Raw genomic sequence first — 71,626 nt, 5'->3', positions numbered from 1 at the left:
CACCTCAAATTATTTTAAAAGAAAAGATTTGTATTTCGCTAAGGCAAACCAAGAATACTCCTACTTATTTCTAAAAAAAAAACTAAGTATCATAATCACGTCACGGGAACCATACCAGTAGTTATAATAATTTAATTACATGCCTAAAATAAACTACGAGATTCATTTTTTAGTATCTAAGTTATAAATATGAGGTCCATAGGTCATATGATTCAAATATGTGAATGGCACGCCTCAAAACTATTCAACTAAATGAACTATGGATATTCGTATTAAAACTAATTGAATTAGGTGTCACAACTACGTCACGGGAACTGTACCCGTAGCTATGACGATTAAGAAAATAGAAATAAAATTAACTAAAGTAAATAACACTCATTTCATGCTCATCTTCTTTTAACTTTTCATTTCATGTATTTGGCCGAGCCCAATTCCTAAACGCCAGAGCTGTCACACCTCCTTTTTACGCCCCCGCGAGGGTACAAGGAGTTTTTCCCAATTAAAGGACAATCGAAACGGGATTTACTTATTTATTTCAGAGTCGCCACTTGGAAGATTTAGGGTGTCCCTAGTCACCAATTTAATCCCGAATCGAGGAAAAGAATGACTCCATATTACAGTCTGCGCACCAGAAATCCGGATAAGGAATTCTGTTAACCCGGGAGAAGGTGTTAGGCATTCCCGAGTTCCATGGTTCTAGCACGGTCACTCAACTGTCATAGTTGGCTTGATTATCTGATTTAATACATGTTGAACCTATGTGCAAGATTTAACTTTTAACCGCTTTTATCATTTATTGTTATTTTTATCAAGAATTGCAACATCGTGGAAACACATCTCGAACCACGTCATAATCAATGTACCCGTGATTAGAGCTACATTTCAACTCTGTTGAGATTGGGACTTGGGTCACATAAATGTGCACCCGAGTTTAGGAAGATAACATTATTAAATACGCGCCTAAAGTGACTAGCGTATCATTTATTTTGGGTGGGGCCGTTGAATTTCACTAAACGGTCCATCCCGAAGTCTAAGCAATTTTAAAGCGAATATTTACTGAGGGCCCTGCAACATTGTATTTTTATTTGGCGAGGCTCATCTCATTCTTATTTTTTAGAAGGAATTTGCAACGTCATGGACACGCATCTCGAACCACGTCACAATCGATGTACCCGTATTAGAGACACATTTCGACTCCGTTGAGATTTGGATTTGGGTCACATAAATGTGCACCCGAGTTTAAGAAGGTAAGATTTATTAAGGCGCGTCCTAAAGAGACTAACGTATTGTTATTTTAGGAAGAGGCCGTGAAGGTTCATTAAACGGCCAAATCCAAAGTCTAGTCAATGGTTATGTAATTATTGAGGGCCCCAGCGATGTGTGATTTATTTGGTGAGGCTCGTCTCATTTTTGTTTTTAAGGACAAACTTACCGTAACTATATTTTCTATTAAGTTCGTCTCTAAAATAAATGAAGAAAGAGGTCCTACATTATTTATATACTTATGAGGTATTATAGTTAAATTTCGAACATGATTCGTTAAATCTAAAATGTCCGTAGCAAGAGTAGTCCGTTAGACATTTATAGGCCCAGGTCCAACGTATAAGGGGTAAGACCGGACCTGGGCCATCCTACTTCAAATTGGGCCTATTTAATAGTTTTTACACATATTCATGAGCTTGCAAAGCTGAAAAATAAACTGATACTATTTCATGTAACAGTTTGTAGTAAATTTTAAAGCAAGCGATCTGTTGGCATGAGAGAACTTAAAGATCTAGTTTTAATCCTAATTCAAACCATTTGAGCATTGAAATTGGGCTTTCATGGCAATTAGAAGTATATTGGCCTAATCCTAGTTTGACATGCATCTTTACAAACAAACTGAAATAAGCAGGGTGCTCTTTAGCATCCTATCTTTCTTTTAACTAAAGGCATACATAGGGAGCTCATAAACTAAATGACTGCGTATGTGAAAACTGTCCAGTTATACAGCTCCTTGGCAGGAGTCTACATATCAGTGATACATAAAATGGCTTTAGTACAATCAGTAAAGAAAACTAAATTCAGTTTATAACTTCAACTTCTTCATGTGTATATTCATGCTTCAAATGTCAACTTCAACATGGAATTACATCAGCTTAGTATGTGTACCTGGATTTAGACAACAAGAACCAGAAGAAAGAAAAAGAATATCAGCAGCAAGCAGCCAGGCAGTAATAACAACAGCAACAAACGAACGGACAGCAGTAACACAACAGCAGCACCAACCAATGAAGCCAATAAACAGTAGTAGACACCCCGTGGCAGAGTTAAAGAAAACCAGGAAATAAACCAAACAGTAACCCAATGGAACAATGCTCGACAGTAGGACACTAGGAAATATCCAGCTGAAATCCAACAACACCAAAAGAACACAAACAGGGGCAAAAGAAAAGAAAAACAGTGGCTTCTGATTTCTCAAATACTCAGGGAAAAACTGAAGTTCTTTTATGTAAAGCCTAGCACTGACTTAACAAAGTAATAGCCCAGCCTATGCACTCAAAAAAACTAAACTGCCCTTTTCGAATTGGAAGACCAGCCCCAACTTTTCTTTTAAGACTAACAGCCTTTTTTTTTCTTTTCTGAAGCCCCTAATAATTCTTCCAGCCTCTTTCTCGTTTTTAATGAGCCTATTTATAGGCAGAACTGGCAGGACCCCAGGCTGCCTTGATTCCTTCAGCCTTTCACTACCCATACCTCCTTAGTTTCCCATGCCTAGGTGTCTTTTATTAATCCCTACTATGTTGTCCCCCATGCCTGTTCTATTTGTTCTACCCCAAGAGTCATGGGAGGGGGTTATAGTATTCAAATAAACTCATGCCCTTGTGTCTTGTTCCCCATTGCCATTAGATTAATAGCATTTTAAATACCACTTGCCATGTTCTTAAGTTAATCCCTGATTAAATTCTGTCAAATGCCAAAATTGCCCTTAACCCTTGCAGATTATTGTACTACCCTAATCCTTAACAGTCAATATATAAGCCCTCCTGAATTTAGCTAATAATCACTAACTACTTAGCTAATCAGCTTAAACTCAATACTGATTTTAGGTTGGTCTGTCAGATTTTCTATAGCTATATTTAGTTCCTAAACTAAGTTCAACTCAAAAAATCAGATCACACACAGAAGTGCTGATCAAAATGGCCAGAGCTGGTCATATTGGGATCCAATCCTGACTAACTTACAGCCAAACCATACCAAAATCAACAGCCCACAGGCTAAGCTCGAAGCAGTGATGAACAATGAACAGACTTCTATGGAAATCATGAGGTTACTGCCTGAATGAGTAGTCTAATTCATAGACAATACTGAACATATTCCAAAGGTTCATTATGAGCTAGCATACAGATTTAGATGAGCTATTGTCCAGGCAAACCTATAAGGTTAACGAGCTACTGTCGTGTTTTCCTCTAATCTCAAACAAATTATTGACGACACTTATTTAAACGGCTATACAAACTATAATAGGTAGAAAACAATCAATAAAACACACAAAATGACTTAAACATTATCTCAGGGTTCACAGAATTGACAGAAAAAGTCAAAAACAAACTAAAACAAACATGAAAGACAGATAGAATCTATAGGAGAAACAAAAAAAAGGGAAAATTACCTCGGGGACTTGAAATTAAAACTGACTCAAACTCGAACTCGGATTCGACCATTTTGGGGTCGAATGGACCTTAATCGAAGTGTTCTCAACTGAGAACACCTCGGTTAAAGTTTATTAGACCCCGATCCTTTGTTGATTTGGACAGACACCCATAAATCTGAGTTCTAGGGTTCTTGGTGGTCTGATTTGGGATTCATTCAGTTCTGGTCAGATTCGAACAGAACCAAGGTCATTAAGGGGGTGAGGGAGGTCAGGAGGTATTGTGGTGTGAGTTTGGGGTTGGTGGCTGTAGATCTGCTTGTTGCTCGAATCTTCGATTGAAGATTCGAGAAGTTGCAGGGTGATTCGAGGTAAACGGTTGGTGGATTCGTGTTCAGGGTGGTTGGGTGTATCAGGGGTGTTGTTTTGGTGGCCATCGGAGTCCGGGTGGCCGGGTTTACGGTGGGGGAAACCTAAGGCTGCTAGGGTTCGAGAGGAGGGGGCTCTGGGGACGATGGTGAATAGTGGGTGAAAGGGGGGTCTAGTTTGGGGCGCGGGGTGTTAGGTTAGGTTTATATATGGGGTAAAGGACCAGATCCTGGCCGTTGGATCGAGTTGGATCTATGGCCAGGATTTTTCACTTAAGGTGGAACGACATCGTTTGGAGTAGTGGTAGGTGAGACCGGGTATGGGAATGGGTCGGGTCAGGCTTTTGGATATGGGTACTGATTGCATCCGTTGGATGAGGGCTAGATGGACGACTGGGATGACTGTCATCGAAGCGACGTAGTTCTGGTATCAGACTACGTCGTTTGATGGCGCGGGGAAACGGGTCTTCTGGGCTGACTGACTTGGGCCGATTTTTTGGTGCTATTTGGGCTTGATTTTCAGCTCAATTTTGGGCTCAAATCCGGGTATTCTTTACTATTTTCAACTCTTTTTCTTTTTTTCTACTTTAATTAGTAATCAACAAAATTCTAAAATAATTTTGTAAAACCAAAATTAGCCTACAACAATGTTACACCTTAACAACAATTAACACACAAGGTCATCTTACACCATGGCACACATAAATGACAAAACACAACAAAAATGCATATTTTTGTGATTTTCTTTCTTTTAAAATAAAACATGGTTTAATTGACTCCACAATGTGCAATTAGATCCTGAATGTGCAGGCAACATGTATTTATATGTGTATATATATATATATATATATATATATATATATATATATATATATATATATATATATATATATATATATATATATATATATATATATATATATATATATACCAATCACAACAACGACAAGCATTTACGGACCAAATAATTACCAAAATGTCACGTAAATTCTAAAAATCGTACACAGATGGATTTTGTTTTATTTTTTTATTTCTTTTGGAGTAATTTTCGTGAAGCAAAAATCATGTGCTCACAGTCATACTTTGTGCCCTAGGATATCCATAACCCAATTTCTTCACCAAATCACTGACCTTGTTCGGTCTGCGGTGCCCTGAAGGGTTTTCACTAACAAACCTCTCTCATTTGTTCATCTCTCAACTCACTATCGCCTTACGGTGCCCGTGAGGGTTTTCACCAATAAAACTCTCTCATTTTAATTTCTCTCTTCTTTCCATCGCCTTACGGTGTTCGTGTGGGTTTTCACCAATAAGACTCTCATTTTTTCATTTTTCCTGTTCAGAGCGGAGTGTTGCCCCTGATATAAATCACACCTCTGCTTGCTCGACTTGGAATCTCTTGAAGACTGATCGGAAGGTCTTTCGTGGGACCGTAATGTAGGCTTTTGGATAGGGTTAGAAATAAAGGATATCACAAAGGCTCAAAAATAACTTGAACGGGTTCAAAATTACAACTCTTGGAATCAGATCTCTTACAACAACCGCAACTTTTGCCCCAGTTTTTTGCTTAGGGACTTTTGAATTTTTATTTTGATGGGACCGAACCGTGAGGCTGCCTACATATCCTTTAAAGGAATCAGGTCGAAAGTAGTTCATGTCATAGAAATTACTTTGTTGTTGTGATTTTTCTCTTTCTCTCTTTTCTTTTTCTCTTCTTTTTTCTTTCTTTCTTTTCTTCTTTCTTTATCCTTTTTTTCTTTTCCTTTTTTTCTCTCTTTCCCATTCTTTTCTTTCTCTTTTCTCTTCTCCTTTTCTATTTTCTTCTTTACTTACTTTTTCCATTTGCGTTCCTGAGTTTGCTACTGATTCCAAAAGAGGGGTATGAAAGGAAATAAATAAGGCTCAAAGGGGTACAAAAGGATAAAGTGTTTGATAGCAGAATAAAATGTCTTCGTCATTCCAATCTTCAAAACATGCCAAGTACAAACAAACACAATTTAAACCAAAGAAATCATACATAATATCTTTTGACTGTATCAGAATTGGTAGCCATATCTACACATTTGCCTTCGATATCTGTTAAATACAAAGCACCATTGGACAACACTCTTGGTATGATGAACGACTCCTGCCAATTTGGGGCGAACTTGCCTTTTGCTTCAGCCTGATGTGGAAGGATGTGTTTCAATACTTGCTAACCCACTTCGAATTTTCGGGGACGCACCTTCTTGTTGTATGCTATTTCCATTATCTTTTGATACAACTGGCCATGACATACTGCTGTCATTCTCTTATCGTCAATCAAACTTAATTGCTCCAGACGGGCTTTGACCCACTCATCATCATCAATTTCGGCTTCAGCAACAATCCGAAGGGATGTAATTTCAACTTCCGCGGGTATCACTGCTTCAGTGTCATATACCAACAAATAAGGAGTTGCACCTATTGAAGTGCGAACGGTAGTGCGATAAACCAACAACACAAAGGGCAACTTCTCATGCCATTGCCTAGAACCTTGCACCATTTTCCGAAATATCTTCTTTATGTTCTTGTTGGCTGTCTTGACTGCTCCATTAGCCTTGGGGTGGTATGGGGTGGAATTTCGATACGTAATCTTAAACTGCTGATATACCTCTTTCATCAGATGACTGTTAAAATTAGCACCATTATTTGTGATGATCACCTTTGGGATTCCGAACCGACAAATGATATTTGAATGAACAAAATCGATCACTGCCTTCTTGGTCACACATTTGAAAGTTTTAGCTTCAACCCACTTAGTGAAATAGTCAATGGCCACCAGAATGAACCTATGTCCATTAGATGCTGCTGGCTCAATTGGTCCGATGACATCCATACCCCATGCAACAAAGGGCCATGGTGCAGACATTATGTGCAATTCAGATGGCGGAGAATGAATTAAATCTCCGTGTACTTGGCATTGATGACACTTGCACACAAAACTGATGCAATCTCGCTCCATAGTGAGCCAATAATAACCCGCTCAGACAAGGACGACGCGTGAACAGTGTTGGGTGCCGTTTTTGGGTCTCTTGGATTTAGGGTTTAATTGGGGAAAAATGTTATAAAGAATTTTTATAGTAGGGGAAACAGGGCGGGTTTGGGGCAGGCGGGTCAAGGGGTTGGGCTGACCGGCGGGTGAGTGATTTGGGCTGAGGGGGGAATTGGGTTTTGGGTATTTGGTCCAACACCAGCCCTTTTAACTCTATTTCTTTTTTCTCTTTTTCCAATTTTCTTTTCCTATTTTAATTAATTCAAACCTAAATTAAACTCCTAAAATGATTAATTTGAAAAATAAAACTGATCATCTACTAAAATATTTATGAAAATTAATTACTCCTAAATTAAAAGAGGAAATTACTGATTTAAAACTAAAAGGCCAAAAATGCAAGTAAAACAATTTTTGTGATTTTCAATTTTGATAAAGCAACTAATTCACTAATTAATCTTAAAATTGTAAAAATTAAACCTAAATGCAATGCATGATATTTTTTTTGCATTTTCATGATTTTAACAAAAATTAAACATGCACAGAAACGTAAACAATTAGCACAAATTTCCACAAAATCCTATAAAATTATAAAAAAACGAAAAATTTATTTTTCATGTATTTTATGGGAGTAATTTATATAGGGAAAAAATCACATGCTCACACATATTTTTTTTACTTTTTTATGTTATTCTATTATTCTCAATAATATTTTTTGAATAAATAAACTTTTTTATTTAAAAAAACAAAGAAATTTTAAATTTTGACAGTTTTTTTTTGGGTTTTGTTTTATCGGTATTTATATATTCCTTTCAACTCTTTTCACCCCTTTTTGCTCTCTTTCTACACGTTCACATATTTTTCTCTAAATATGTAAAAGAAAAGTTTTATGGTTTGGCTTGATATATATATTTTTCTCTCTACATTTTCATTCACTTTCTTTCTCTATATAGATAAAATAAAAGGCTTTTGTTTGATATAGTTAGTCTGTGTTTTTGTCTCTATAATATCATCTACTTTCTATCTCTATAAAACAAATGATGTTTCTATTTCGGTTTTGGTGTATATTTTATTTATCTATGCCTTCACAATTTTTTCTCTATAAGAAATAAATTGTTTATTTTAATATAATCGAAAAAAAAAATACTCTTTGAGTGTTTATTTCGTTAAAACTACTTATGACTCGCATTGAGAAATGTTAAGTAGCAATTTATGCATAAAGACCTCTTATTAAGAGAATACACTTATTAAGACCTCTTATTAAGAGAGACACTATCACTCTATAAATTATATTAATTACTAGTTAAACTTATTAAAATATGGTTAATATCAAGGAGAGGAAGAAAGCAATGATGGTAAATATTGAAGGAGACATAAATTGACTACTATTTGGAAGCCTTGGATAGTCATCAGGTGAAGGCAAAACACAGTCTTCTCCATTGAATGAAATCTTTCTTGGAAAAGCCCATCCTTCCCTAAATGTGAAAATCCCTGCATCTTTATGCATTAACAACTCACTTTGCACATTCCCAGTTTCACCTGCTTGTAGCAACATGTCATTGTAATACTCAATCCCATAAAACATTCCTGTGTCATCTGCATTAAAAAAGTTTAACCTAAAGTTATCACACGGATATAAAAGATTCATATACACGACTCCAACGAGTTTGGGGACGGGAGACACCCTTTAGTAAGGGGTGTCATCCGACATCGCTTCATATTAAATAAGGCAAAGTATAAATCAATTTGGTACAAGATGTAAAGCTTTAAAACTACCAAAAGGACATTTATAGGCGGATCTAGGATTTTAACGTGACAGGGGCAACACTATTTTGCTCAACTAATGCCCCCTAAAGGCTTTTAATGTTCAGGGTGCCAAGTTATTTATATAATCATTTTCAAGGCATACACACATATATATACACACACATCTGCCAAAGTTTACGGGGTCTGGTGACCTCTCAACATTGTACACAACCACGTTTACAAGCCGAATTATGCAATAGGCCGATACTGCTTGTGTAAAATTTTGTGCACACCATTGGTTGAGGCGTAGTTAATTGATATATCATAATATAAAGGAAATGTTAATCTTAGGCATTGGTAAAACTTACTGGTATCACCATACTGATTAAGTGGCTTGTAGTTGAAACTGAAAACCTGCGTTACGCTTCTCAAATTTGGATGCAAGACAACCAAGTTCCACTGGCTGTAGTTCTTAACATAGTTTAAGTTTCTGATAGTCATTTTCACCCTCCAATACTTTGTGTAACTCTGCTTTACATGCCAATGTATCTGAATTGGGCACATGTGTTGTGAACACTGTACTACTGGCTTTGGCGGTTCGTTATGATCTAGTTGCAAAACTGGTGGTAGCTCACCATACCTATAGTTCCAACCACAACAAAAGAAAGACATAATTAGATGAAGAAAATATAAAAAAATTGTTAAGTATGACTTGTTAATCAGGCATAAAATGAGAATTACTTCACACATTGATCTGCTCCTAGTTGTCCCTGACAACCACAACTGCATTTGGGGCATGGCACAATTGTATTGTTGTAGAAAGCAGACAAGGAAACACAACATGTTGGAGAAGATGATGCTCTAAACTGGGAATAAGAACAAATCACATTCCAAGTTGCTGCAATAATGTTTACAAACTGATTAAAGCTGGAGTCTTGAATAAATCCAAGATTTTACTATTAAGAAATAGGGCAGGCCGGTACATAAAGCATCCCGCATTAACACAGAGTCCGGGGAAGGGCCGCACCCAAGGAGTGTGATGTAAACACCCTACTCTAACGCAAGCATTAGTGGCTGCTTCCACGGCTCGAACCTGTAACCTATAGGTCACACGGAGATAACTTTACCGTTGCTCCAAGGCTCCCCTTCTAAAATCCAAGATTTTACTACAAGAAAAATAATCCTATAGGATAACTAGAAGTTACATTTACTTACCAACGGCTTGAGTCTTTCGTCGTCCTTGATCCACATTGAACGTACTTGGAGGGACTTTAAAAGGATCACCACAAGAATATCCAGGAATTCCAAGTGTGAAATTTTCAGGTAGACGAGGCTCGGATCCATTATAGGAAGCACTTCCAATATTCATCTGAAAAGCAGCACCATATTTTTCGGGGTCTTGAGTCAGAGATGTAAGCACTCCTCCTTTGCAGCAATTTGCAACCTGTTTATTATAAGGAGCTCCGGGCAGGAGGTCAACGATCACTGGCTCTTTTTCACAGCAATGGGGCGGTTGTGTTGCTTTGATCGCAGAACAATCCCCTTGCTCAGTAGCTTCAGCACCTGACATATCCCAAATTACTTCATTGCCAGGCCAACTCCAGCTTAACTTCCAACCAGGTTGATCTATGTGTCGGAAAAGTTGGTAGTTAAAGATTGAGACTTTAACCTGGTATGGACCAATAGTTCAAACAAACAGAGAAACGTTTGCTAATTAGTCTTCACTGTCTCTTGAATGAGATATAATGCATAACAAAATAGATAAAATACAGATTACTTTGAGGCGGACCTATGTTTAGAGTAGAGGGGTCACTAGACCCAGTTAACCTCGGCAAAAATTCTATACACAAACGTGTATATAAGTTAAAAACAGTCATATATTTTAACTTGGAACCCTTAAGATTAAAGGCTGATGGGGGTATTGATTGAGCAATCCGCTCATGCACCTCCGAAACCTTCAAATTCTGGGTCTGCGTTTTGACATATGATTGCTAATTTCATATATTCGGGTCCATGAAAACATGCATTTGGCTAAAAAATTACCAATTCTTTTAAAAATTACCCTTTCCTTGTACTACATATCCCATGTCATAAACAACATCTTTTTTTTATTTTGTTAACCGAGAAATCCCCATGTGCCCCAGAACCTTTAAATCCTGGGTCCGCGTATGATTGCTAATTTCAGATATTCGGGTCCATGAAAACCTGCATTTGCCTTTGTATTTCATTGTAGGAAAAACTTACGTCTTGGCTACCTTCATTGTTTAGCATGATATCCCATTTGATAGTGATATTCCCATTCGGGTCCAGTGGATCATAACCATCTGCATTACAACTGAAATCAACCATCACAAATTCCATATGTATAAATTTCTTTTCTTATGAAATACTAACAAAATCACAAATAAGCCACATAAAGACAATAAAAGAACATTAAAAAGGATAGAAATAAATAATATTATCACTACTCACTGATTGGATAAATGAAAAGGATGAGAGGTAACACATAAATTAGGCCACAACTCATTGATCTTTGATGAAAATATAAAATAAATTCAGTGCTAATTTATTCATAAAACTTAAACTTTAGTTTGAGTTCTGCAAATGTTTAACAGAAAGAATATGAAATGGCAGCCGAAAAGAAGGAACAAGAAAGAAGAAAAAGAGACAATACAGTGGATTTGGTAATAAATAAGGTAACAATGAATTAAGGTTAGACATTTTTGGTTTTCCCAAAAATAGTTAAGAGTATAGACTATGACTTAGTACTAAGAATGCGTATTTCTAGGGAGAAGTTTGAATGGTATGTTACGATTCATCTCCAATTGTCACTCACGCTTTTGGCTCTCCCTTTTTGCCGTTTTAGATTTTTCATTTCTTACTATATTATTGCTAATAATACTTTCCATTTTGCACCATCTAACCAATTTATCGTATTCATACTATGTTACAAATGAGAATTGGTTCCCACGTTTGAGTTTCAACAATCCAACCTCTCTAAAATACTTTAGAGGTCGTTTGGTCCACACTACTTATACAATATTATAATGTAAAAGCACGATAAATAATAATGTAGTGATTGTTTTGCGATGGATAATAATGTAGGGATTGTTTACGATATAACTTAATACGAGTATCATTTAAAACCTCCAAATGTTGCATTAGTTATGCGAACTTTTTTTCTTATATGACCAACAAAACGTTGCCCAGCTATTTCGGAATTACTATTTTTCTTAGTACATTCAGCAAAACTATTATTATAGGCAGGGTTTTAGGATGGAATTATTTCTTCTACCAACCAAACGGCCCTTATCAAATCAATTTTGGCTAATCGATTTCAGACAAGAAATTATTTTTTCTTAATTTATTTTATGATCATCTGAATATGTTTTGTTATTTCTTCCCTTTTTATAGAAACGGAAAAGGGCCTAAAATGCCCCTTTACTATATGAAATAGGACATGCTAGCCCTCCGTTAAAAGTTGGTCTCTATTTTACCCTTGCCGTCAACAAATGGGCTCGTATATGCCCCCCATCACTAACGGGAAACTCATAAAGCCACGTGGAATATATGTGAGGGCAAGTTAGACCTAGTTCGAATTGTACAGGGGCATATATGAGTCAGTTATAATAGTCATTTCTCAAACACTACATAACTCCATATCAGTTTACTTAGACACCTATTTGACAACACCAAACTAATTATCACAGCAAATAAACTAAGTCATAGACACAAACATTCAAATGAACGGCAATGACTTCATTAAATCCTAGTACTCAAAGGGGTCGAATCATAACAAAAGGCAACAAAAGACAATGTCGAAATGTTCTAATAGCTCAAAGGGGTCGAATAGGAGGTGTCATTACGGACTTACTGCCAATTATTTCATGGCATGGACACCTTTAAATGCTGGGAGAAGCGAGGTTTTTCAAGTGCCCGAAGCATGAGGTAAATAAATTTTTTGATGGGTTCTTTTAATTATTCCGATTTACTTGTAATTTGTTTTATTTATTTTTGGTTTTTAGGATGAAAAATATTCTTATTGAGAATGGCAAGATGAAGAGCTTACTCCTAGAGTTTCAAATCTCATATGTAGTTTAAAGAAGGAAAAGGAAGCTCTAATCCGTGAAAGAAATGCTCTCCAAAGAAAAATTTGATCTTGAAAATGTTATGATGCTCGTCGATCATGGAGGAATAGAAGCCTTGGAATTGGAAAGAAATGTTCTAATGAAGAAAGTGACCGATTTAGAGTACTCAGTTGTGCTTGATGCTAAATTTCGGAAGAAGATGTAGATTTTCATGTGTGTGATATTGGGATGTCTTTTTATGTTCTTTGGATAAGTGGGAAATGATATGTAATGTTAATGTTATTGTGGCTTAATTGTTGTGTTTTATTATGTAATGAAGCTTTATGTTTTTGTACAAGGATTTAATGAAATCATTGTTGTTCATTTGTTGTGTCTATGACTGAGTTTTTTTGATATGATAATTAGTTTGGTGTTGTCAAATAGGTGTCTAAGTAAACTGATATGGAGTTGTGAAGTGTTTGAGAAATGACTATTATAACTGACTCATATATGCCCCTGTACAATTCGAACTAGGTCTAACTTGCCCTCACATATATTCCACGTGGCTTTATGAGTCTCCCGTTAGTGATGGAGGGCATATACGAGCCCATTTATTGACGGCAAGGGTAGAATAGAGACCAACTTTTAACGGAGGGCTAGCCTGTCCTATTTCATATAGTAAAGGAATTTTTACCTCCTATAGTAAATGTTAACACCTTATTTATTTTAAATAAATATCATTTTAAAAAATTATATTCTATAGATACCTTTTAAGTTTTATAGCAAAATATTTAATTTTGGTTACTTAGTAGCCCTAAGCCACTAAATACGTTAATAGTTACACTATTTTTTTTTTCTGTATCTACTTTGATACATCTCATTCGCTTCCTCATCCCATTAAAATTTCCGATCTAGCGACAAGGACTCTAAGGAACACAGCCTGGAGAAGGGCAATACTTTGCCGATTTTGTCCAACGACAGAGGAGGCATATTATACCACAAAATACCAATTTTTAACCCTTATGTCCTTGTTCCTCATCGTCATCCTCGGACCTCGAAGAAGCCGACAAGCTAGAGCTAGGTAATGTCATTGAGTTTCTTTGTTTTTCTTATTCTTTATTTTCCTCTTTCCTACGGCTGATTTTTGGGCAGTTGAGGTTAGGGGACTTAATTTATGCTTACGATTAGCTATTTATTGCAGTTGGAGAGGGTAATTTACTTTATTATTTGCCTTCAACTTTAGTTCTTAGGCATCGCCAAAAAGGCCCTAAAACTATTTTCTGCGACTTTGCAAGGCTGTACAAACAATTCTCAAGCGGCGGAGACAGAGGCACCTCTATACGACTTTACCGAGTTCATGTGGACTGTAGGCCTTATTAATTTGGAATTTTCTCTCATCGCTGCTTATGGAATCATGGTCGGAATCCGATGGGTCGTCGGAAAATTGTCGACTAAAATAGGTGAAGTTTGGGGTTGAGCAATTTGAAGATTTTGTTACCTTTTTTTTAAGAGCATTTCAATGTATCTCGCTGTATTTCTATGTATTTCATTGTATTCACTATCTTTTTTTCATTGTAATTCAATGTATCTCGTTGTACTCCATGTATTTCATTGTATTCAGTGTCTTTTTTTCTCATTGTATTTCAATGTATCCCTTTGTATTCTATCTATTTCATTGTATTTTGCGGTTGAGAATCTTTTTTATAACTGAAAAATACAAAATTTGTGTGTTATAATTGAGTTTGTTGAGTTATATTAGGAGTATATTATGTTAATTGATTCACTTTCCGTTTTAAAAACACTGTAATCCCCTATTTCACGCCGTGAATACAGTCGAATACAATAATTTGTCCAGCTGTAATCCCATGTTTCACTTCATGAATACAGTCGAATACACTCGAATACAACAACTGATTAGCTGTACTTCCCTGATTCACGCCTATTTTTGCTATTGTATTCATGGATACAATAGCTTAAATACATCTAAATACATCTTATAGCCACACAAAAGGTATCTATAATCCGTAATATAACAAATGGTATCTATAGATGGTTAATTACTACTAAAAGATAATGCTTTATGAAAATTTCTCTACATAAAATGGAACAGATGGAGTAATACATAGATGTTTTTATTGCCTTAAGGAGAAACAAGGAATGAACTGAAAGGAGTCCACAATCAATGCTTAAATTACATAGTCATGAAAATGTATCCATGAAGATAAATATGGTGGAACCAGAAGCTGGATAATGTTACAACAAAAAGATGAAGGGGAAGTGATTAATTTAATTACTTGGAACATACATGCTGGAATCAACCACCTCAGGTGAGTCAATTGTCACAAATGCTATTCTTTAGCATTGACCACCAGGTGCGCGTAAAAGCTTAACAAATGTTGATGTAAAGACACATGTTGTCAAAAGAATTAGAACCAATTCTAGATAGTAGAAGAGCAAACCCGTTGAAGGGGAGCACGAGAGAGGCAAGACCTCGTCTTGATAACGCACACAATGGAATTTGTTAACTTTTGTCACTCCATGGCAAAATCAGACGAGGGAAAGTCAGTAAGCTCTGATTGAAGTTGTAGCTAATTTCCGGTCAAATGTGAAGTTGTCCTGAAACAGGATCACGGTCGGCCTCTTTTTGTCTCAAAGAGAGGTTTGCAAATTGCTGATCGAGATCCCTACTGGTATTGCGGCGATGGCTGGAAGATAGTTGTTGTGGCTGCTGTTGTTGCTGATACAATGCTCGCAGCCTTCCTCTTTCTCTTTCCAGAACTTCATGCTCCACTGCATGAGAAATTTATGAGTGGTAGTTTTCGATGAAACTAATGAAATAAAGTACCGGCTGACAGATCAGTTCCCATGTCCAAAACAGTTATTTCAACAATGGTAGTTTCCTTGATTCAAAGTCTTTGAATCAAGGAAAAAGAACTGCAATTAGGGGAAATTAAAGATCAATTATTCAGCATCAAATTTTTTATATGAGAAAGATCAATTATTTAGCATCTTATAGTTGCAAACTCGAACGTTCCTTCTCTTTCTTTTATTTGGACAAGTAAAGTAACTTTCAATGTTATCAAAAAAGTACAGAAGAGATATATGACAACAAAGGAGCTAAGCAACGATATTGTACTCCACAAAATCATCCAATCCCTATGTTTGTCTGTATGCTATGATTGCACCAAAGGTAAATAGGAATAACATTCATCCTTTGTATTTCTTTACAAAGGTAAATTTAAAGGGTTGAAAAAGAAAACAGGGACCAGTTCACATTAAGGTCATTCAGATGCAGTAGAAAAGACTAGCACTGTTTTATTTCTCAAGAAACTTTGACCTGGTCAGATTTTCCATCTTATAGCAGATAATAAGCGATCGAGTCCCAGCAAGCATAGTTATGCTTTTCAAAGTGACATATTTTGCTAATTATAGTAGTACAAGATTTCAAGGAAGACTATTCTAGTTTCCCACACAGAGGGTGTGGGAAAAGAAAAGCAATTAAACAAAATTATTAATTCAACGAGTCATGGATTTTCAGCAAGGTCATTGTCTTCCCACCAAAAATGATGTATTGTGGGATGAACACTAATGGTCACCAAATTTCCTGGAGATAGCTATTTTGCTAATCAAACTGAACATTGCTCGGAAACCTTTTAGTTCCAGGAATGCGCCCACTTTCCCAACTTGCGTGAACCAATATCTCACAGTTATACTTTTATTCACAGTGGAAAGCATCAATCATATGATACTTAATTCAGATAAACCTAACTCCCAGCTATGTAGGGTTTGCACTAACAATACCTGCTCTACAATCAAGTTTATCAAAATAGTTAAGATTACAACACAGGAAACAAGTAGAAGAGTTCAGTATAACAGATAAAGAAACTTACAATACTTTATAAGCTGTTCCTGAGCTAAATTTTCTAGGCGCTGCTTTAGGGCTTTATTCTCCATGCTGAGGATAAGATTCTGCTGGTTAAGAAATTCAAGCTCTGCAGACACTTCAGAACTTTCAGCCTGAAATCATAGCAACAAGTCAGATTTACAATTTTTATCAAAAAGCAACATCCATTTCACATCCAGGTGTATACATATTTCAAAGGTTCAGCTGATACATGCCTGCAAAACTTGTACGTTTCTTTCCAGTTCAGCTATGTACTGAAGCTTTCTGACCCTTGATCGTTGAGCAAATTGCCTGAGTTTCATGATATTTTTTAAGGTTAATAAACTTCAAACTGTTTATCTTCTTTTTTTGGGTGAGGGGGGGGGGGGGGGCACTTCTACTTAAAATGTTTAAGTAACATCCTGAGAATGCCCAACAGAATGAGAAGGAAATTACTGACTTTTTTTTTTCTCAAAATACACAATTATAGGACAATTTAGATTTTAATAGAGATTTACAGCTAAATAAAAATACTCCATGTCAACTTAGACAAAGCCACTTGATTCATGTTAAGATGACGAAAAGCGAAGTCCGAGTAAGCACACGTTTGTGGTAATAAGTCGCAACTTTGGAGTTACTTAGGAATGCAAAAATATGGAATAAAAATCTTGAAGATGAGAAAATAACTAGAAACTGGAAAGGATTGAAGTAAATTTGGTACCAAAAGAGAAACAGCTCAAGTTGAGATGGCATGAATACGAACTATTTACCATGTCATCCATCCAAATGGCATACTCTGTATGGATGTGTTTTTCTAAAGCATATCCCCTTTCCCTTTCCAAAACTTCTTTTTTGTGTGTGTGTGTGGGAGGGGGGGGGGGGGGGTGCAAAGTGCCTTAAACTTACTGCTTCGCACGTTTCGTGTCAGTTTCTGATGAAGAACTCTTGCTTTGAAAGGAATCTTTTTTCTCAGCAGACCCTTTGCCAGATTCAGCTAAATCCTGCTTGTCGCTTCCTGCAGATTTAGGCCTGTCTCCGTCTTGTGGGAGGCAAGGTGATCCAGAGCTCTGAATACGGAGATCTTCCCTAGGAGAGGAAAGGTTACGGAGATGCAATACCGTATTTGAAGATGCATCCTTTGTCTTATTCTTCCGTTGGACTGAGGAGTTTTGATCAACATAAGAAACAGCATCCCGAGCATCTTTGTAATAGTCAAAGTCTTGTGACCCCCAGGAAGGGATACGAGTCATATTTCCGAACTTGTTATCAACTTGAGCTATGTAATCTAAGCCTGCAACGTTAGCAGCATCAAAATATGCAAAGGAGTCACTAGATGAGCGTCGATGGCTGCCTCTGCGTACAGGAGTTTCTGGCTCATTAAGAAGATCGTCCAACCAAGAGGGTTGCTCCTCTATAAGACAGCTTTCAGAGGAAGTACGCTGATGGTGTGAATTTCCATCTCTGGGTTTCAGGATGCCTTTTTGGTTGACAGCAGAACTGGGAACATAATCGAGATAAGACGGGGCCATGCTAGGAAATGGACTTTTAGGAGGCAGTAAAGAGCACTTTCCGTTGTACATCATGCTTCTCATATTAGATGGCCCCTTAGTGTTCGCCATAGCAAAGCACACAAGATCCCTGTAAGATAAAGAACATATATATGAAAGTGGGATAAGTATACCTTCAAAAGTATAACAGCTCTTGATAAAGCAAATCCAGTAAAAGTAAAAAATAGAAAGAACACTTTGTGAACAGCACGGGTCCCTGTAAAGATCACATCATTTAGCAAGCGGAGTATCACGACCAAATCACAAATTTCTTTTCCAATAATTACGAGTCAGATTCCAAACCTAAACTAAAGGAGATGAGGCAACAATAGGCACTGCAAACACTCTGCACCATTAACTATATGATCAAATAGCAGTCCCGTCAATGGGATATAATCAAATTCAATGAAACCATGATCTTTCTGGAAAATCTAGCCTTCCTAAAACACCAAGTATTTTCCCTATAAGAAAAAGAACATACATATGAAAGTGGGATAAGTAAACCTTCAAAAGTTAACAGCTCTTGATAAAGGCAAATCCAGTAAAAATGAAAAACAAAAATACACTTTGTGAACAACACGGGTCCTGTAAAAACAATCCCATTATTTAGGAAGCGAAGTATCACGACCAAATCCTGAATTTCTTTTCCAATAAATACGAGTCAGATTCCAAACCTAAAACTAAAGGAGATGAGGCAACAATAGGCACTGCAAACATTCTGTTTCAATTAACTATATGAACAAATAGCAGTCCCGTCAATGGGATATAATCAAATTCTAAGAAACCGTGATCTTTCTGGAAAATATAGCCTTCAGATCAGGGAATTCCCTGTTCATTCCAGATTGCATCAATATGGATGATCCATTGGGGATCTCAAATCATTCATTTATGAGCTTCAAGCCTTGCAAGCTTTTGAGATCTTGTATTAATATCTGTTCATTTTCAAGGTAGAGTTTCTGGCCCTTATAGCATGGGAACCATGAAGCACAAATACCTTATTCCGAGCAACCAAGAAAGAATAAAAAGGGGAACAAGGAAGAAAAGGTGAAGAAGGAACACATTTATCACCAAGGGTTGGGTGAAGAGGAAGAAATGCCTCCCATTTGGAACTGCAAAAGCAATCAAAAATATAGAGACAGGCTTCAGCCTCCGGGGAGGAGGCTCATTCTTGCATTTCCTCTTTCTTTTTCCTTTCTGTTTGTGATAAGGAATGAGGAGGTAATGTGTGGGACATGGATTGTGTCAGAATCCAGTAACTGTTTGAAACCATTATGTTTTCTACAGCTCTGTACTAAAAGTAATTTAATGGTTCCAAATTTAGAGTATCCTATCTACAAAGTGATTTATGCTGGAAATGAGACTAGACCTTGAACCGCCCCCACGGACAAGCCCAAGACTACGACCACAAATGAATGGGCGAAAGCACCCACAGAAAAATTAACAACGGAAAGAAGAATTAATCACAAGTTCATAACCTTATTCAAAAGGACAAGAATTGTTTCCTAATGCTGTAACATGCAGGTAGACTTTTCCTCAATTGTACTGTCACGTGGAAGAAAGAAGCACTATATTAGCTTATCTAGATCCTTCTACCAGCTGGTATCACTTGGGACATGAAAAGCAGAAGAAGCTAAATAGCTTTAACTTGGACTTTATTTTCATCATATTAGTATTGGCAATGGTCAAAACATTCTCTTTGCACGTCACGACTCAAACATGAATTTTCACATGAAGATTAGGCTAAATGTATGTTTCTCGGGCTGGAAGCAGTTAGCAAAGCAAATTTATCTCACAAGGAAGGGAGCTAAGAAGGTAGGAAATTGCCATTATCTCTATTGGAAGGAGAAAGACTCCATAAATCACATATTTGGCTTGGAATTCTTGTGTATGTTCTGCTCCTCTTAAGATCACTGGATAATATACCAATTGGGTCAAGACTATGTAAGAGATTGTTTGATTCTAAACTTGAAAAGTTACAAAAGAATCTGGAGCGCCGATGCTCACTATTTGAAATAGTCCATCTGGAAAGGAAGCAACAATTGATGTACTCATGAAACGGCCTAGGTGGGGCACAAAGATAAGCTCGTTTCCCCTGGAGAGCAAGTATTTCGGATGCTAGAAAGGACAACCAAGCAACAGAATATGTTACCATCTTGTAAACTCATGTCACTCATTTGTTTGATAACTAAGTAATCCATGGAAGCTTTGCGAGAAGACACCCCCCCCCCCTTTGTACACTTAATGAGAAAATTCTTTCCGTGTCAATGAAGGTTCATTCCCAATAATGACCAAACAAACTCCAAGCATCCAAGTTCAAGAAATTAATCAAAACCTGCCGCACTTGAAGCGGTCTGCAAAGCGTGAATGAAAACCATAGCACAACAACACAACGAATTGATTTTATCAACATTATCTATTTGCCATGGGAAATGGGAAAGCGTTCCATCTTTACGTAAATTTAACAATCAAAAGGTCAAAGTGTAGCCACAATCTCTCTGCAGGCTCTTCAAGATAAATCTCTATTTACAAATAGTGTATAACATGAGCACCCATCCTTATATCCCAATAAGTTCATCAACCTTCTACCAAATTAACAATCATAACTTGCTTCCATGTATATGATCGATTACAATCTGACAATCATAGTTTTGTGTGAAATTAGCTTGTTCTTCTTTTTTATGTATGCTACTTGGACAAGAAATTTTTTCCCCATTCATCAGTTAAATTATTGCCATATACAAAACCAGTAAAACAATCAGAAAAATTGAAGGAAAAAAACTGCTTTTCCCCCATATCTCAAACTTCAAAGCATAAACTTGCTAGTTTTTAATCAAATTCTCCTCCCTTAAACAAAGAAGTGCCAATTAATCACACGAAAAATAAAAAATCAACCTTTTCTCCAAAATTTTCTTCCTCAACTTTTGCTCACATTTTCATAAAAACCAAACAAACCACTTCAAACCGATCAAATAACCAAAAAAAAAAAATACTTAACGAACATATGGACATATTTTTATTTTTCCAATGAAAAATGCTGACCTTTAATTGATAATGAAGAAATTTGCAATGTGATTTCAGGTACAATGGAGAATTAATCAATTCAGGAGCTCAGATTTCTTCTCTCTTAAGGCTAAGGTATCTTCTTTTTTATCGAATCTTTTTCCTCTTTCTTTCTTCTTCTTATTCACAATCTACTTCTTTCTCGTTGACGTATCCGTTGAAAAGGTATACTGCCAAAATGACCTGTTTTATTGCTTTCTTTATTTCTACTGTCTCAGCCCCACAAGTTTCGCTATTTATGAAACCGCCCCTAATCTATTTATCACATTCATTTATCTCAGTAAATTTTAGTTTAATCTACTTTGCGGCTACATTGAACATATTATTAGGATATTTATTATATGATCAAAAACTACATCAAAAAGTGTTAGCAAGTTGCAATCATGTCAAAATAAAAATGAATTTAGCGCCAACAGTAAAGTGACTATTTTTATTTTTTTGCAAAAATTAAGTAGTATTTCGTTTTATTCATATTGACCAAAAAATTATATTTCCTCGGTAAAAGATTATTACGTATATAATATTTTACTTTTTTTAACTTTCTATTTATGGCGTTGATAATTGTTTTAAATTTAGTAATAACAAACGCGCTTCTTTTATAATTATTTATTTTTTATGGATATTATCATGAATAGAAGATTAATGCCACTAGTTTCCCAACTCAGACTTTTTTTAGCAATCTGTACTACAATATATTATTAGTATTAAAAATTGTCACAATTATTTGTTATGAGAATAGTTCATTATTTAGTATTCCACCCAACTAGCGGTGTGTGATAGAATTCATACAACTCATTGTGACAGTCCCAACTCCCACATTATAGTTTTCAATAACAAGCATTTATTTAATATCTTACTGAGAAAGGTGTATATTTCATTTTCTTTTTCAATTGGGCAATGAATAACTTCCCCAAATATGCATCATGTGTGTAAGATATAAATATTAAAGAATAAAGTGCAATCTTTATAAAATATAGGTTGGAAAGAGTGTGACAGGTGAACGCTCGTACTATATATACTCTGGTTTTGGCATCCTTGAGCCCCTTCCGGTACAGACTTCATTTCAAATTAATAGCCTGTTTGGCCAAACTTCTTCAAGTCCAAAAACTGTTTGCTTTTTTTGAAAGTTGAAGTGTTTGAGAAAAGCATTTTTTTTTTTAAAAAAAAAAAAGGAAAAAACTTCTATTTTAAAAGCTTGGTCAAACAAACTATAAGTTCCCACCGTGCTATAGCAAACCAACAACAACAACATAGCTTGTGTAATCCAACAAGTGGGATCTAAAAAGGGTAGTGTGTACGCAAACATTATCCTAACTTGTGCAGGTAGAGAGGTTGTTTCCGAAAGACAGAACCCTCCGTTCAAAGAAACATAATCACAACAGTGCTATAGCAAATCAGTTGTACAGAACAACACCTTAGTCAACATCAGCACTTGCCATAATAATCACATACTAATTCTATGAAGCATCTGAAAGCTTTCTGCATATCTAGCCAATAGTAAGAATATCAACTATGTAGTAAAAATCACAAAGACCACAACATCAGAACTGAGGCTTTATTTGAGTAAAGGAAAGGATAAGCATATTGATCTAATTGGTGAAGAAGAGAGAAAGCTTGCTGGGATAAATAAAAAAAGTAAGATTTGATTCCATCATAAGAAAGAGAGCCTGAGGAGAAAGAGATAGGAAGAAGATTGGATAAGTCAGATAGTTTAGAGTTAGTCTTAGAGTTAGGGAGCGTGTGGAATAAACAAGTTCAATACGCCGGATAAGAAGCGTAGTATCATTGATTGCAAAAATTTCTAAAATAAATTGGGTACCTTCTTACAAAAAAAATACCGGGGGAGGGGGGGTCATTTAACCCCCTTACCCCTAACCTTATGCAGCACTAACTCCTCTCGGTCTACGGTCCCCTACCTAGTATTCTATTTGCAAAATGCAAGTATAACAAGAGCACATTGAGTGAAGGTATTATGTATGGCTCACACAGAGCAAAAATAAGTTTCGGGCTTATATTAATACAACTTTTAAACCTTGACAATCGAGGAATTCATTAACTTAGCAACTTCTTCCATCTTGCATATCCCAAGATAAGAAGGAACAGTATTATACAACCTATTGTGATGCCTGTTACAAAAGGCTAAAATACTTCCTCAGTGTGGTATAAGGTACACGGTATATTCATGCCCAACCACCCAGCTCTTAGCGTCTCCATAGATATAGCAAATGATGCAATGGTCAATGTCAACTGCAGCTGAATAAGTTCATTACGTTGATTGTCGAGTTGGATATTGATGTAATCTTCTGTGTCATCAATGTACTCACGGACCTGCAAATTATACAATACAGGGGATTGAAGGATGCAGAACAAAACAAGGAAGACCACAGACATGATTCAAATGCAGACCAAAATAACAGAAAAGTAAGAAGAGAGTTTACAAATTGTACTTATACTACTTAAGAAAAGAGTTAATAAATTGTGTATCAACTTATTCATCATTACTAATTGGTAGATGATATTAGGTCTTTTAGAGAATGCTAGGTTCATGATAACCCAGTCTCTCGCATGGTTTTCATTCCAAATAAAGGAAGGAGAGGGGGAGGATTGATTGAGAGAGAGAGAGAGAGGAAGGAGGGAAAAGCAAAGGCAGTAGATTAAACTGAGAGCCGTATATCTGCAGTTGGAATTAGCAAGGTATTGCAATATCAAATTAAGAAAGAGATGCAGCTATTATTTCAATTCTTCAATTTCTTTCCCAAGTCTGGAAAGCTTTCTTTACCTTACCGCTTTACGGAATATGCTGCAAAGATCGACTATTGAGGAAGACATGGCTTACAGCCAAGAAGTAAGGAGACTACAAGCTTTTTCCCTCCTTTTCATCTATGTTGCGCGGACTCTCCAAAATGTAGCCGCACCCGTGTTAGATCCTTCAATAATTCACTACTTTTGGAGGATCCGATACGTATCCGGCCACATTTTTGGAGAATCCTAGCAACATAGCTTTTCATTATCAAATATCAAGAGGAATTAAGGGTACACGACATCATTTTCAATATAAGGATACTTAAATCAAGATTCATATCATAAAAAAATTCTAGTTGATGGGGCAAAATTGAGGTTCCTTAAAGGTATGAATGCCTTATTAAATTCTTCTCTTATATGTGTAACTTGTATTAAAGTTAGAATCATAACTGTCAACAGGAAAGAGGAGCAACAAGTCTACGTCATTACCAACATAAAAAGACGCAAAAAAATGCAAGGGATGCGAGCATATTTTTTTGGGTTTTTTTGGGGGGGTGGGGGTGGGGGGAGAGAACAAAATACTTACAGATAATATCTTGTTACGAGTGCCTTCCAGCTGCATAAAGTAGGCATCGAGCAACATCTCCAGATCCTCCACATCATTGTCATTAATATGGTTGCTCACCAAACTTCCACTTCAGCTTCTGGCAGAATTAAGCCTACGAAGATACGGTGCAAAAGGAGTAAAGCTATTTGAAATAATAGTTCCCAAATGAGCCTCAGTTTGCTAATTATGAATCTATTTCCTTGTCAAGTACAACTGAGCCATGTCTTCATTGTCATCTAAAAGGTGTTCAATTTCATCTCTAACCTATCATCAAAAAATCTTTACCATTGTAAGCATAACAGGGAATAATCAGAGCACAGACAATTGCCATGGAAGAGAACACTACAATTGAGTTCATCAATGTAACCCAAATGAAAATTAAACCCTCCAATTTACGAATCAAAAGTAAGAGAACTAAAGTAGCATAAGGCTCCTTATATGTCTCCTCCCCCAAAAATTATTTTGTACAGGCTATCATACCATTTCAAAAGCCAGCACATTCCCGAGTATACATGCAAAATTTGGTCCAACATAAGGCAAACAAATTGCACTACAAATGAACTCAATACTTTAAGAGGAGGCATCAGGAAGATTAACTTAAAGTGAGCAACAAGGGCTATTAAAATTGAATATGGTTTGTGTTTAAGGTGTACAAACTGATACCAATAGTTGTTCACCCAATAAGTCATAACACAATGAATATGAAGTACTTTACTAGTAAGTCTGCATTCGAGATGATGACAACATGTAACAAGTTCTCTTCCTGGTCAAACAAATTTCCAACAGCCAACCATGAACACATCAGCACTGAAATCTATTCATTATCTGACTTGCGCATAAGAGTGTTACACAAAGTGGGAAACTATATCCATAATGTCAAGAAATGAACAAAAAATACTAGAAGATAAGACCTTTATCATTTTCAATAGCAACAGGGAAAAAAAACAAATAAGAATACCTTCTGCACTCTGGTAAGTAAACGAGTAAGATTGCTTTTTAAACTTCTCACTTACTCAAGATTCTTCGTACTAATATTCATAGCCAGTTCATCCAAAACTGGGTAAGCATCTCTCTCCAGCTCTGCCACGCTAGAGTCTAAGAATGTACAAACAACCTCCAATGCAATCTCCAGCACCTGAAACTCAAATGGTATCTCAGCCTGCAGACCTTCGACTGCTTCTGGAACAGATAACCAGTGTCCAGCAGTTGGAAATTGTCCTTCATTATCTTGTTCAGCACTAGTACCATCAACCTTTGAAAGAATCTTATAAGGAAGTTGTTGCCTCAGTTCATCCACAAATGGAAGAACCTCTTGACGTAGAGGATCAAGAAACAATACCTCTTCAGCGGTAATTATGGCTCTTATAAACTCCAAATTGACAACCATGGCCTTCTCCCTTGCTGCAAGTTAAAAGAAAGGAGCTTTTCAATTCCTCGAACCCTAATATCACATTTCTTTCTTTTAAGCATTCTACTAGGTACAAGCAAATGCTAGGAGATACAGATGTATAATGTATTATAGCAAAAGCTTCCAACAGCTAAGCTAAACATAATGGTTAAGCTTCCTACAGTTAGATAGCTATTAGTTATTGTTGGAAACACATGGACAGATTTATAAGCAGTTAAAAGGGGTAAAAGAAATTAATATTACCAAGAATGCTAGAGGAGTGAGAGAATATTGGGCTAAGAATCCTCAAGTCCCTAGCAGGAATTCCAGCACGTTTGATGATAACACTCTTATCCCACTCTATCAACTCCGATTGACCCTGCTTATCGAATCTCATCCAAAGCCTCGCCCCACCCACCTTCTTCTTCACCACTTTACTATTCCCTGCCGCTACCACAATTGAATTGCTGACAACCGCCCCATTTACCACCGGCGGAGGCGGCAACGGCGACACCATCGCTTTCTTCCGCCGGCAAATCGAAAATTCGCCCTTCCCCATAGCTCTCTTTGTATCTCTCTCACTCTCACCCCTTTCCCTTTAGATTCTTCTGAGGCTACTTAAACCAAATATAAAAATAGAAATAATATTAGAATAATTATTGAGTCGGCAATTAGGGCATGTTCATTTGATTCTTTGTTCTTAACGAAGGAAGGGCAATGATTCTTCTTTTTCTGTTGTTTCTCCTCCTCCTTCTTCTTCTTCTTCTTCTTCTTCTTCTTCTTCTTCTTCTTCTTCTTCTGCTTCAAGATCTTCGTTTTTTGGGGAAAAAGGGGGAGAGTGAGAATTTCAGGCGTGGAGCTTCTGTTGATGGGGTTTACGGAATTGCTGAATTTCGTAATTTGCGTCAATTTTATTTATTCTTTCATGCTATATGGGCCCCACTAGTTTTGTTATTTTATGATTTCTTCATTATTTTATTTACAGTTTGGTCACACATTTAAGGAAAGGCATTAACCTTCCTCTATTGTTTATTTACGTTACTACTACAAAATTTTCCTATTTTAGTTTTTTTTTTTAAATTGTGATGAGTGATGACAAGATATTTAGTGTTGTATTGGAGCAATTAAATAGGGAGTAACAATTTATTAGATTGCATGATAGCCATTGAGTTCATTGAATTATGAATTATTGTGGATGCTAAAAATATAACATACATTAGCAATTTAATTGAATGCAACTTAATGTAACACAATAAAAGAGTTAAAATAATCAAAATAATACAAAAGGTAAAGAACGACAAATTTCTCTATTTTAGATCCATCTTCAATCTCTCCTCAGGTTTGAGCAGAGAATATTGTGTGAAGTTAATATTTCTAGATCCCAATACACCCAATGCTAGATAGCTGCCAAAAAGCATAAGCCTACTATTAGCCCCTTGGCTTGATTGATCGAACATGGCATGGCATGACTAGGGATTTACATAATGGACCTCGGTATGGCGCTATGATGATTGTGGCATCATGTTGACAAATCTGTCTGACATGGGCAGGTGTCGATGGGCATGGACTATGGCACGGCGGCATGTGGCTAAGGTGCCAAGGCATGACAAAACCATGGCATTGGCGTGGCCATGGCAAGGCAAAGACAACCGGCAGCAGAAGCATAACAAAGGTTGGAAAAACTAAGGCAAGCTAAAGCAATGCATGGAAAGGCAAATGGGCACGGGCAAGGTAGTGTCATGGGCGAGCTGGACAAGTGGCAGTGACAGACATGCGCGTAAAGGCATGATGCACGAGGGATTGGCGCGAAAACATGACTGAGTTGGCCTTTAGTGCCAAAATTCGAAGGTTGCACCCATGTGCCACGCACGTACAGGGCAGTTGACCAGTTGGAGCAGTTTCATGTGCTATGTGGGGCTGCGGGTAGTTGTTGTTTGAAATTCAAATTTTAAAATCTCTTGTAGTTGAGATGTCAACTGCTAGGTTTTAGATAAGCCTAGAGACAAAAACGTTGCATATATATTATTAGGCTACGCAGATTGTCAAGGCAGAATGCTGGCTACCTTTCACTCATTTTTGTAAGGCTGTGTTTATGTGTTTCTTTGTAGCACGAGTTAATTTAAAGTTAGAAAAAAATTCTGTAAGTTGTGTGCCTTGTCTGATTTCTTTATGTTGTTATAATCTAAGCGTTAAGCCAAAAATTTGAGGGAAAAGAAGAGGGCTGAGTCATTGTTATGTGACTGTCGTGCAGTGTCAAACAAAAAATATTGATCATGTAACAACTGGTATCAGAGCACGTCAGCAAGATCTTGTAATTATCATGGCTGGAAATGTAGAACTTTGTCAAAAGCTTCAGAAGTGTAGGCACTGGTGGGAATAACTAATGACGCGGTAGATCTGATGGATATTCTAACGCAGATCCATGGCGTCAACACAGAACTTTAACACGTCCGTGAAAGTGTTGATACCCAATTTGTGAAATTGCAGGCTTCCAGAAAACTACTACAGAGCAGTTGGAAAAATTACAGAAGGAGAACGAGGATCTTAAAATGGAGATTCAGATCCTCCGATGGGCTGTTGCAAATGTGCCCCAAGGAGGTTAAGAACACACCAAAATTAAGATTCCAGAACCAAAGGCATTTAATGGCGTGCGAGGCTCCAAGGAACTAAAAAACTTCTTATGGGACTTAGAGCATTACTTCTCTACTGCTCATGTCCCGGATAAGGACGAACTGACTATGCAAGTGCATTATTTTAGAGGAGATGTAGTGTTGTGGTGGCGTACGAAAAATGTAGATGATGAAAGTGCTGGCAGGCCCAAGGTTGATACTTGGGAGAAACTTCGTGACGCGCTGAGGGATAAGCTCTTGCCTAGCAACTCGTCTTGGGTTGCTAGGAATCGCTTGAAGTGGTTGAGACAGACCCGTTCCATTTGGTACTTTGTGAAAGATTTTTCATCTTTGTTTCTAGACATCCAAACATGTCGTATGAGGATAAATTGCACAATTTCATTTCTAGAATACAAGGATGGGCACAAAATAAAATTCGTAGGTAGAAAGTTAACGATCTGCCTTGTGCATTTATGGAAGTGGACATATTGGTGGATTTTCGCTCAACGGGTCTAACTTTTGATCCTACCTCTTCTTCTAAGTCAAAGAAAAAGAAGAAGAGTAAGGATTTGAAGAAGGACAATCGGAAGCAACAGGATAGAAATAACAAAGGCAAGAGCAAGATGGATGCTTCTTCGTCAAAAACAAACAGGCCAACGAGTGGTGAAAAGGTTTGCTGGACATGTCAAAAACTTGGACATCATGCATGAAACTGCCCAAATCAAGGAAAGATTAATACTCTTCTTGCTGAAGAGGAGAAACAAGGAAAGGGACAGGAAGTTGTTGCCTATGTGAATCCGTTGCGGCTGTTGAAAACTTTGGCTCGTGTGACTGTGGCGAATGATGAAGAAAATGATGTCAAGGAAGAAGTTGCATACATGAATGCTACGGGGGATGATTTGGTTGATGCTTATTCCACACTAATGTATATAGATCTAAAAATCGGAAAAAAGAGTGTCGTGACAATGGTTGATACTGGAGCCATGCATACCTTTGTTGCCTCCAGAATTGTTCAAGAGTATGGGCTGCAAGTGACAAAGTGTCCGACGAAGATGAAGGTTGTGAACTAAAAGGCGCAACCTGGTTATGGGGTGGCGTTGGATGTCCCAACGATATTGGGACATTGTCTAGAAAGTTCAACATGAATGTTGTGCCATTGGATGACTTCAATGTGCTATTGGGAATTGATTTTCTGAAGAAGAACAAAGTCACTCCAATTCCTCATTTGGATGAACTTATGTTCATGGGGGAGACAAACCCTGACTTTGTGAAAGGTATTCAGCCCTATGGGTATGAAAGGAAGAACGTTGGGATTGTTACTTTGATTTCTGCTATTGCATTTGAGAAAGGCTTAAAGAGGGTTGAGGAGACTTACCTCGCTGCACTCGTTAAAGTCAAGCCAGAAGTGCAGATTGAGGTCGCAGATTGTGTTGCAGATTTGCTGAAGGAATTCAAAAACGTGATACCTCCAAAATTGCCAAGGGAGTTACCACTGAGGAGGAGATTCATCACAGTATTGAACTTATTCATCGATTACTGCCGCTTGCGCGGCCTCCTTACCGCATGTCGCTTATGGAATTGACTGAACTAAGGAAGCAATTGTCTGAGCTGCTTGATGTTGGTTTGATTCAACCATCGAAGGCTCCATACAGTGCTCTTATTTTGTTCCAAACAAAAACAGGTTGGTGCATTGCGGATGTGTGTTGACTATAGGGCGCTGAACAAGGTGACGGGTAAAAATAAGTATCTGGTCCCTTTGATTCAAGATCTGCTGGACAGGATTTTGAAGGCTAGTTATTTTACTAAGTTGGACCTAAGGTTAGACTATTGGCTGGTTAGAATAGCCGAGGGGGATGCCCCTAAGGCCACTTGTGTAGCTAGATATGGTAGCTTTGAATTTCTTGTAATGTCGTTTGGGCTACCCAATGCCCCGACAATTTTCTGTAATTTAATGAACAATGCTCTTTACGAGTATCTTGATGACTTTGTAGTTATTTACTTAGATGACATAGTAATCTATAGTCAGACCCTTGAAGATCATTTGTCTCACTTAAGGAAGGTGCTGATAAGACTTGGAGCCTATCAACTCTATGTCAAGATGGAAAAGTGTGAATTTGCAAGTCGCGAAATAAAGTTTCTAGGCCATTTGGTTGGCGAAAACGAAGTTCGGATGGACCCAAAGAAGGTGCAGTAATAGTTGATTGGCAAGCACCAAGCGGGATAAAGGAACTTAGATCATTTTTGGGCATGGCAGATTATTACCGGAAGTTCATTGCAGGCTATTTAAAAAGAGCTGCTCCTTTGACGTATTTGCTGGAAAAAAATGTCAAATGGGTTTGGTCGGATTCGTGTGACAAGGCTTTCAATGCATTGAAGAAGGCCATTGTGTCTGAAGCAATCTAGAAGCTGCCATATTTTAATTTGCCATTTGAAGTACACATTGATGCTTCAGATTATGTTGTTGGCGGTGTACTGTCCAAGAGGATCATTCGGTTGCATTTGAAAGCAAAAGGTTGAACGCTGCAGAGCAACGTTATTATGCACATAAGAAAGAGATGGTTGCAGTAATTCATTGCCTTCAAGTTTGGATTTTCTACTTGTTGGGAATAAAGTTTGTGGTGCAGACGAATAACGTGGCTAATACATACTTCAAGAATCAACAGAATTTGAGCCCGAAGCAAGCCCGATGACAAGAATTCTTGGCTGAATATGACTTTGTTTGGGTCTACAAACTTGAAAAGCAAAATTAGGTTGTTGATGCACTTAGTCGCAAAGAGGTTTTTGCTGCAACTTATGCACTTACTCGAATTGAATCTGATTTTTTAGATACAATCAAGCTATGTGTTGTGAATGATCCATTGTATGTGAAATTGATAGATCAAGTGAAAAACGGGACAGTTAAGCGGTATTTGTGAGCATGTGATTTTTGCCCTACTAAAATATTCCTACAAAGATAAAGAAATAGATTTTTTCCAAATTATTTTCAATTTTATAGGATTTTTGTTTGCATTTTTGTGCACGTTTAATTTTGTTAAAATCATGAAAAAATGCCCCAAAAATGTCAAAATATCATGCATTGCATATTAGATTTTGTGTTCATATTTTAGGATTAATTGGTTAATTAATTGCTTTATTAAAATGAAAATCACAAAAATATCATTCATTTTACATTTTTAGCTTTTAATGCTAGATTAGTAATTTTTCCTTCATTAATTTAGGTTTAACTAATTTTGTAATTATTATAAATAGATAATAGTTTGATTTTATAGGTTAGATTAATTTAGGATTTAATTTAGGACTTAAATTAATTTAATTAGGATTTTAAAATTAAAGAAAAAAGAAAAGAAAAGGAAAGAAAAAGCAATAAAGAAAAAGGGAAGGGCTGGTCTTTCAAATTTGGGCCACCCAGTGATCAAATCTGGTGGCCCGGCTCCCTTTTACCATGTCCAAACCCCCAAGCCCAAAGACCAATCTCACCGGTCCAAGCCACTTACCCTAAAACGACCTCGTTTCGCCCCAAGCTATCCCAGCCGTTGATCCATATGAATCCAACGACTGGGAATTGATCTTCATTTTTACATATAATTGTCCAAACCAAAGCCCCCCTCCCAATAGACCCACTCTTATTTCCGTCTCTCACTCCGAAATAATGAAACCCTAGCCGCCCTAAATCCTTTCGCCTCCTCCGTCATGGTCCGCCAAACGGAAATCGTCTCACGGCGGCGGACCACCTCCAAACTCCACCAAATTAACACCCCATAACCGTCTTTACCTCCTCTTTCCAAATATCACCACAATTCCCTTCGAATCAGTCCCCAACATCTCGAATCTTAGATTTTAGACCCCGGAAACCCTAACTTTCATTTTTCGATTCTTGGTCAGTATTGGGCCATATAAACCCAAGATGTCCATTAGTCGACTGTTCTTGTTAAGAACAGTCGATTAATGGTTGTCTAAGTTCCTATTTTCCCCTTTAAATCGGTCGAGTTCCAACTGGCCGATTCCAAACGAGCCTTAGGTAATTTCCTTTCCCGTTTTTATTTTTTTATTTTTTACCTTCTGCTTTCTTTTACAATTTTTTGTTTAGCCACATGTTTTAGGTAGATGCAACGTTAGGTTTTCTCTTTTCTTTTTCATGAATGTTTAGCTTGTTTATTTGCATCTATTTATTAGGGTAATTAAAGCATGCTAAAATTTCATCATTTGAAGTTTAATTTCAATTTGCGTAAGTTTAGGTTAATTAGGTTTAATCTTTTTTAGGATTTTGATAAAATTGACTATTCTGTTTTTCTTTTGTGTTTGTTTCTCTCTTATACTCCATCCGTTTCATATTAGATGAGGTACTTTCCTTTTTAGTCTGTTCCAAAACAAACGACACATTTCTAAATTTGGAAATAATTCAACTTTAAACTCTTTCATTTTACCCATTTACTCTTAATGAGAAGTTTTTATAGCCACACAAATGTCATGACTCCACAAACCTTTTACCCCTTAAGCTTTTAAGACTACAAGTTTCAAAAGTCTTCTTCTTTTTTCTTAAACTCTGTGCCGAGTCAAACTACCTCATCTATTATGAAACGGAGGGAGTAGTTGTTTGTTTGATATTCAATGTTTAGTTTGAAGTTGATTGGAATAGTTTTAGGAGTTTAATTAAAAAATTTACTTGACTGATCTCTGATTAGTTATTAAGAAAACTTTAGCCGTAGTTGATTAATCTGTTTAATTGCAAACTAATTAGGTTGATTTCTAGGTTTCTTTGCATTAGCATTCTATTTTTGTTTAGCTATTATTTGGTTACAAGTTTAAATTCAGTGTTTGTTTAGGGATAGTTAGGTAAACTTGTCAATTAGGTTTAAATGGTTCGAATTGAAACCTAGATACCTTAGACTTTAGGTTAATTTCAGAAATGAAGGATAATACCCCAAGGCGGTAAGTTGATACAATTGAAACAAATTAAGAAAACTTAATGAAGAATTACTTAGCTGGTTCTAGAAGATCCTAAAGGGATTTCTGGAATCAAAATAGGATCAGAATATAGGTTGAAACTGAAATAATTAGTAATTAAAGGGGTAAAACTGGATTTTACATTGAGTAAAAATCAGAAGATTCTAGCATGTGTATGGTTGTCCCCATTTCCAACATGAAAAATGCTAGAATTGGGCTAAGAAAGGACAGACAACTGTCCAAATATGTTGTACTATCTGACACTTAGGGAATTTATGGTAGAATATGCCATTTTGATGATATTTTGGCATACCCTATAAAAGGAAAGTTATTCCTTCATACTAGACGGACATTCATCAGCATATCTGCACCTAAAATTTTCAAAATACAAAGAAAAATCCCTGAAACTTTTCTGGTCAAAAACTTAAGTTTTCTAGTTAGATTTCTAGGTTAGTTTTTCTAGTGCTCTGATTTTCTGGGAAGTTTGAGTGCTGGTTCTTTGTTTTCTGGGCTGTTTTTCTACTGTTGTTGTTCCATCCCTAAAATTTTAGCTAGCAGTCTCACTTGTTCTTCTGTTGATTTTTACTTGTCAAGGTACTGATTTCAGCTCTCTTTATGTACTGCATTGTTTGAATGATTATAAGATCAAAAGTTGCAAAATTATGTGTGATGAATGAATGTTCTTTCATATAGTGGTTGATTAACTTGTTATAGATCTAGCTAATTTTTTGCTGTAGGAGTTTAAGTATGGAAATTAATTAGCTTGAGCACTTGTTTGGTTTACTGATACTTGTAATGCCCTCTTAAAAATGGCTGAGTCTGAATTTTATTTTAGTTAAAATTTCATACTAATTCTGAAACTTTGATTACTAAAGCTGTTTTTATTCTTCTTCTGTTCACAATGATAATAGCATAATGTTTTGTTTGAGGTCATGTTGCCTATGGGCTATAACTTGTGGATTTGGCCACTAGTTGGCCAAATTAACATGTGCTAAAGCCCAAAAAACTAGATTTGTTTGTTGCTATTGTACTAAAGTTGAGAGGCTCATATTGATGAACTAAGCTTGATGAATCAACTATATCCAAAGGGAGTGGGTGTTCATTAGGCTGTCAGTTTTCCCCAAATATTATAATAGAATTAGTTGGTGTATTCTTCTCATAGAATTCTAATGTAATAGATCAGTTATCGATATAGTAATTTATGTATTAATGAATCATAGTGTAAGTTTCTGATTTGTGAAAGCTTTAGTTTACCTATGCACTGTAACCAATTAAGCTTTGAATTTACATATTGTGATTAAAACTACTACTATTAGGAACTTGTTAAGTAATTATTTTGTTATTGTATTTTTGTAATGTAAGCACAATGTTGTAACAGCTAAGGCTATGGACTAAAGGCTAAAATTGAGCTTCTATTCTGCAATTCAAGTTGGGCCAGACTTACAAACTGGCCCAGTTAAGGAAAAAATGATTTCGAGTGAGTCTGAGCTTAGGCCATTAGGCCTGGGCATTAAGCCCAATAAACTTGACTCCAGTTATGGGTTTGCTTGTTGAATTATAGCGTTAACTTATTCCTTTCATGTCTGTTAAACCACGCGTAGTATAATTGATTTTTTTTCTTGTTAGTCAAAAATCATTGCAATCATCTGTAGGTCAACCATTTTTATTCGAATTATCTCCCTTAAGTGACTAGAAACTTTGTATAGCTAATTCATACTTACCTATAATTGTGCAAATGCCAACTGATGAATTAACCCCTCCCCTTGGTCATTTGGGCTTCATTTGGGAGCCCAATGTCCCAAAAATAACTATGGTTAAGGGTTGTTATGAGTTTTGCATGTGGGCTAGCCTTTCTTACTGGGCCTGATGTTAGCTCAAAATAAGACAGTCATGGTCAAAATAGGACCTGGCAGAGTCTTTGAGGTTCTTTTTACTTCTAGGCTCAATTTTGAGCCCAAGCAGCCTCAGCGCCATTATTTCTTTGATGGGCTTACTGCTAGCCCAATTTCTTTGTCCACAATAATTAAAGTGCAACATATCTACCCTAAGCATATATAATTAGTAGCCTTACATTGAACTTCGAATTAGTTTTAAATATGAACATTCGTAGTTTGCTTTAGGTGCGATTAATAAACTATATGGACTACGGGTATGGTTCCCGTGACATAGTTACGATGCCTAACTCCAAAATTCAGGTGTACATTTTATGTGACCCGATCATAACAACTTTGAACAATAATAAAATAAACATGTCGCGAATTTCGGGTGAATTTCATGTAGCATGGTTTGCGGTGTATTGCAAAATGGCAAGTGTACGACAATCGTAACTTGTTCAAGAAATAATTCCATAAATCCTAAAAGCGGTTAAAATAATTAAAAGCGGTTATAAAGTTAAAAATGCACACTAGGTTTAAAACATATAATAAATCAGATAATTAGGTCAGTTATTAATAGTTAAGCGACCGCGCTCGAACCACGGAACCCGGGAATGCCTAACACCTTCTCTCGGGTTAACAGAATTTCTTACCTAGTTTTCTGGTTTCGCAGACTTTTAAATAAAGTCAATTTTCCTCGATTTAGGATTTAAAATAAACCAGTAACTTGGGACACCAAATAAATTATTCCAAGTGGCAACTCTGATAAATTAAATAATCCCATTTCGATTAATATCACTTCAATTGGAAAAACTCCCTTATATCTCTTTTAGGTAAAAATGAGGTGTGACAGTATTGAATCGAGGACGATTTGCTGCACTTCAAAGGGGGAGAATTGTGGTTCCTCAAAGTGATGGATTATGTCGCTCTCTTCTAAAAGAGATGCACGATACTCCGCATGCTAGTCATCCGGGTGTTGAAAGGATGTTGGCATTGCTGTCTCAGAATTACTTTTGGCCAAAAATGGAAGATGATGTTGAGGCCTATGTGAAAACTTGCCTAGTTTGAAACTTGACAAAACTAAACGGAAGAAGGAAGATGGTTTGCTACAACCTCTACCAAGTCCGAAGTGTTCGTGGGCTCCTGTTTCTATGGACTTTATTAGCGGGCTTCCAAAAGTCGATGGCAAAGCATAAATTATGGTGGTGGTAGATAAATTCTCAAAGTATGGAATTTTTGTTGATGCTCCAACTATTTGTTCTTCTAAAGTAGCTGCTGAATTATTCTACAAGCATGTTGTGAAACACTTTGGGGTTCCAAGGGATATTGTGAGTGACAGGGATGTGAGATTTACAAGCCGATTATGGACTGCTTTGTTCAAATTCTTGGGGACTGATTTGAAATTCTCGACTGCAAATCACCCACAAACTGATGGACAGACCGAACGTATAAATCATCTGCCTGAAGAGTATTATGTGACTGTTAATCGAATAAATTGGGTTGAGTTACTAGACAGTGCACAATTTTGTTACAACTTGCACAGGTTTTCGGTAATTGAAATGAGTCCTTTTGAAATAGTGTTGGGGAGACAGCCTGACACATCGCTGGAAGTTGCTCAGATGAAATCAGGGGACGAGTGCCCTACTACTTATAGATATGCTCTCAACAAGCATGAATTACTAGCTGAGGCGCGAGACAACTTGAGAAAATTAGCTAAAAGAATGAAAAGGAACGTCGACGGAAATAGGCAGCCTTTGGAGTTCAATGTTGGTGACAATATGTTGTTGAAGCTTACTCCACATATTTGGAAGAAAATCAGTAGCAAGATGTGTCATCGTGGAATGATTCCAAAGTATGACGGCCCATTTGAAATTGTAAAAAAAAGTGGGTGAGGTGGCTTATCGGCTGAATTTGTCGGAACGTCTCAAAATTTACCCAACTTTTCATGTGAGCTTCCTGAAACAGTTCCATGAAGATGCTGAAGATCCGACAATGGCGGTGCCAAAGCGTGCTCCTCCAGTAGAACACAAGCAATTTGAGAAAACTATTGAGAAGATTATGGATCACCGTACGCTGGGTCAAAGCAAAAAGAACATGCGGACAGAGTTCCTGATTCAATGGACAGGAAAGAACGAATGTTATGCAACTTAGGAGAAAGGACCGTCTCTATGGCAATTTCAGGATCAAATCAAGGCGTATCTGGATTCTGCCTCGTCGAGGGCGACGAGCTCATCTAATGGGGGAAGTTTGTTAGCCCTTCGACTTGATTGATCGAACATGGCATGGGCGTGATGAGGGATTTACATGATGGACCTTGGCACGACCCTATGATGACCGTGGCATCATGTTGACAAAGTTGTCCAATATGGGCAGGTGTCGATGGGCATGGACTGTGGCACGACGACATGTGGCTAAGGTGCCAAGGCATGACAAGACCATGGCAGGGCAAAGACAACGGGCAGCAGAAGCATAATAAAGGCTGGAAAATAAGGCAAGCTAAGGCAGGCGTGGCAAGGCAAATAGGCGTGGGCAAGGCAGTGTCATGTGCGAGCTGGACAAGTGGCAGTGACAGACATGCGCGCAAAGGCATGATGAACGAGGGCTTGGCGCGAAGGCATGATAGAGTTGGCCTTGGGCGCCAAAATTCGAAGGTTGCGCCCATGTGCCACGCACATGCAGGGTAGTTGGCCAGTTGGAGCAGTTTCATGTATTCAGCATTGTGGCTATATGGGCTGTGGGAAGTTGTCTTGTTTGAAATATGAAATTTAAAATTTAAAACCTCTTGCAGTAGGGGATGTCAACTGCTAGGTTTTAGATTAGTCTGGAGCCAAAAACGTTGCCTATATATTATTAGGCTAGGCAGATTGTCAAGGCAGAGTGTTGGCTGTCTTTGACTCCTTTCTGTAAGGCTGTGTTTATGTGTTTCTTTGTAGCACGCGTTAATACAAAGTTGGGAAGAAATTCCTGTAAGCTGTGTGCCTTGTCTAATTTCTTTATGCTGTCACAATCTAAGTGTTAAGCCAAAAACGTGAGGGAAAAAGAAGAGGGTTGAGTCAGTGTTGTGTGACTGTCATGCAGTGTCAAAACGAAAAAAATTGACCCTTTAACACCTATCATAAGCAAAACAATTGAATTTTATTGTCAATTTATCCGATAAAAATTTGATGATTCACAAACTCAGCATATATTTTTTGTATACGTATATGTATAGCAACGGTTAGTTGGTTGCGGAAAAAAAGGTTCATGAATTGTTGATAATAATTTCTTAGTCGTAGGAAATAATTGTTGGATAGGCGAAGTTCATCAAAGGATACAAAACCAAAGTTGTCATGTTTGGGATGGTCTGAAGCACAATGTTGTAGATTGAAATAGGAGAGCTATAGTTAAAAGTCTGTATCCTACGTGAGACAGTGAGACTACAGATTGATTTATCGAGTCTAGTGGTGCTTATGGTTCGATTTTCGTGAAAAAGAGGACAAACCAATTATTTTGATTTCCTTTCGATTTTTTCTTGACACAAAGTACAAAATTGAGTAGCCGACAACAGTGGGAGTCGAACCCACGACTTTCTGATCCGAAGTCAGACGCGCTAATCCACTGCGCTATGAGATCCCTGGTTGCTTAATAGCTTAACGATTTTTAATTTGTAGCAAATTTCATCTGAACAATGAACTGGTTTATTTTTTTTTTATTCCAAAACAGCAACAAAAAAAAAAAAAAAGTGTAGTCTCATAAGGGGTATGGGAGGGTAGAGTGTACACAGACCTTACCCCTGCATTTCAAAATGCAAAGAGGCTGTTTCCGGTTTTGATTCCAGAACAGTTTTTTTTTTCCTTTTCTCATAGCGCTTTTATATGTCCACATATATACAACTTTTGTTTCAACCTTAATGTTTTTGCAGGCAAAAGGTTCTTTGACTCCCTTATAGTTGCATATGAAGACATGAATTCAAAAACTCTGATGGTCATGTTACACTTGTCATAGAGTTTGTCATTGTTTCAAGTCAATCATATTATTATTCTTATCATTAAAGAGAACCAAATAATGCATATTAATACTGTACAGGAGACTTTAAAAAATGTTACTACTACTATATTCAGCTGATAGTTAATATTTTTGAGTGTTCAAAGAATGTCAAAATTGTAAACAGAAGAATATCATTCATGCAGTATATATATATATCCTATGTAAAATGGAATATTTTCCAGCCTAGACAACTTTTTCCATCTTTAAGGAGATGGAGCATACTGTTCAGTGAGCTTCAATTTGGACTAGTAGTTTCCCTTCCTTCACTGGCTCTTCATTCATGTTCCTTGGATTTGCTTCAGTACTTGGAACTTCAGATGCAAAAATGCATTTCATGTTGTGCTACTATATGATTGTTACGTGGTAAGAGCGTCGGGAAGATTGGTTGGTGCCCCAAGAATCTTACCTCCAACATCAGGGAAACACTCAAATCCAGGTAGTGCTGTGACTTCTCCATTTTTACTTACATGAACTGGATATTGCATCAAATGACCTTTCATCGGCTGATATTCATCTGCTACAAATGCTTGCCAGTTGCGTCTAGCTATCACGTTAACACGTCTAACACATTCGATAGTCTGTGGATCCATGAACACATCTTCAACTGCACCAAGATGTTCAGCCCATAGAGACATCCGATAACCATAAACCTGAATGCAAGAAACAAGAAAAAGAAGAAACTCATTTTAATAGATTATAAGGTTATACAACCGCGAGCCCCTAAATTTGCTCGTGCTGAACTCAAATAAAGGTAAAGAATGAATCAAACTCCAAACCTGGCCATGTGGATGAGACTCCTTTTTGGCCCATGTGTAATGTGGTTGATAAGCTCCCATAGCTATTTCTGTATCCCTTGAACCACTCAAAGATCTTTGGTTTATATTTGCAGAACCCATCAACACATATTCATCATCTGCTATCATTCCTTTTGAGTGTACATAAATCATAAATCTGTGGAACTTTTGAGCTAATTCCTGCAGAGGTTTGAGAGAAGAAAAGACATGGATTTCAGTGTGTAGTCAGGATTTGATTGTTGACAATAGAAATGGAAATGGATGAGAAAAGCTTTACAAAAACGTGAAGAGTTATCAGTTGACATAAATTATTGTTCTACAAGCATCGGGGGAACCTTGGCGTAATGATAAAGTTGTTGCCATGTGACCAGGAGGTCGGGGTTTCGAGCCGTGGAAACAGCCTCCTGCAAAAATGCAGAGGCTGCATACAATAGACCCTTGTGGTCCGGCCCTTCTCAGGACCCCGCACATAACCGGAGCTTAGAGCACTGAGCTGCCCCTTTTAAGCATCATACTGGTGACCAAAAAATAGCAGTATGATTTCCACTAAATTCGATGATTTTGGTCGTGATGAACCTAGCATTATCCAAAATTAGCACAAGTAACAAGTTCGTCAGTACTTCCTCGGATGACTCCCATTCATTCATCTTCATTTCATTATCGTCCTATTGTTGTTTTTTCTTAAATGAGAATATAAAGAGAACTAACAATTTCACTCTGCATATGCAATTGGTGTTTGAGCATCACCACCATCACTAGTTCCGAAGTCTTAATTGGTGCCAACATGTATAAAATCCAGTTACTTCAATGACATCAAAACCTAATTTAGGATGTAGCTAACCAACAAATAACACTTTAGGTAAACTACTACATTATCGGGGCATTAGTGAATATCCCAGTCCCAGAAAATTAACATGCAACTTACATGTGAATGCTCCTGGGGAGTTGGATTATCTTCATCACATCCTCCACGCTTCTTTGCTTCTCTATTACCAAGGCAGTAGAAGTTCAAGTAATCCTGAGGATGGAAAAACTGAGATATGCCTTCATTTTCAAGAGCCTGTGCAACAATTTTGTACATCATAGCCATTGTTTGACCCTGCGATTATCCCAATACATATCCAAGAATTAGATGTTTATAAAAGCTAGTCTAGAAACAACAAATTCAAGATAAGATTAGTTGGAGTTAACCAGGAGTAAAAGTGAAAATCATGGTTCTCTTAGCTGACTACGTAAGTCTTAACCGTATTTGGGTACATGAGTTTGCCTTCATCACTGGAGTTGAGCTCAAACTTCTCATGCGATATGTTACTTCGTACTTACTTCCGTAGGGATCAACATCTACAACTAAAAAATAAAGACCTCTCCTATAAATAAGCACAGTACTAAATCCAAACCTGCCAAAAGAGAATTTCCTGCACTGCGTTACTGGTCGGGATTCCTTCAGGCCACATTGGAACCACAATGTATGCAGCAAAAGGTTCATTTGCTGCTATTTTGCTGGCAATTTTCAAAGCAATTTCCATAGGGACAAGGTTATTCGCACCTGTTAATTATATATAATACTCACACGTTATGCATTAGTGAGCATTAAAATCGCATTTTCTTGTCAAATGCTCATTCATTTGCATCATTTTTTTTAGATGAAGTGATAAGTTTCAACAAAAGAAGGGAAAAACACCCCCATATACAAGAAGTTTACCAAAAAAAGTAAAATAATCTGGAGCAAATGCCATCCTACACCAAAATAATGCCATGCATCACCCATGGAAACATCATGAAGCATTGGAGAGAATATATGTATTAAAGGTTGCATCAAATATTACACCTATATCCCAACCAGAAATCCAATCCTCTATAACACAATCAAGCTTTCTGCTAGGCAAAACTTGAGACTATCGCTAGAATACTTGAGGACGACTTTTGAATCGAGATAGGAACAGTTGTATACCTGCATTTCGATAGGACGGCCAACAATATGAAGAACCAAGAAAATACTGATTCTCTATGTAAATGAAGTGTTGAGCAGATCGAATTGCTTTCACGTAAGCCAGGTGTATGCTTCGGTCTATCCTCAAATTCTTTCCACTGACAAGATTCTGTAATTGAACAGTCAAAATTAGACATTCATCTTCACATGCTGAATTGATTTCTGAGACAACATTGAAACCAGTTACAGATAGAACACTGCTTTTTATAAACTTAGTGCTACCTGTGCCCCTGCTTCCTTAACGTCCTTTGGAAACCCTTTCACAGATCCTGAATCTATTGATCGGAAAACCTGGAAAAAGTGATTATACTGAAAATTTTAACATTTTAAGAAAACAGAAGACCACAACATATACAGGAGAAACATGCATGCCTAATACCTGAACATGCCAATTTTCTGGATCTTCTTCTCTTGTGACACGAACTACATGGTCCCCATCAGGTCCATCAGCAGGTATGTGGATTGATGGAATCCGGTCTAACTTAAGTAATGAATCTAACCCCGGTTTGCATTTTTTTATTCTGATCCATTTTATGGCCTTTCTATATCTCTGCTCGAAGTTTGTTAAAACATCGTAAGCAGCAGGACCCTCAATCTTGCAGTGTAAATCATGCCATGGTTCTCTTGGCCCACCTGAGCAACTCTGTACATATCGTATAAGTCTTTGAGACAATACTAATGATACATTATATATTAACAGGCATTAATAATACCCATGAATGAAAAGATCCAGTCAACATTCATGGGAAAGATGTAACAATTACTCTACAAACTTTGTGCCCACATGGGAAACTTAGTAGCATTGTGAACTTAAGATTCATTATCTCAGCCACTATACCTTTGACAACGGTAATAGCAATGTTCATTTTCACCTATTAACCTCATAATTAACATGAAAAATTGTAACCTGAGCTGTTAAGTAGTTTGGATAATCCATAAACACGGTATATGTCATATATACTTTCAAACTTTTAGAGGCTTTTGGTTCCTCAAATAAAAACCTTAGTCGGAAAGATTCAACGAGATGCAAGACAAGAGCTTACTGTGAATGTGGGATTGTGAACATCATTTTCAAAGACAGTATCAAGATCACTAAATAGTCTGTGTTCAGGAGTATCATATCGGCCGTCACATAAATCTAGGCCTCCAATAAAAGCAGTAATTTTTCGATCATTGTCAGCTGCCTGTGTGTCAACAATCACACATTTCTGATGATGTGTGAAAATATTTCCAACAACCTGCAGTACAAGATTTTCATTTGATCAAGAAGAAAACAATAACGATATATGATGATTCCCAAGCAGTTGCATGTAAACAAAGAACATCAGTATAGCAATAAATAAAAAGCTTAAACTTATATCTTTGTTCAACATACAAGAATTTTTTTTCTTACAGAAATCATGGACATAAGTATTCATCTTGCCATCTATTCAAACAGAATAAAAAAAAAGGTACCTGTTGCTTGAAAATGCTAAGCTTACTGCTAGCGGAACGAGGACAAAGAACACAGTGGACACTCGAGTGTTTAAAGTACTTTCTGGTCTCTTCATCATGAGTCTGCATTACACCTTCCTGCAATCAAATTGATAACAACTATATCATCAAATCATTAACTGACTACTTATAGCAATTACAGCAGTAATATTACCGTCTTGAGCAATAAATCATCATTTGAAGTTTTGTCATCCCAAATGAGCAAAATGACACGAACTCCTTCTTGCGACTTATACTTTAGCAGTTCCCCTAGCTCTAGCCAGCCAGCAGAAGGAACTGGCCTTGTAGGTTCTCTTATGAGTCGAACCGGATGATACACAGACCAACCAACAATATATATCAGATGTTGTGCCTCCAATATGGCATGACATATGTCTTCCCAACATTTATTACGTTTAAAAACCTTCTCATTATCTAGCAAAATGTCAGGAAATGTTTCATCAGGCACATGAGCATCTTGATAAAGCGTAACACTTCCTCCTTTTCGTAGAGGAAAATAAGTATGTGGAACTCCCTTTTGATCAGCCTCGTTACCAACACCATTTCTATACATAGGGTTCTCTGCTGTCGGCCTATATTGGATCGACAGATGCAGTTGAGCACCCGTGTCCAAGGGATTCCCAGAAGATCCTCGAATAGGAAACCAACCATTTATTTCATCACCTTCAGCAATTTTATTAGCAGATATCTCCACTATTCCTATAAGTTCAGCACCTACTCTATCATTATCCTTGACTATAAACTCTACTTTGTCTACCGCGTGAGCAACTGGTACGCATAGATGCTCATTCCATGTCGGATTTTCATCATTTGGAATAACCGCTGTTCGAGCTATACTTGCTCCAGCTAGACACACAGAAACATACGGGTCACTCGTATCTATTAATCCTGCCGCGTTGTTGTTGTCCTTGCTTTTCCAAGAGAACATGGGAAGACATTTAGCATCTAAGTTCGGAAGTGACCTTGCTTCTATAATCCACAAGTCTAATTCTCCGTGTAGAAGTACTGGACTTCCAGAAATGTCTTGAATGTTCTCAGTAGCTTTTAACGGCATACCAGGTACTCCAGCCACAGGGGCACTTGTCTGCCTTTCCAGCCAATTACCAACTGAATGTATCATTTTCCTTCCTTTGTAGCTGTACAAATATTAAAAGAACAATGAGAAAAGCACATCAACTGCAATCTACTATAAGTGAAGTCTAATATTAGCCTCCTCTTATACATTGAATTGCCAAAATGACAACTTGTAAGGAATCATTAATTCGGTTTCTACCACCTGAAAAGGCCTGGATTTATATTCGTTGTTGCTATATCAGATACACATTTTTCTTTGAATGGATGGAAAAATGTCCAGTAGCGTAATGGAAAAGAACAGTGAGAACAAGAAACAAATTATAACCATTAATTCATTATGTTGTAACATTTCCAATGAACATGCTACTCTAACTTTGAGGAAGCCTTATTACATTCTACAAAAGCATTTCATATAGGTCAAGTGATCTAGTAATTGAATCGTTGAGGACCATATTTGATAATATATAGATTAGCTTTAATTTTTTGACATCTTTAAAATTCAAGAAGAATGTGCACTAAGAAACCTATGACTGAAGTTGATGCTAACTGCAACTATCCATGTTAGAAATCAGATTATTACAAACCAAATACGAATCCCAGATTATATGGCGTTATGTCTTCACCGATAAACAAATTGAATTAACTAATTATAATGTTATATCTTGTGGTTTTCTGCTAATTCCTTCTTTACTAGTCTGCTAACAAAAACCTGTGCAAAATTCAGCCCCTCACTGAATAGTAGTTTCCCTATTATTATGACGTTAGTTAGCCAAATATAACAAGAAATTCAATTATGTATATGAATTATAGAAATCAAATTTCATCTGCTCCTGATGTAGGCCTTCAATTTTCTATACTCGATAGCACTAACTCCAACTCAAACCTTCATAACCTCAGCTGTCAGTGTAGCTCGAAATATAACCAAATACCAGGATAATCACTAAATAAAGAATAAGCACATTTTACAGAATAACCAATTAATAGTAAAGATTAAGATCAGCTCCAAAATGAAGCAATCTTGATCAGATTAGAAAGTGTTGGCACTTATATGATCATAACAAAAAGAAAGTCGAGTTGATCGGTTTCCATGTTGAAACTTAAAGAGATGCAACAAGCCAACAAATAACCCCAAAAACTATCAAATTAAACACAAAAAAATGTCTCCTGATAAGAAAATAATGAAAAGAAATCTTATGAAAAACTCGTATATGCACACATGCAACAGTAGCTGCATGTATATTCCAACACACGCCGTATATACAGAGTCGAATCAAGGATTTAATTCAGAAAGAGTATGATCTTATTATATATATAACTTTTACCTGTGTTCTTTTTGCATGAGTACTAGCTCGAATAAAAAGTAATATGTTTAGTTGAACTTACATAATCAGCCTAGATCCGCCTCTGGATATAAGATCATAATGCAGATTCACATTTTACCCCAGGGGTGTTTGAGTTTTGTGTTTTCATGCATTATTTTACCTGGAGATAGAATGGAGTGACCAGAGAGAAAATAGTGGCCAATAAGTGATTGAATGTTGGTAGTTTGTCATAGTGCTTTCGGAAAGGAAAAATTTAACTGTCTGACACCGGAATTGGCGGGTAATTTGCCACGAATTATTTACTAGCGGATCTGCCTAAAGTTTTTTTTTTTTTTTTCGGGTGAAAAAAGAAAATAATTAGGCATGTTCTAAAAGGTAGAGCCATCAATATGCGTTTGGCCAGTTGGGTCAGCGCAGCCCAGTCCGTGATTTAACAGGGTTGCGCTAGAATTTTTGAAGCCCATATAAACAAGATTTTTAAGCCCGGCCCGAGTAAGCCCTTGGCCCGTGAGCCTTGACTGAGGCTGGGCTGGGCCGGCCCGTGAGCCTAATAAAAATACGTATTTAAAATATACAAAATATAAAAAGTATATGACACAAAATATAACAAGAAGAGTATCTCAAGCTTAAAGTTTATTAAGCTCATCATATCAAAAGATCAAAGTCTTAAAATGTTAATTAGTTTTAAAATTTTAATATTCTTAATATTTAACTTATTAATATTACATACGAATTGTAAATGTAGATGAAAATGAAGATGTTACGGCAACCTTCTCACAAGCGGACTCAAATGTGTTTGATAAAGATGATGTGTTGGATATCTCATAAGCGTCATGGACGTTCTCTTGAATAGTTTGTTTTGAGTTTTGACTTTTTAGTGAATGAAATATAGTCTTGTCTTTTACTTTTTAGTGTTTATTGTGATATATTGGAACAATATAAAAAGTTATTAAGTTTTGTGAAAATTTTCCAATAAGATTTTTTTAACTTTGAAATAGTTATCTTTTTTTATGTTAGAACTTAAAGAAAGAATATAAAATTTATATTTTAAAAAATGATAGGCTGGCTCGCGGGGCCCGCAACCTACATAGGGTTGGGGTGGGCTGATCATTATAAGGCCCATCAAAATAGTAGGCTAGCTCAACCCAGCCCGTTAATTACTAAAGCCCACGTGAACTAGGTTGCGCTAGTCCGGCCCCGCCTATATTAACAGCTTTACTAAAAGGAGTTTAATACGAATACACATGTAAGCAATTTTCACATAATCAGGTCACTTACTTAAAAATTGTGATCTCCTAATCTTGAAAAGAAGAAAAATAATACGAAAAAACTTTTAAAGAAAATACATGTGATACTATTAATTCAATTTTAAAATAAGTGTATGCCCCGGCATGATACGACTCACCCATTTTATTGGTAGATGGCATTTTGATTTAGAGTGTAATTGGTGAATACTGTTTTATATAATTCTTAAAATGGGTTACAAACCCAGCAATATATTGGTTAACGTTTGTTGATGATACTTTTGTATCCCTTCAGGGATAGTATTATATATATATTATGATTTAGCTATTTTGGTACTTTACTGATTTGTATGGATTACACGTTCCAATATGCAATATGTTATATAACTTATCACTATACGCCATAAAAATAAAGGCAAAATACATAAATAACCCCTCCAAGTTGTCCATAACGGTCAGTTGAACATCTTAACTGAGACCTTTTTCACTTAAACATATCACGTGATTAAAAACTGAACTCAATAAACACCCAACCTCACCAGCAGTCGTCGCGTGTGTTACACCTCCGGATTCGCGTGTGTAGGTAATTCCAACGGTAATATAACAGTTTTTTGTGAAATTCCAAAAATACCCTTAATGAACTCCCTAATTTAAATACCCGAATCCAATCCTAAAAATTTATTTACTCAGCCGTGTATGTCTTCTTCCTCTTTAGCAAAGCAGCAAAATTTCTTTTCTTCTCTCTCTACCTCTTCTATTTCATTAAGGATACTAGTCCCTGTTTGTGTGTCTGTGTACAAACCAAAACCAGATTTCTAGTTCTTTTCTTCCCAACAGAAGTAAATAAATTTTTAGGGTTGGGTTTGGGTATTTAAATTAGGGAGTTCATTAAGGGTCTTTTGGAATTTCACAAAAAAAAATGTTATATTACCGTTGGAATTACCTACAAACGTGTGAATCCGGAGGTGTAACACATGCGACGGGGCTAGTGAGGTCGGGTGTTTATTGACTTCAGTTTTTAGTCATGTGATATGTTTAAGTGAAAAAGGTCTCAGTTGAGGTGTTCAACTGACCGTTGTGGACAACTTGGAGAGGCTATTTATGTATTTCGCCGAAAAAAAATTAAAAAAAAAAAGATGATTGTTGAATAAGACGACAACAAACAACATACCCAATATTATCCCACACTGTGGGGTGTGGGGAGGATAGTGTGTACGCAAACCTTACTCCTACCTTGTGAGGATAGAGAGACTATTTCCAATAGACCCTCGGCTCAAGAAAGCATAAGCACCACATTAATGAAAATATAGATAAGAAGGGACAATACCAAAAAGACATATAAAAGCAGATAGAAACAACAAGACAGTAAGATGATCAACAATGAAAGAAAACAACGGCTAGTCATAAAAACCTGCTACCAATAAAAAGTGAGATTGCGTGTCAATACTACTGTTATGAACACTCTAGACTACCTACTCTACTACCCTAATCCTCGACCTCTATACCTTCCTATCAAGGGTCATGTCCTCGGTCAGATGAAGCTGCGATATGTCTTGCCTAATCACCTCTCCTCACCTCTTCTTTGGCCTAACTCTACCTCTTCGTAGGCCCTCCAGTGTCATCTTCTCACACCTCCTCACCGGAGCGTCTGTGCTCCTCCTCTTCACATGACCAAACCACCTAAGTTGTGCTTCCCGCATCCTGTCCTCAATCGGGGTCACACCTACCTTGTTGCGAATAACCTTATTTCTGATCTTATCTAACCTGGTGTGCCCGCACATCCATCTCAACATTCTCATCTCTGCTACCTTTATCTTCTGGACATGAGCGATCTTGATTGGTCAATACTCAGCTCCATACAACATCATTGGTCTGACCACCATTCTGTAAAACTACCCTTAAGTTTCGGTGGCTCTTCTTGTCACACAAAACACCGGAAGCGAATCTCCATTCCATCCATCCTACCCCAATATGATGTGTGACATCTTCATCAATCTCCCCATCCCCCTGAATAATAGACCCAAGGTACTTAAAACTCCCTCTCCTAGGGATGACCTGCGAGTCCAACCTCACCTCCCCTTCCCCTTCTTAGTCTCGCCACTGAACTTACACTCCAAGTATTCTGTCTTGGTCCTGCTCAACTTGAAACATTTAGATTCCAAGGTCTGCCTCCATACCTCTAATTGCGCATTAACACCGTCTCGCATCTCGTCAATCAATACAATATCATCTGCAAATAGTATTCACCACAGCTCCTCCGCTTGGATGTGGCACATCAGTACGTCCATCACCAGAGCAAACAAAAAAGGGTTGAGTGCCGACCTCTGATGCAACCCATCATAACCGAAAAATGGTCCGAGTCCCCACTCACCTTCCTCACTCGGGTCTTTACCCCATCATACATGTCCTTAATCAACCTAACATAGGCAATATGTACACCTCTAGCCTCCAAACATCTAAACAAAACCTCCCCCGAAACTTTATCGTACACCTTTTCTAAGTCGATGAACACCATATGCAAATCCTTCTTTCTCTCCCTATACGGCTCCATCAATCTCCTAACAAGGTGGATGGCTTATGTAGTCGAACACCCCGGTATAAACCCAAACTGGTTCTCGAAAATATACACATCTCTCCTCGCCCTTAGCTCTACCACTCTCTCCCAGACTTTCATAGTATGACTAAGCAGCTTGATACCCCGATAGTTATTGCAATTTTGGATAGCACCCTTGTTCATGTATACAGGAACCATCGTGCTCCACCTCCACTCTTCAGGCATGTTGACATCAAATAACCTAGTGAGTCACTCCAAGCCTACCTTGCCCGCACTCTTCTAAAACTCCACCGGAAGTTCATCTGGCTTGGTCGCTTTGCCCCTACTCATTTTACGCATAGGCCCCTCAACTTTATCCACTCTAATCCGCCTACAATACCCAAAGTTACAACGACTCGCAAAGAGTTCCAAATCACCTAGTACAATGTTCCTGTCCCCCTTCTCGTTCAAGAGACTATGGAAGTAGGTTTGTCATCTCTGACGTATAAGTTCTTCATCCATCAAAACTCTACCTTCTTCGTCCTTGATGCACTTCACTTGGTCCAAGTCACATGCCTTTCTTTCTCACGCCTTGGTTAACCTGAACAACCTCTTATCCCCACCTCATCCCTCGAGTTCCTCATACAAACGACTAAAAGGTGCAGTCTTGGCTGCCGTAATTGTTAACTTTGCCTCTTTCTTAGCCAACTTATAAAGCTCCCTATTCGCCCTCTTCTCCTCGTCTACACTTTCCACTAGCTCCAGATACACTGCTTTCTTGATTTCCATTTTTCCTTGCACATCTCCGTTCCACCATCAGCCTCCCTTGTGACCACTAGAGTAACTTTGATAACCTAATACCTCTCTCGCAGCTTTCCTAATGCACTGCGCAATCGTGGTCCACATAGCGCTTGCGTCCCCACTACTCCTCCAAGCCCCCATAATCACCAGCTTGACCCCCAACTCTTGTACTTTAGCTTTCACAAGACTCCTCATTTTATCCTATGTTGGTTATACATCGGCCTCTTCCTCCTCCTTGTCGTGATCTCAACGTCCATGACTAGGAGCCTATGAAAGGTCGAGAGGTTCTCACTCGAGATGACCTTGCACTAGAAAACCAAATAAAACAAACAAAATAACAAGTTCTCGTACTTGCAACAATGGCGTGTATTATTCCCAGCGATATTGCTTTTTCTCAAATTTAACCATAAAAACATTTGAAGCGAAAAACATTTCAAGTTACTGGGTTTTGATGGCAAAGTAGGAATAGTACTTCTATATTTTAGTCACCAAAACTTCCTTTAACCTGTAAGCCAAATTTATCCTCGCTTCTTTCGTTTCTCGAAAACATTTAGAGACGAAAACGACATAAAACTTCGATATGTTAAGACTCAAACGGTTATTTCGTCTAGATGAATGTATGACATCTTGCATATTGTTAAAAAGTCTTTTCAACCATCTTACCCAGAACAAAGAAATACCATTTCAGAAAAACATTTTACCAAGCGAATCAAGTTGCTCTGGAAATCAATTTAACAGCAGAACATCCTTGAAATTTTGAGCATTAACAGGACCTAATTAGATTTGAGTGTGAATGAAAAACTAATCTCTGCTGTAAATAATGCAATGTGTATATCCAAGTGGTTTTTGCTAAATTGTTCACCAAGGAAAAAAACTGACCTGGATCTCATTCGTAACTGCACGAGAATCAACAAAAAATTAAATAGCAGTTCTTTGAGTGCATCCGAGTCGTATAGTAATAATGGAGATACAATAACTACGTGACAGCTGAAACTCTTACAATGCTAGCCTTGAATCATTTGAAGTCTCTTCATTCTAATTTAAGTACAAATGAAAATAGGAGATTACTTTTACAGCCCAAGGAATGGGGAAAATTTTCAGGGCTCCCCAGAATACAAGCAGAGGAGATACCTACCAACTACCATCATTAAACCGAATCGAATCCCACAAAGATACATGGTTCTTGAGGTTTTTCTCGACCTTACTACCAGAAACTAAGTAAATGGAGGAGCAGTGTCAGTCCTACTCCTTGTCAAAAGATCAGTCGCATTTGATGTTTCTATAGATCCTCCTCACAAACAGATGTGAGCCCAAAAATCCAACAGCACCTAAGTTTAAATGACAAAAAGGCATAGCTGATTAGAATAAATGAAGCGGATATCATTGGAACTCCAAAGCAAGAGATTCAATGTGACTTACCGCAGAGAATTCCTAAGCCGAGACAAAACATCAGTGTGTATCCAAAGTAGAAACTAGTCTGAAAGAACCCTGACATCTTAGTCTTCACGTAGTAGTAATATACCGAGTATAGGTAGACATAGACAGCTGTAGAGGCGGCTGAGAAAAATGAAGTCCATTGCCAATGATAATTCTCAGCATTTAACAGGAAATATGTGCCCACAATGGTCACACAGACAGTAACAACAATGAGAATCAGGAATACCAAAAGCATAAACCCGTAAACATAGTACACCTGCAAAAACCATGACACGGTATATTAGCAATCAATTCAAGACTTCAATATGTCACTACCTAACAAAGGGGGTTCTTTCATGAGTCCCAGATCAATTTAAAAAATTATACAAAAAGTAAGACTGCCATGCAAGCAATGCATGTTAAGCAAAAGATAAATGTTTTATTCAAAGGAGTTCATTGAAATTTTACATAACACCTCTTAACTTATCTCCAGAAAAAGGGCACGAGGTGGACCCACTGGGTCAGCACCCTGAAACCGTTGAGTTCATTTCATGCTCATATTTATATGCAGAAAGATCGAAGCTATGAAGGACTGAATTCGAATTGTTTCTCCCTGAGTCCGTGGAAGTTCAGCCATCATTTTTTATTCAAACTAACTTAGTAACCGATGAGCGATACACGAGACTTAAATCGAGTTACAGTTTACCTTGTAATTCCAGAAGGATGTGAAGACGAAATACATCTCAATAAATATGCTGCCAAATGGTAGCAAACCCCCCATCAAGGAGATTACAGATGGTGTCAAGTACCACTTTTTCACAGGTATAGGGCGAGGAATGGTCTTGACACGGCATGGATTGTTTGGAGCACCACTCCAGTTTCTTCCAACGACTGTACCCAGAAGAGCCAGGGGGAAGGAAATGAATGCCCAGATAACGAAGACAACTACCATTGTGCCAAAAGGAATGGCTGCTAGAGAACCATAAAATATGGCAATTGTGTTCAGAATGAAACCAATTCCAAAGCACAAAAATGGAAAGAGTGAAGCGGTCAGAATCATCGACTTGATCCAGCTTTTCCCTGCAATAAGTAGATAAACAGCATGACTATTGTACTTGTAAGAGAGAGAGAGTTGTCATCCCAAATTTTGGGAAGTAAATTGAACAACAAACAAATAAAACTGTGCACGGTAGCTGTACCCCAAAACAGGGGCCACTAGCAATATGTCCTACAGTACGCATCTATAAATGATAAGACAAAAAATCCCAGCTTGGACACTTTTTCTTAGACAGATGAAATAGAAGTGCCGATCAACAGAAAAGCCAAAGGAGAGTGTGGGTGGGGTGGTGGTTTTTTTTTGGGGGGGGGGGGGGGTGTTGGGGGGTGATAAAAGAACAGTGCACTACAAGGATATATAGATAAGAAATGAAACATACCACCATTTCGCGAGTACATTGCACCACTAACATAGCCTGAAATGAATGATGTCAAAGCATAACATACTATGAAAGTCGTAACAATGGCTCCTCTCCTGTAAAAGAATGCACAAATTCTATTTCAGCTGACCGTCTTAAAAAAGTAACAAATAAACAGAGCTACGGTAACAACTACTTGTAGCATCTAGTAATTTCATGACAATGCTATAACTTAACTCAAAACCATGAAAATAGAAGTACCAGACCGATCATGAATTGCCCATATAATCTACTCCTACATAAATAGGCAACAACTAAAGTTCAAAGGTTGATTTCAAGTATTTAACATACCCAACATATAACATCCCCACAATTGCCAACAGAATGACAAGGAGAACAAGCAATGCCAACTGTGCCCCAGTACCAACAAGAGCAGAAAGTAACACTAGGGTACGAGGAGTCCGAAATACATCTCCATGAACAAGTTTCCAACCAGACTCTTCACTCACATCTCTTTCCTGAAACGAAAACAATAATGGTTATGAAAATAATCCTAAAAGGCTAGAGCTTATCTAACAGAATGCTGTTTAACCACGAGGTTGTTACCAGAGACTCCAAGTCATCATCTTCCCTAGCATATTTGGCGTAATCATTCCTCAGTGTCCGCATCAATATCATAGACACCAGACCAGTAAGAAAGATGACCATCATGAAGGAGTTAAAGATGGAGAACCAATGAATCTGCAGAGTACATACCAAATTACAAACTATACGGCGGAAAAATGAATCCTATGGTGCTAACTTAAATACAAAGAGATGCTTTAAAACATTAGATTAATCCAACTACAATGATTATATATATTAAAAACAACAGACAGCGGTCAGGAAAAAACTGCATGCAAAGGTCAACAGTGTTAAGGTAATGCACCATCAATAGTTCAATTGTTGGAGTGGACCAATAAAATTAAGAAAAAAATTATCCAATTAACGTCCACCTGATGTTCAAAAAATGGGTAATCCAAGTAAACTTCAAAACGACGAGCAAAACTGATATTGGTTGGTTCCCATTTGACAGAATATGTCATGTCCAATGTTCTCCCAGCCTCCAAAGGCTTTGGGCCCTCTTGAGAAATATTGACATGAATGATCTGCAAGAACAAAGTCATGGTGAACATGAATATGCAGACTATCCACCAAAATTGGATGAGATGATCAAGTCACAAACCTGGTCCTTATTGTATCTAATATGGATGTTCTTATGTGTGTAAAGTACGTGCTTATTATCACTGTTTCTGTCAGGATGTTGCTCTCCAACAAAACCTATAATACAAGCAAAAACAACTTAGAACCACCTACGTTTCATCTCTTGCCAAGAAAAGTTAAAAGACAGAGAGTACGTACCCCACAATGGCAGGTCATCTGAAAAAAATTCAACAAACCGGAAACAAAAGAAGGTAAAGGTCAAGACAAGAAAAATCATTAGAATTCAAAAGAATCTAAAATAAAGCAACAGAAGCCAGAACATCTGGAAAAAGGGGGGATAAGTTCAGTGCTGAAACAGAAGTAGGTAAAAATCAAGACAACCAAATTAACTTGAAGTCAACAATAATGTGGCAATTAAGCAAAACATAACAAAATATATTTTATACTAATGTAGAAACAGCTTTCAAAACAAAACTTCAATAAGAAAATAACAGAGAGGTGAAGCCTCACCAATATATGATGCATTAGGCGTCAAATGCAAATGAATTTTAATAGAAGAATAGGCAGTATCTGAACAGATACTATTCATAGATTTTCATTGGTCTAGAACTCTACAATTTCCGAAGGATAGCTTCAGTTTGAGGCTTGGGTTGAAGAGATGAAATATAACCAAGATATATCTTTTCATCAGAGGTTGAATTGATCATCACAAGAAGAATTAGGCCCTTGTCCTCATTAAGATAGGAGGATATTTTCTCATTGTTTTCTTGCAATTGCTAACAAATAAGGGATAAGAAAACCGAGAAAAGGGTTTCAAAGTAATGCAGAGGTGTCATTGCAGGGAATCTTCATAAGAATGCATAAAATGTTCCAATTAATCTAAACTTCTCACTGCAAATTCAAACTTCCTTCAGCCATAATTTTAAAGTAATACCAAAGAATAAAAAAACAAGTAAAATATACCAAAGAATAAAGTTTGTTACCAATGAAGAATTCAAACCAATAATTGTTTTCAATAGCATCTTTGAATTGCTTGACCTTTGCTTCATCAAGTTCAAGCTCACAAATGCTACCTTTGTCCACGTTTTCTATCAAACAAAAAAAAGTCCGTGTCAATCTCAAATCAAACAAGAGTAGCCAGGAGTCAGTGAAGGGGATTCACATACTTTGAAACCTTATGTCAATCTGACTATCAATAAGCTCGTTTCCACCCAAAACTTCACCAAGGCCACCCCACTTGTGAGAACCAGAAGCATGACAGAATGGAAGGCTGTAATAGTTGTATGTTTCCTGTGGGTTATTATACGGCCCAACTTTGTTTACCCACAGAGTAACCGGGTCATCTGGTTGATACTGTTGGACAAAGCATAGGAGTCAGATTGAAGCATTTGCATGTAGTAAGAAACAAAAGCAAAAGCATATTGCAGCAATACATCCACTTAATTACTGCACATTGTAATACTTCCCAGGAATTTACAGGAAACAAATATGAGATTAAATATTTTCTCCTCTCTAGAAGAAACTTCAACTAACAAATTTGCAGAAGTGAACAAAACTTAGGGCAACGAAGCAGACAAACTTGCATTGCTTAAAAGCACAAGCAAAAAGAAAGGTATAGGATTAACATCTTAACCAAACACCTGAACCATAAGGGAAAAGATACCCTAAATCATGAATGCCCTTTTTTAATCAAGTAGTGAATGCCGTTACGCCACATCTGTCCATTAAGCAGCATAAGTGCCAGAACTGAATAGATTGACAGCATAAGTGCTAGAACTGAATAGATTGAAGTGTCAAACGAGCTACAAATACTCCTGAATAGAAAATCCTAGATCATCACCCTTGCGGCAGGAACAAGTATTATCATAATATGAGAGAGAGAAAGTGGCAAGACTGAGTAGCTCTTAAGATCTTTCCCAGAAAAGCAGTATAGTTATAAACACATGGTGAGAGAAATAAGAAAGTGGAAGTTGAACCTGTGAACTTGTTTATAACACCACAGCCTAACCAATTGAGTTAGGCCTCATTGGCCAGAGTTAATATAAAATGAGGGAGCAGCTAAAGTTATCCAATATCGATCTGTATTTACAAATCCATAAAAAGTGAAGAGCTTAAAAAGTGCATATGTAGTATTTCATAGCTAACTCCCTTAAGATCGATATGACACTGAAACCATACGTTCAAATAAACTGCTGAATGGCCATTAGTTACTTGAACAAAGTTCAGCTCAAAGTTTCTAAATCCCATCAAGGCCCAGTCAATAAGCAAGTTTTATAGTTATATATGCAACATGCACCATCAACTACGATTTCACCATCTTCAACTGCGACACTCTCTGGCACCACCGCCAATCCACTACACGCACCTACTAGATACCCACTCTACCACGTCCACTAATTAGCCTTTTTATAATAGAGTATACCCCTGAAGCTACTTTTAATGGATACTTTAACCTTGTTCGTCGACAATGTAGTGCACCTGTCTCATCAATTCACTCCTGCCACCAACCGATTAGCAATTTGATAAAGCCATCTAATCTGAACAAAAAAGGCATCAGCTTTCCATCCCTTATTTGAAAATTGATCTTCCCATCCTAAGGTTTCATCAACAATGCGTCCCACCTGTCTAGTCGCTCCTAATTCCTCCAATAGCAACACATTGAAGCCATCTAATATCTGAACTAAAAAGGGATCACCTTTTTTGTCCCTTTCTTGATCTTTTCACAGTAATAAGTTGAGTTCCAGCACCCAACCATGCAAACTCACATAAATCACCTCGTTTCTATCTTAGACGCATGAAATTAAGCAAAATAATCTCACACCAAATCTCAGTCATTGCATTTACATATCATCTGCAGAAGGCAATGGCCATGATCGAATCCTCCTCATAACAGCCGCAAAGGCACATTCTCAAGGACCTGTAAGTGGCTTTTACTTCGCTATTTTACAACATAATAATCAGCAGATATAACCAGACAAGTGTTATACCTATGAATAGCATATAAAGCACCTGTATGACAAATTTGAGATCAGGAGCAAGGAAGTTCGTTGAGATCGAAAGACAAAGACAAACCATGAAATTTGCATTAACAAAACGGTAACTACACTCATTCCCTTATGAATCAATCTATCACAACTTGCAAAATTTCGGAATCAGAGAAGCAATGCGCAAAAGAGATCTCCGCAATTGGAGCTCCCATAGATCTGAACAGCATAAGGATGCTTCTAACCGAAAAGAAACAAAATGAATGCGTACAAATTAAGAAATTGAAAGAGACGACCGAAATTAGGGTTTTCTACGGTTCCTATATCGAACATTATACCTTGTGATCGGACTCGGAAGCAAGCGCCGGCGAGACGACGAGGAAAGCGGCGAGGAAGGAGAACAGAGTTAGTGATCGGACGGTGGGCCGCATCATAATCGCCGGCGACGTTACGGATTGGCGCGCGAGATAATGGCAGAAGAGACGGGGGATCCGACCCAAAGTCGTGAACGGATTTTATATTAGTAGAGTATGATCTGATTTTTCGACAAATAGAGACCCAGAGAGGGGGGAGCAGCAGACAGCAGAGTACTATAAAAGCTGTTTAATTATCACTATAATAAACAGCTGAATGACAAAAAGAAAAAAGAAAACTCACTAATTCAAATTCATTTAATTTCTTTTTCTACTCTCCTGTAAAAGAAAATACAAAATAAAAAAATCAACAACTAACTTCTTTGGAAAACGAAATTAACTGTGGTGTAAAGTGTAGGATCGTTGAATTTTTTGTGTGAATATCATAATTCGAGATTGCTCTACCTCGAATAATAATGCAAAAATTATTAAACACACTAAATAATACTGTAGAATTTGAGAAATTAATCAATTTAGTCAGGAGCATGTTGAAGAGCATGTATGATTAGGTATGGCCATAAATTAAAAGTTTAGCCAACCACCTTTTATGTTAATAGTTAACTAATTAACGTAATAATACTAATTGCCTCTTTAAGAATATTTATATCTTGACATACTTCATCTATTGTTGACAATACACTTATTCTCGTTCCAAGTTATATCTCTCATAAAATAATATTCTCTTTGCATTTTATGTAGCATTTTTTCTTTTTAGTTATTTCAAACAGAATACGAACTTTTTATATTTAAAAATAATTTAACTTTATACGTTTTATTTTAATTTTAGTGACATATTATAACAAAAAAATATCATGACACATTAAAATCACAAATTTTAAATGCCATACCAGTCAAATATCCAGATATAAAATAAAATGGAAGGAATATGTAGATGCTCTCATAAGTTGTATGAGTATTAGCAATGCAGAATATAATATTGCAAACTATCGTTGCTTTAGCCATAAACCAAATGAAGCATTAGTAATGCAGAAATTAAATTAATAATGCATTTTATATTGCAAAAATAGAACAATATACTACTCGTTTCAAATTTTAAGCTGGAAGTATTTTTTTTTATGCGGACGAACCTTAAATTTATTTTCCTAATTTCGTGTTTGGACATTGAACAGTAATACTTCTTTGTTCCAAAAAAAAAAACGGGGATCAAAATACGAAAGTCAAAGCTTCTAGTTTCCACAGTAATACCAAATTTTTTTTTAAAAAACGATTAACAAATTCAGAAATTGCACAAAGTTTCCTATATATCAGAATTTATAGTTAAGGAAATTGTTTAGAACGTATCATGATAAAGAAAATGTTTGCTAGCATGGTAACAAAAATTATTTTTTTTTTCTTCCGGGGAAACAAAGCATGCATTAATCGAACTCAACAGTCAATGGTACAAAACCAGATGAAGCCTCACAATCCAAACACTCAAACAGGAAACTTGTCAAACCAAGAGACTTCACTAAGCAGTGCGAAAGAAAATTTTGCTAACTTATGACTACAAGTATTTAACCCTCTACTTAGATATTTAAAAGATACATCACTCAGATGTTGCTGAAGTGCCCAAAAATCTTCGCAAAGAGTATTAACTTCCCATGAAGGACCTCTGCTTCCATTAAGCATTTGAACCATTGTTAAGGAATCAGACAAGATATCTATATTCTTCCTACTATACTTCATCGTCATTTGAATTTCTTTTCTTATTGCCCATGCTTCAGCTATTATGGCTTTTCCAACAAAAGGAATTGGACTATCATAGGCATAAAGCACGTCACCACTAGCCTTTAAGGCTTTGGATCCATACCTGCATCCACATAAAGCAACACTTTTTCTGAAGAAAGAGTTAGTAATGGTGGATTAGTTGAAGCATCGCTCATAGTGTTAACATGTTCCTTTGTAATTGTAAATTCATTAAATTCAAATAATGCTTTAGATAAAACAATATAATCATTCCTAGCTTTCCAAATCATCCATAAATAGATACTGCTAGTTGCAATAAGGTATTAATTTTCGAGAATCTTTTAGTGTCTAACACTAATTTATACTACCATGTAGCAAAATCAGAGATCGGAAGCAAATTTGGCCAACGAATCAGACTTATTTTCTACACATGAATTGATCTAGGACATTTAAAGAACATGTGCTCTAAAGTTTCAGGTTGCATTCCACAAATAGGACATATGTCATCCATAGAGTGAATTCTTTTTTTAATAATATTCTTAACAGATAATGTATTTAAGACACACTTCCTTAAGAAATGCTTGAGCTTGTTTTTAATATTTAAAGACCATAAATGGTTCCAAAAGGATTTGGGGAACACATGAGAACTACTTTCCGCACGATTAGCCAAACTTCTATCATTTGTGAGGAGCAATTTCGCCAAATAATACCCAGACTTCACTTCGTATTTACCTGAACTAGTAAAATGCTAAATTAGTCGATCATTTCCCCTACTGAAGAAACTGGAATAGTTAAAATAGATTCGACATCATCTTCACTAAATAACGTATTCAAAATCTGCATATTCCATGTGTTAGTACTGTCATCAATCAGTTCTGATACTTTCATATTTGTCACAGTACCACTCACCATACTTAAGGGGTAAAAGGAGCTATCTCGCGGCAGCCATGGATCTCTCCATACTCTTACAGATTTACCATTTGAAACATTCCATCTAACACTTCTACTTAATAGATCTCGCCCCCATGATATACTTTTCCATGTCCAAGATGTATATTTATTGGTCGGTGCCTGTAAGAAAGATTCCTTAGAAAAATATTTACATTTAAAGACTTGAGAAACTAACAAATCTGGTTCAGTCAGAATTCGCCATGCTAGTTTGGCTAAAAGAGCCATATTAAAAGCCTTTAAATCCCGAAAGCCTAATTCCCCTTTAAATTTTGGTTCGCATAGTTTTTCCCACTTTTCAAAATGCATCTTTCTTTTATCATCATTCGTACCCTACCAAAAGTTTAAAAATAAACTAGTGATTTCCTTACATAACCCATCGGGTATCTGAAAACAAGACATAGCATATGAAGGAATAGCAGCTAAAACATACTTTAATAAAACCTCTTTCCCTGCTTGACCCTTTATTTTAGATAAAATTATATCCTTTATGAAAGCTAACATTTCTTTTTTAGATCTTCCTACAATAGCAAGCAATCCTAAATACATCACCCTTTCACACATCCGTGTATTATTCAACGAAGAGCATATTATAACTTTTTCCTCCTCCATAGTATTCTTACTAAAAAAGATTGCAGATTTCTCAAAATTAATAATTTGTCCTGAGCATCTTGCCTATATGTCCAAAATTTTATTAATCTTAGCAACACTATTCATATCAGCTCTACAAAAGATAAATGAGTCGTCTGCAAAAAATAAATGGGAGGCAGAAGGACTACTTCTCCCTAATATGAACCCTTTTAACTTTCCTTGTTGTTCAGCCGAGTGTAATAGAACAGATAATCTTTCAGCACTATTAGGAATAAGTAAGGTGATAAAGGATCACCCTGCCTTAATCTTCTAGATGGCTTTACACAACCTTTAACCTCTCCATTGAAGTTAAATGAAAAAGAAGCAGTCATAACACAAGTCATAACCCAATTTACAAAAATTTGGTGAAAACCCATTTGTAACATCATTTGCTGGATATAAGGCTACTTCACACGATCATATGCTTTAGACATATCTAACTTTAAAGCAATTAACTTATCTTTTCCTTTTCGTTTGTTTTTCAGCACTGCCATAAATTCAAATGCTAACACGACATTATCCACAATTTGTCTTTTTCCAACAAAGGCAACTTGATTCATAGAGATAAGTAAAGGCATCAAAAGTTTCATACGTTTTACCAGAATTTCTGTAATGATCTTATATAAAGTAGAGCAGAAGCTAATAGGTATAAAGTGATTTACTGTAGTAGGTATTTTTATTTTTGGTACCAACATTATCAAAGTTTGATTCCAAACGGGTAAAAGTTGACCCGTCTCAAAAAAAATGCCTTACTACTGTCGCGCCCAGTTTTTTCTCGCGAAATAGGATTTATGACATTGACAACTCTTTTAACATGTATTAAAGAGAAGAGTCTTCACTTAATGATTAAAGTGCATTAGGATACTAAGAAGAGTTTGATTTAGGAAAACCAGAGATCGAGTAAGGGCTTGAAATTATCCCGAAGGGAAGGTGTTAGGCACCCCTTAAGATCCACTAGTGTGGTTCCCGGCCATACTATAATTGTGACTTTAAATAATCAAATAAGAGTTTCAAATATGAGGGGGGTTTCACATAAGGGTTGCAAATAGATAAGATTAAAAGAAGTGAAAGGCAAGCTGAAATTTGAGAAAAACGGTTTAAAATTTTGAAAGGTAAACAACGAAATAAACAAGTAAAGGAAAGGGGGGTCCTAAGTTTATAAATAATATGGATCACCCCACACAATGTCCGGGAATCGCTCCTCGACAAGGGGTTACACGTGACATTATCACGTGGTCATCACATCCATATCTACCCTTTCCCACCCCGTTAAGGTGTTAAAGCGCGGAATAGTCTTGTTTACTTATTGCATGTTATTACCCGCCCCAATTCTATCAGCCCCAGAGGTGCTTGGGACTACTAATCCTATAATGGGGGAAAATTTGGCTTATTTGTGGTTTCAAAAGGTAAAAATACTAAGGCGACAAACAAAACATGTGTAGCAAGTATTGGGAAAACACATAAACAGGTATGGCTCAAATAAACCTCCTCAAATCAAAGAAAAGCATCTAGTTTAGCATGTCTTGCATGTACTGATTAGGGTCTGATTAAAACTTAAAAGGGGAAAGCAGGCTGATTTATCACATATTTTCAGATAAGAAACCTGAATTAGACCTGCCCGCTGGTCGTAATTAACAAAGAAAACTGGTGCAGTCATAACTTTTATCCTAAGGCTTACCTAAGTGTTAGACGAAACCTATAGGCATGATATCTACTAGTTTCAGAAAAGATGAAGTGTACTGATTTTAGAAGAGGTCGTCAGTTATTCAAGGAAGACGAGTTTTGACAAAAGATTTTGCAGATGTTGGACAATGATATTGCTGATTTTAGACTTATAGGTGAACGAAAACGTTTCATACTAGGTTGTTAATTCCTATAGGCATGTTTTCTAGGCATTGTTGACTTTAAAAACATTGTTATTGATATGCAGAAATCATATAGGCAGGTCATCTATATACAGTTAGTTATTTAACTCCTATAAACAGGTTTGCCTAATGATAGATGCACATGCAAATTGTAGGAAGTCCTATAGGCATATTATCTATATGATAAGCAGAATTTCAGAAATGACTTATGGACATGGTCTCTATATAATACAGAAGTGCAGAAACCTATAAACATGGTCTCTATATAATGCAGAAGTGCAGAAACCTATAGACATAGTATCAATATGAAATGCAGAAGTGCAGAAGTATAATAATTCCCTATGAACATGATATCTATATGAAATGCAGAAGTGTAGAAGTATAATGATTCCCTATGAACATGATATCTATATGAAATGCAGAAGTGCAGAAGTATAATGATTCCCTATGAACATGCTATCTATATGAAATGCAGAAGTGCAGAAGTATAATGATTCCCTATGAACATGATATCTACCCCTTTGCAGGCATGATTCCCTCCTTTTTCACTAGTCATCCCCAATAGTTATTACAAGTTATTATAGCCCGGAATGAAATAAGAAAAGCAAAATTAAAAGTACAACCAAGGGAGCCTAATTCAGACTCCATGTCTGAAATATGAGATGAACCAACTCTAAAAATCATGATCCAAAGCCTTTCTCTTATCTTTGAATGTGTAAGAGTTCCCTAAGAGCCTCATATGGACTCCGGGCAGTGCTCGCACCCAAATGTTACCAGATTAAGAACATAGTGAAGTGTGGAAGGGTCAGCCCTCAAGTGTCCAAGTTCAGAGGGAACTCAAGGTCCCAAGGCAAGGCTCACAAGAGGGGGACAGAACCTAGAAGCTAGGATATAGTGCAAGTGTAGAAGTGAAATTCTGAAAAGGGAAAGAGGGAAAAGGGAACAACTTAAAAATCAGTGCATATAGGGGTATAGAGAAGTAGGGAATTTTCAAGAACACAAGAGAAGCAGGCTGATGGGCATATTCAGCAATGGGATATGCTGGCACACCCTCCAGCCTATTAGAGGTTAGGACCTCACTGGTTTAGAACTCAAGTCATGGGCAACAACTCATATTGCCATGCCCTAAGCCACCACTTACAAACACATAGGGGTAATGGGGTAGGGAGCAAAGATTCACAGTAGAAACATGTAGTAGAACATAGACATATTAAGTTAAATATTGAACTCTACATAAGCAGTAAGGTAGCCATGGATATAAAAACTTTAACTAAACACATTGGGGTAATGCTGAAACTAAAATTAGGACATACCAGTTTCAGAGAAAACAAACAAAGAGAAAGCAGTAGTCTTGTAAAGCCAAAGTGCAAACGAGCAATCAGAATGCTATGAGTTTAGAAGAGAATTGTGAAGTGTGAAGTGTAGAAGTATTGAATTGAAGGTATCCTAAAGTGCAGAAGGGACGTGCCCTTTTATAGTGCAGAAATCAAGTAAAAATAGGTAAGAAAAATAGTTTGGAAATCAATTACATAAGGTCTCCCTTTAATTAAGGGATTCTGATTTCAAATGGGTAAAATAATTAAGGAAAGAGGTCAATCAAACACTTTTCCAGAGCAGTACAAGAGGGGTAAATACATAGAGGTTTATTTAAGGACAAAGTCTTGATGGTACACGGTTTGTGCAAATAAGGAAAGGAAATCAGTTAACAGCTAGTAAATCAGAAATTGAGGATTTCGTATGAATGAACTAGGTTAGAAAGATGGGAAGGATTTCAACTTAAGGAAAATCAGTACCAATCAATTAAACTTATTAAAAGGAATTCTGAATCAATCACAAGTTGGAAAATCATTTTGAAGAAAGATTCCTCATATATAAAAGCACACATACACGTTAAACATGAAGAAATTTGTCATGTCAATAGAAGAGTCTAGTGTAGGAGAATCAGAATTGTGTGCAAACAAAAGAAGTTCACACTTAGTTCATAGACCCAAAAATAAGTTTGAAAAAGTCAAGAGTCCTCAAACAGAACCCTAGTTTGATCATGTGCCCAAACTCGGAGGAAACCCCCAAATTCTAGGGTTTCCAACTCGAGTCAAATACAGAGATGAGGAGGCAACAGGCTCAGAGATTTCCTTTCAGAATCTCATGAAAAGACAAGCAAATACAAATAATATTCAAAGCAGACAGAGCGTAGGAGCATAATGAGAGAATAGTCACGACACTAAAAGAAACGTGTTTAAGAAAATCTTTTAGAAGGGACTTAAACAGAGTTCAATAGAAGGCAAACAAAACTTAAGAACTCAGTAGGAAATACATATAGTAGAAGAACACAAAAATACCGAAAAAGCATAGCAAAAGATCATATAGGAAAATACAGCAAGATAAACATGCGAGCATGGTACAAAACACAGTAGAAAAACAAAGCACAGAAGAACATGCATGATAAAGGAAAACATAAGAACACAGTAGAAGAACATGCGTGGTAGAAAAGAAAACATAAGAACATAGTATAGACAAATACACACAAAGAAAAGAAGAAGAAAAGTCAGAGAAACATTTTAAGCTTTTCAGAAAAACCCTAAATCGGAAAGAAGTAATTTTTGAAAGAAAAATTAGGGAAAACGTTTAAAAACTCAAGTAGAGCATAGATATAAAACAGATTTAAGAAACCCTCAAATATATAGGGTTTCAGAGGAACCCTAAAGCGAGAAAGGCTTGGAAAAGGTCCGGTCTGAGTCGGATAAGTCAGAAATAGGCTCATAATGCTTGGATATGTCGGAGCAAGGTCGGAGAGGCCATAGAACCTTGAATCGGAGAGGATCTGAACGGACACCATTGAGGTCAGACCTCGAAACTTCGAACACCAAGTGTTTAAGAGCAGAGGGAGATGAGTTTAAGCCATCCATGGCCTGAGAGGCCATGGATTCCGGTGAGCTGAAGGTAGAAGACAGTAGGAGATGATTAGGGTTTCAAGAACCTTCGAGAGAGTTTGAGAGGGGGGTATTCAGAGGCGGCTGATAGAATGAAATGAGTTAGGGTTAGGGGTGTGGACGAATTAAAGAAGGAAAGGGGAAATCGTGGCCGTTGATCAGATTGATCAACGACCTAGATAAAAAGGGGTTTGGGTCGAGTAGTTTTAAATGGGTTAAGGGTTGGGTTAAATGGAATTAGGCTGGTCCTAAATTGGGTTTGAAATTGGGTCAATTAGGGGAACCAATTTTGGCTATAATTGAAACAAAATGGGCCAGATTTTAAATAGCCACTTTTCCCTTTTTATTTTTATAAAAATAGAAAATGACTTATGAAAATAAATTAAATGTACTGAGTCAATTAATATATAAATATTAATTTAAAAATATTGAAACCAATTTCATAATTATAAAATGCTATTAATCTTAAAATATGCTAAAATTGCAATTATATGCAATTTATCTTAAAATACCAAATAAATTTGTAAAAAATGTATAAAAATTACTCTAGCTATATTTTAGTATAAATATGAGAATAAAGTAAGTTATTCACTAAAATGATAATTTTGGGAATAATTATTGGTTTTTGTACTGCTAAAATGGGCAATAAATCAGTTTAAAAATCTTTTAGAAATTAGAAAAATTATTGAAACACTTGGACATACTTATATATGCATATATATGCTATTTTGAAAGTATTTGCATGTAAAAATACATAGGAAAAAATTGGGTATCAACAGCTACCAAACAAACATCATGAGAAATTAACGGCCAAAATTGTTGGAAAAATAGTGGAGTCATTCCATCAACACCAAGGACTTCTTATGATGCATAGAGAAAATAAATTCTTTTATTTCTTCATTAGTTACTTTACTAATCAGGCCAAAATTCATATTTTCATCGATATAAGTTGGAATAGACTGAAGAACATGAGATAAGAAGGAAGGATTAAAAGTAGTAAATAGTTCCCTATAGAAATCCTCAATTTCCTTTACCATACTGTTTTTGTCACAAATCCACTCTCCTGATCCATTCTCAATTCCTTTAATTAGATTCCTCCTTCTTCTCTGAAGAGTAGACATATAAAAAAGAAGTATTTTATCTCTTTCCTCTAACCATTGAACTCTAAACTTTTGCTTCCAATACATTTCTTTCTCCTTATAGGCTTTACTTAACTCATTTTTCAGCTTTGATATGATAGTTAGATCTGGTCCTTCTGGATTAATTTGTGAAAACTTTAGAAGATTTTTCAGTTGCCTAATCTTTATCATAGAGTTTGATTCACCATTCTTTCTCCATAAGATTAAAGAATTTCGACATTTTCTTATTTTTGAACACACTTTAGGTTGAAATCCCCAGAAGATTTAGTTACCCAAGATTGTTTAATTAATTTATGGGCTTCAGAGTTTCCAACCCATCTTTTATCAAAATAAATTTTTTTTTTCCAGCGATCATTTAGTCCATTTGTGGAACAAAGAATTAATTCGTGATCTGAAATATCATTTTGAATATGAAGCACTGTAGCCTAATCATATTTTAATCTCCAATCAGGATATACCAAAACCCTATCTAAACGTTCTTGAATAAGTCCATTATTAATTCTATAACAAGACCAAGTCCAAGGTTTCCCTCTATAACCAAGGTCTATCGCTCCTAGCATATAAATAAAGTTATTAAAATCCTTAAAAGTCCAAGGAGCCCGCGTAGTTCCCCCAGATTTTTCAAAATTATCAATAATATCATTAAAATCCCCTAGCAACATCAATTGGTTTCCCCAAGATACGGATCTAGTAATAAGTTCAGCCCATTATTTCTTTCTAGTTTCTCTATCTATGCTAGCATATACAAAAATACAAAAAAAAAAACTAATCTTCTTTTCATTATCATAAATGGATAACTCAATAAAATAGGATGAAGAGTAAATGTTACTTATCTGAGTGTCTTCATGCCAGAGTAAGGCGAGTCCAACATGGTCTACAATGTAGGAATTTCGTAGCCACTGAAGTCGTGATTGTTGGTTCTTTGTCTCGCATAGAAGAATACAATCCGTGGAGTGGAGATACATTTTCTCCTTCAAACAGGGAACTGTCAAGGATCCCCCTAACCCTCGACAATTCCACACCAGCAACTTCATTTCATCAAGGGAGACCATTCCAGGCTGGCCTCCAGTACCACCTCTTTCTTTTGACGTTTTGCAATAGTTATTGGTGTAACTATCTCCTTATCTTTTCGTTTTACCCCCATTAAACCAAACTCTTCCATAATCGGAATATCAATTAGCATATTAGGCTCTTCTAAATTGACTACTTCATTCCTAGAAACAGCATCACTCACATTTACTCCATTATGTGCATCATCAGTAGCTTTGTCATGGTTCTGTAACATCATCATCTCAATACCATCCTGCTCTTTATCTTCTTGCCCAAACTCATGCATACAAACATCCGCAACTAACCCTTTACCTGGTATAATCGCAACTTCATGACTATTTCCTGCAATATCTCCCTGCCCTTTAAAAAGTGATTGTGAATATGAATATACTGGAAGTTTAGTTTTTTGCAAAGTATTCATATGGAGTTGGCCAGTATCTTTATTTTGTAAATCAGTAAGAGGTAGACTGTTATTAGAGATTGGGATTGTTTCTTCCTCTAGAGAATGCACCCGGTGTATTTCCTCTTTGTCATTCAAATTATCATTGTCCTTTGCTTGCAAATCCAGAACTTTCTTCCCCTGTAATCCATTTTTCTCCATCTGAACATTCTCTTTCTCTATACCATCCTGCATATCCATCGAGTCTCCGTCATCTTCCAGATGTTGCAAATCTTCCCTGGTTCCTGTAGCTCTTTTCTCCTTAACTAATTTATAGTTATGATTTCTCATTATTGTATACCCCACACTATCATTATTGAAATCTTGACGCTTTTGACTTTCCGAGAAAGGTGCATTGTTCTCTGCTCGTAGCCATGTCCCGAACTGGTTACTTCTAAAATTTCCTGATCATAAATCTTGTTCCCTCTATATACAAATTTTATCATTATGTCCTAGCACACCACAATAGTAACAAACATAAGGTAGATTTTCATATCTCAATTCAACCCATATAGTTTCAAAGCCTAGCTTGATCCATTTCCCTCTAAGCCGGTGGCTTATTAATATTAATATTGACTTTAAGCCTTTTATACTGACCCTCTTTACTTCCATTTTCAGGAATGAGAATATCTAGGATACCTCCTAATGCATGCCCTATTTTCCGACCAACATCCTTTGACATCCAGTGTAAATGTAATGATCCGACCGGTCGTTTTGAGCTATCGCACTTCACTCGCCAGTTCTCGAGCATGAATAGCCTCGTGTGATGCATTATGACTTATGTGAATTGTTGGTTTTGGCTTTCAGGGTAATCGGAATATATTTAGAAGAACAGTTCTTAATTTGAAGCTTAAAATTGAAAGGTTTGGCCGAGTTTTAACTTGTTAGTATATGATCTCGGATTGGAATTTTTATAGTTTGGTCATCTCCATGAGGTGATTTAGGACTTAGGAGCGTGATCAGAATATATTTTGGAAGTCTGTGGAAAGTTTAGGCTTGAATTGGCGAAACTAGGATTTTGGCGTGTTCCGGTTGATAGGTGAGATTTTGATATAGGGGTCGGAATGGAATTTCAGAAGTTGGAGTAGGTCCGTTGTGTCATTTGAGATGTGTGTTCAAAATTACAGGTAATTCGGATGAGGTTTGATAGACTTTTTGATCGAAAGCGAAATTTGGAAATTTTTGGAATTCTTAGGCTTGAATCCGATGTGATTTTAGTGTTTTAATTTTGTTTTGAGCATTTCGAAGGTTGGAACAAGTTGGAATAAGGTTATGGGATATGTTGGCATATTTGGTTGAGGTTTCGGGGGCCTCGGGTGAGTTTCGGGTGGTTAACAGATCAATTTTTGGACTTTGGACTTGGCAGTTTTGTTGGTTTTTGTTGTAGAGATTTTTGTTCATCGCGTTCGCCGAGGGTGCATCGCGTTCACGAAAGGTGTTTTCAGTGATGATGATTTTGTTTTATGCATTCACGAAGGAGAGGACGCGAACGTGAAGGTGAAGGCAACTTGTGCATCGCAGACACATGATTGGGGTCGCGTTCGTGAAGAGGAGTGAGGTTGTTGGGCACCCCAGGCTCTTGAGCTATGCGTTCGTGAGATTTATTATCGCATTCGCGAGAGGCTGGAATGGTGAAGCATCGCGTTCGTGTGGCATCGTCCGCGTTCGCGAAGGGAAAAGTGGAGAGGCAGTGAATTTGGTCTACGCGAACGCGAGAGGGCAGTCACGTTCGCGAAGAAGGAAATCTTACCTGGGGCAGAATATTTAAAAGTGGGTTTCGCGATTTTTGGTCGGTTTTCTCCATTGTTGTATGATTTTTGAAGCTTTTGAGAAGGATTTAAGAGGGAATCGAAGGGAAACACTTGGAGGTAAGATTTTTGAACTCTATACTCGATCAGATGTTGATTCTTACTTGTTTAAACATGAAATTTGTGGAACTCAAAGCCTAGAATTGGGGAATTAGGGCTTGAAATTGGAGAGTGTAAATTGGGGATTTGAGAGGCCATTTGTTGTCCGATTTTGATGTTATTGGTATGTATGGACTCGTGGGAAGATAAGGATTCTATTGATATGATTTTTATCGGATTCCGAGACATTGGCCCGAGGGTCAGGTTTGGCCAATTTTAGAATTTTTGGTATAAATTGGATATTTTCGAGTGGGCTTTGTTCCCTTAGCATGTTTTGATGGTATGAATCTGCTTTTGGCTAGATTTGGAGCATTTGGAGGCTGAGTCGAGAGGCAAAGGCATCGCAGGCTAGAGCTTGGACCAGATTGAGGTAAGTAATGATTGTAAATGACTGTCCTGAGGGTATGAAACCCCGGACTTCACATCGTTGTGCTACTTTGAGGTGACACACACACACTAGATGACGAGCGTGGGGGTCGTGCACCATTGGAGATTGTGACTTAGTCCGTCTCGTATGACTGTTAAGTCGCGTATTTGATTGTAAACTATTTGATATCATTATGTTTGGAAATTATTACTATGTTTTGGGTTGAATGCCATATTTTGGGTCCGTGCCAATTGTTTTGGACCCTTAGGGAATTTTTACTACTATTCCTCACTGTTTTTACTTCGTATTTGTACTCAGACATGTTGTATTCTACTGTTTTTATAACTCACCCATATTTACTCTATTTCGATATTTTAAATGATATTTTAAGCTGAGCATCATGTTAGACTGTTACTCGAGTGGCTTGAAAGATTTCTGACTGAGTGAGGTCGAGGGTCTGTGTTGTGAGGATATTATGGGATTG

The 71,626-nt window shown here is 37.0% G+C and overlaps 4 protein-coding genes, 1 long non-coding RNA gene, 1 other non-coding gene and 1 pseudogene across 7 annotated transcripts; 1 reads left to right on the top strand and 6 right to left on the bottom strand.

Annotated features, from left to right (window-relative positions):
* Window positions 1-8,194: 8,194 nt before the first annotated feature.
* On the bottom strand, window positions 8,195-11,479 carry LOC107791494 (COBRA-like protein 6). 2 transcript variants are annotated; one of them, XM_075256786.1, is made up of 6 exons: window positions 11,225-11,479; window positions 10,997-11,087; window positions 9,968-10,421; window positions 9,494-9,650; window positions 9,121-9,392; window positions 8,195-8,602 (listed from the first exon to the last, which is right to left on the bottom strand). In XM_075256786.1, exons 2-6 carry the CDS (start codon window positions 11,021-11,023, stop codon window positions 8,319-8,321), a joined length of 1,194 nt encoding a protein of 397 aa, XP_075112887.1. In that variant the 5' UTR covers window positions 11,024-11,087; window positions 11,225-11,479; the 3' UTR covers window positions 8,195-8,318. The 2 variants fall into 2 exon arrangements, with proteins under 2 accessions (XP_075112887.1, XP_016469067.1); XM_016613581.2 differs by having other exon boundaries at window positions 10,997-11,076.
* A 2,233-nt stretch (window positions 11,480-13,712) lies between these two features.
* LOC142182568 (uncharacterized) lies at window positions 13,713-14,489 on the top strand. The gene is made up of 2 exons (XR_012711377.1): window positions 13,713-13,900; window positions 14,115-14,489. It is a non-coding gene; the product is annotated as an uncharacterized LOC142182568 (long non-coding RNA).
* A 407-nt stretch (window positions 14,490-14,896) lies between these two features.
* On the bottom strand, window positions 14,897-21,474 carry LOC107791499 (uncharacterized protein At4g06598-like). The gene is made up of 5 exons (XM_075217509.1): window positions 21,289-21,474; window positions 17,609-18,340; window positions 16,939-17,014; window positions 16,710-16,836; window positions 14,897-15,609 (listed from the first exon to the last, which is right to left on the bottom strand). The coding sequence occupies exons 2-5, from the start codon at window positions 18,319-18,321 to the stop codon at window positions 15,419-15,421; spliced, it is 1,107 nt and encodes a 368-aa protein (XP_075073610.1). The 5' UTR covers window positions 18,322-18,340; window positions 21,289-21,474; the 3' UTR covers window positions 14,897-15,418.
* Window positions 21,475-23,361: 1,887 nt separating this feature from the next.
* LOC107791493 (magnesium transporter MRS2-4-like) lies at window positions 23,362-26,604 on the bottom strand (annotated as a pseudogene).
* A 12,406-nt stretch (window positions 26,605-39,010) lies between these two features.
* Window positions 39,011-39,084, bottom strand: TRNAR-UCG (transfer RNA arginine (anticodon UCG)). Its single transcript has one exon. It is a non-coding gene; the product is annotated as a tRNA-Arg (tRNA).
* A 458-nt stretch (window positions 39,085-39,542) lies between these two features.
* On the bottom strand, window positions 39,543-46,407 carry LOC107791498 (phospholipase D delta-like). The gene is made up of 11 exons (XM_016613584.2): window positions 46,234-46,407; window positions 43,931-44,912; window positions 43,738-43,854; window positions 43,326-43,520; window positions 42,662-42,925; window positions 42,505-42,573; window positions 42,244-42,391; window positions 41,690-41,838; window positions 41,218-41,391; window positions 40,275-40,472; window positions 39,543-40,148 (listed from the first exon to the last, which is right to left on the bottom strand). The coding sequence occupies exons 2-11, from the start codon at window positions 44,894-44,896 to the stop codon at window positions 39,855-39,857; spliced, it is 2,574 nt and encodes an 857-aa protein (XP_016469070.1). The 5' UTR covers window positions 44,897-44,912; window positions 46,234-46,407; the 3' UTR covers window positions 39,543-39,854.
* Window positions 46,408-51,744: 5,337 nt separating this feature from the next.
* Window positions 51,745-58,597, bottom strand: LOC107791492 (transmembrane 9 superfamily member 1). Its single transcript, XM_075217508.1, has 12 exons — window positions 58,107-58,597; window positions 55,951-56,137; window positions 55,768-55,872; window positions 54,983-55,000; window positions 54,807-54,901; window positions 54,577-54,729; window positions 54,188-54,322; window positions 53,933-54,099; window positions 53,603-53,697; window positions 52,873-53,246; window positions 52,170-52,443; window positions 51,745-52,078 (listed from the first exon to the last, which is right to left on the bottom strand). Exons 1-12 carry the CDS (start codon window positions 58,200-58,202, stop codon window positions 52,011-52,013), a joined length of 1,767 nt encoding a protein of 588 aa, XP_075073609.1. The 5' UTR covers window positions 58,203-58,597; the 3' UTR covers window positions 51,745-52,010.
* Window positions 58,598-71,626: the final 13,029 nt, after the last annotated feature.

The sequence above is a fragment of the Nicotiana tabacum genome, chromosome 7, assembly GCF_000715075.1.
Source record: "Nicotiana tabacum cultivar K326 chromosome 7, ASM71507v2, whole genome shotgun sequence".
NCBI classification, from domain to species: Eukaryota; Viridiplantae; Streptophyta; class Magnoliopsida; order Solanales; family Solanaceae; genus Nicotiana; species Nicotiana tabacum.
The sequence above is the reverse complement of the archived record's forward strand: the minus strand, read 5'-3'. Positions and strand labels throughout refer to the sequence as shown.

What these genes read in the sequence shown, in the direction of transcription:
- LOC107791494 (XM_016613581.2), bottom strand. Translation starts at nt 11,279, where the DNA reads ATGAGTTGTGGCCTAATTTATGTGTTACCTCTCATCCTTTTCATTTAT. An exon ending in ACAATGAAGGTAGCCAAGAC is followed by an intron (nt 10,422 to 10,996) that starts GTAAGTTTTTCC and finishes GGTCCATACCAG; the next exon opens with GTTAAAGTCTCAATCTTTAA. An exon ending in GGAGCAGATCAATGTGTGAA is followed by an intron (nt 9,393 to 9,493) that starts GTAATTCTCATT and finishes TTGGAACTATAG; the next exon opens with GTATGGTGAGCTACCACCAG.
- LOC107791498 (XM_016613584.2), bottom strand. Translation starts at nt 44,896, where the DNA reads ATGATACATTCAGTTGGTAATTGGCTGGAAAGGCAGACAAGTGCCCCT. An exon ending in ATGATTTATTGCTCAAGACG is followed by an intron (nt 43,855 to 43,930) that starts GTAATATTACTG and finishes ATTTGATTGCAG; the next exon opens with GAAGGTGTAATGCAGACTCA. An exon ending in TTAGCATTTTCAAGCAACAG is followed by an intron (nt 43,521 to 43,737) that starts GTACCTTTTTTT and finishes CTTGTACTGCAG; the next exon opens with GTTGTTGGAAATATTTTCAC.
- LOC107791492 (XM_075217508.1), bottom strand. Translation starts at nt 58,202, where the DNA reads ATGATGCGGCCCACCGTCCGATCACTAACTCTGTTCTCCTTCCTCGCC. An exon ending in ACCCATTTTTTGAACATCAG is followed by an intron (nt 54,323 to 54,576) that starts GTGGACGTTAAT and finishes TGTACTCTGCAG; the next exon opens with ATTCATTGGTTCTCCATCTT. An exon ending in CATCCTTCTGGAATTACAAG is followed by an intron (nt 52,444 to 52,872) that starts GTAAACTGTAAC and finishes TGGTTTTTGCAG; the next exon opens with GTGTACTATGTTTACGGGTT.
- LOC107791499 (XM_075217509.1), bottom strand. Translation starts at nt 18,321, where the DNA reads ATGGCGAACACTAAGGGGCCATCTAATATGAGAAGCATGATGTACAAC. An exon ending in GAAACGTACAAGTTTTGCAG is followed by an intron (nt 16,837 to 16,938) that starts GCATGTATCAGC and finishes CTATGATTTCAG; the next exon opens with GCTGAAAGTTCTGAAGTGTC. An exon ending in GGAACAGCTTATAAAGTATT is followed by an intron (nt 15,610 to 16,709) that starts GTAAGTTTCTTT and finishes TTTCTCATGCAG; the next exon opens with TGGAGCATGAAGTTCTGGAA.